We start from the raw sequence: 52,420 nt of genomic DNA, 5'->3' as shown, positions 1-52,420 counted from the left end.
ATGGGGGTGCATATCTGTAATATCAGTATTTGGGAGGTTGACACAGGAGGATTGTGGTTTGAGGGCAGCCTCAGCTACTTCGGCCCTTTGCAACTCAGTGAGACCCTGTTTCAAAATAAAGAATAAAAAATAGGACTGAATGTGTAGCTTGGAGGTAGAATGCCCCTGGGTTCCAATCCCAGTACCACACACACACACACACACACACACACACACACACACACACACACACACTTCCTATTTTTAGTCCAGGGGATTGAATCCAGGGCCTTGTGTGTGCCAAGAAAACATTCTACAGCAGAGTTGTACCCACCCTTTTATTTTATTTGAGAGTCTCATTAGGTTGCCCAGATCTCCTCAAACTTTGATCCTCCAGCCTCAGCCTCCTGTGTACCTGGGATTAGAGTTGTGCACCCAAAACCCCGCTAAATTTGGTTCTCTTATGCTTTTTTTTTTTTTTTTTTGGTGGTGGTACTGGGGTTCCTGGAAGCCCTTCTACCTCCGGGCTACACTCCCAGACCTATTTTTATACTTTTTTATATTAGAGAAACAGGGTCTTCTAAGCCAGCGCGGCTGGCTTCAAACCTTTGTGATCCTCCTGTCTCCGCCTCCCAAGCGCAGAGATTACAAGCGTGCGCCACCATGCCCGGCTGCTTTTTTTTTTTTTTTTTTTTTTTTGCAGGTCTGGGGATGGAACCCAGGGACATTTGGCCTCCAAGCTACACTCCTGGCCCTATTTGCTATTCTTTATTTTGAAACAGGATCTTAGTAAGTTGCAGAGAGCCTCGCTAAATAGTTGAGGCTGTCCGTGAACCGTGATCCTCCTGTCTCAGCCTCCCGAGTGCTGGGATTACAAACGTGCGCCCCACGCCCGGCTCACTCTTTTACGTTTATCTCCTACACTCTCTATCATTCCTACTGCTAGTCTCCAGGTAGTTTGTGTGGGGGGTAGGGTGGGGGTACTGGAGATTGAACTCAGGGGCATTGTACCTCTGAGCTGCACCCCCAGCCCTTTTTAATTTTTGTTTTGAAACAGGGTCTCACTAGGTTGCTGAGAGTCTCACTAAGTTGTTGAGGCTGACCTCAAAGCTGTGACCCTTCTGTCTCAGCCTCCCAAGTACTGGGATTACAGACATGCACCACCATGCCTGGCTTTTCCCAGAAATTCATCCATCCATCCATCTTTCTTTCTTTCTTTCTCTCTTTCTTTCTTTCTTTCTTTCTTTTTCTTTCCTTCTTTCTTTCTTTCTTTCTTTCTTTCTTTTTTGTGGTACTGGGGGTTGAACCCAGGGTCATTTTACCTCTGAGATACACCTCCAGCCCTACTTTTTATTCTTTATTTTGATACTGAGTCTCATTAAGTAGCAGAGGGCCTCCCTAACCAGCTGAGTCTGGCAGTGAACCTGTGATCCTTCTGTCTCAGCCTCCCAAGTACTAGAATTACAAGTGTATGCCACCATGCCTGGCCTATTTTATTCTTATTTTGAAACGGTCTCACTGAGTTGCAAAGGGCCTCACTAAGTAGCTCAGGCTGTCCTCAAACCGAGATCCTCCTGTCTCAGCCTCCCAAATGTTGGGATTACAAGTGTGCGCCACATACCCAGCTCTCCCAGCTCTTTTTATTTTGAAATGGGGCCTTGTTATGATGCTAAGGCTGGCCTCAAATCTGCGATCTTCCTGTTGCAGCCTCCCAAGTATTGGGATTTACAGGCCTATGCTGCCATACTCAGCTTCCTGGAGTGTCTTTATTACAGCCCTGACCACTCTGGGACATCCCTGTCTGCTGATGAGTCTGGGGTTTGTCTTCCCACTGTACTAAGATTCTTGAGGGCAGGAGGGTTCAGGACTGTCTGGACACTAGTGTGTCCCCAGCATCACTTAAAGGAAGAACACACACTGGGCAATCTCTAAGCGTCCTCAAATGGAGTAGGGCTCCCAGTAGGTCTCATTCCCTTATGGAGAGGGTACTCAGCATGCCCCTTTTGTAGTCTGAGTCTTATCTTCAAGGGGACACAGCAGATGGACTTTCATGATTGGGTCTTACATTAATCAGATTTTTGTTACTACGATGAGATGCCGGGGGCCGGTTACTTTATGAAGGAAAGAGGCTTGTTTCGACTCCTAGTTCTGGAGGTACAAGGTTCAAACAGTGTAACTCAGGCTCTAGCCAGGGCTTCCCATTGCGGGTCACTTCTGCCTTCTTGCTGGCAGGCTCTTGAGGCACCACATGGGAGGAGACAGTCTTTCTCTTTGTAAAGCCACAGGATTCAATTATGGAGGTTCCATCCTAATGACCCTAATCACTTCCCAAACAGGCCACCTTTAAACACAATAGATCAAGTTTCTACCCACTTAATACCATTTATATAAGACTTGGGAAATTGAATTCCTGCATATACTCTTGGGAACAAAGCAGTTCTGATTCCTTTAAAAGTTCCTACATAAGGGTGGGGCGTGGTGGCACACACTTGTAATCCCCTCGCTTGGGAGGTTGACAGGAGGATCGCGCAGGTTCGAAGCCAGCCTCAGCTACTTAGTGAGGCTCTTAACAACTTAGTGAGACCCTGTTTCTAATAAAATATATATTTTTAAAAAATAGGTCTGGGCCAGGCGTGGTGGCACACGCTTGTAATCCCTGCACTTGGGAGGCTGACAGGAGGATCGTGCAGGTTCAAAGCCAGCCTCAGCTGGTTTAAGAGAACTTGTTTCCAAATTAAAAAAAAAAAAAAATATATATATATATGGTCTGGGAGTGTAGCCCGGAGGTAGAAGGCCCCTGGGTTCCACCCCCAGTACCACTAAAAAAACAAAACAAAACAAAACAAAAACAAATATGCCGGGCGTGGTAGCACACGCTTGTAATCCCAGCATTAGGGAGACTGGAGGATCGCAGTTCGCGAACAACCTCAGCTACCTAGTGAGGCCCTCTGCAACTCAGTGAGACCTGGTTTCAAAATAAAGAATAAAAAATAGGGCAGGGAGTGTAGCTTGGAGGTAGAATACCCCTGGGTTCCACCCCAGACCCGCAAAAAAAAAAAAAAAAAAAAAAAAAGGTCTGGGAGTGCTGGGAGTGTAGCCCAGAGGTAGAAAGACCCTGGGTTCCATCTCCAGAACCAAAAAAAAAAAAAAAAAAAAAAAGTTCCTACATAAAAGCCAGGCGAAGTGGTGCACACTTGTAATCAATCCCAGCATTTGGAAGACTGAGACAGAAGGATCGCGGTTCGAGTACAGCCTCAGCTACTACTTAGTGAGGCCCTTTGCAACTCAGTGGGACCCTGTTTCCAAATAAAGAATAAAAAATTGGGCCGGGAGTGTAGCTCAGAGGTAGAATGCCCCTGGGGTTCCATTCCCAGTACTGGGGGAAAAAAAAAAAAGTCCCTACACAGGCCTCGTGGAACTGGTGTAATTCCTTTGCATGTCCCGTGACAAGGTGGGCACACTGCTGGCTCCCTAAGGATTTGGGTCTCCTGGTCATAGTTGTGTCTTGGGAAGTGGGTGACTCCTTACCCCAAAACTAATCATGGAGGTGGGAGATGCGTGAAGGATGCGGAGGGAGGAAAGGTAGAGTGGGGAGGCAGCTCTAAGCCCCTAAGAAGGGCGAGGTCTGGAGCTGGCCGGTAGGGGGCGGGGCTTAGAAACCTAAGCGTTCCGGAGAGGAGGTGGCCGGGTCCTCTGGGAGGAGAGGACCAAGCCGCTGGTAATTTTCTAGGGACCAGGTGGACGAGGACCCAAGCTCCTGGATTGTATGAGAGGGAAGAGATGAGGGTCTCCGTAGTGAGGGGCGACAAACTCCTGTGTGGGGGTGCACGCTTAGGCTCCCTACCGGAGCTCGTCAGTGTCAGTGCGAAGGATGCCGACACGCATGCGAGACGCGGTTGAGAGCAAATTTTTATTGGATCTCGGCCCCCCGACTGTCGGGGCAGGCTAGATCTGGCACACGGCCCCCGAAGCGGTACGTGTACTTGCGTCCACTGCTCTTGCGCACGATGTCGCGGCGGTAGTAGTAGCGCAGGCCTCGGCTCAGCTTTTCATAGTTCATGCCGGGCTTCCTCTTGCGCTCCCCCCACAGCCGCGCCACCTAGGGCAGAGGCGGGGCTCAGTCGGAGGGAGGCCCTGGGGCGGGGTCCCGGGTCCCGCAGGCCGCGGAGATGGGGTCGGCGAGTCAGGGGCACCGGCGGGGTCTAGAGAGCGCGAAGCTGGGGACCCCGACAAGCCTAGGCAGAGCGAATCGTGGGGTAGGGTGGACCAGGGCAGACGGGGCGGCCTGGCGGGCTGGGGAGCTGCCCACCTCTTTGGGGTTGCACAGCTGGAACTCGCGACTGTTGCCGGTCCAGCGGATACAGCTGCTCCGCGCCCGGTCCTGGAGGAGCTCCAGGAGGAACTGCCACAGCTGAATGGGGCCTGCGGGGTGGAGGCCGGTGAACACCCGCTCCCCGGCTCCGGGGCTCCGCTCGGGTGAGCGACCTCAGAATCACTTCCAAGGCGCAAAGGCCTAGGTCCTCCCATCTTGGGACTCAGGAGTAGGGATCCTGAGTACGAATCCTGAGTAGGATCCGCGCCTTATCATTTCGCATCCCTCCACAATCAGGGACCTAGGGGTCCAGAGCTGCCATCTAAGAGATTTCGATCCCGCGTGGGATCGAAACCCTCATTTCTTTCCTCCCCTAGGTCCCTAGAAAACCACCAACATGTTAGTCCCCTGGCCTTCGCTCCCGCCCGCGCGGGCCGCGGTACCCCAAGCCGGCCCTCCCTGCGGGCTTCTGGGGTCCCTAGGTGCCGGGGCCCGGCCGCAGCACTGGGCTTCGCTGCCTCCCGGTCTTCCAGGACCTCTCACCTCGGTGGCTGGTCTGGGGGTATCGAGGGGCGGCGGCACGGCTGGACTTCTGGCTGTGCTCCGAGGGGGTGCTGCGGGCCGAACTCCGGCACCCCTGGGAAGAGCTGCTGCCGTCGGTGCGCGGCGCGGGGTCCCACCAGGCGGCGCCCGCAGGCTCGGCCCAGGAGCCCGCGCAGTCCGCGCGCGGTTCCCCGCCGACCTCGCTGACCCGGCAGGAGGAGCCGTGGGGGGCGGCCGCGCAGTCCCAGCCCGCGGTGCTCCAGGCCGCCGGGAGTGGCGGCCACGAGGTGTCACAGTCCGGGCCCGCGGCTCCCTCGGCTCCAGCCAGGGGGGCTGAGGCCAGGGCCTGCGAGGCGCAGCTCCAGGGCTCCCAGGCGGCGCGCTCCGGGGGCGTCCAGTCTCCCGACCACTCTCCCGAGGACCACGCCAGCGCCTGAGGGGCTGGCTCTGTGAAGGGGAGCGGGAGCCGGGTGAGGACAGCCCAGGTGCCCTGGCCACAGGCCCCTCGGGAGTTCTTGAGGTCTACGCTTGCAGTCCTGGAGCTCTGGTCCAGGGCTCCCAGATCTAGGCCACGCCACCTGGGGGGCGCAGGTGTCGCCAATCCTAGCTAGCCCCGTTCCTCTGCCAAGATCGGGGAGTCTAAACCTCCAGACCTGGCGCTCCAGGAACCCAGTCCCTCCCCGCGCCGCCCCTCTGCACGCACTCACCTGCCCCCCAAGGAGCTTCTAGCTGTGGTAGGGAGGTGCTCCAGTCCAGCTTTGAGAACTCTGCCCAGGATGAGAAAGAGCGGGAGCAATGAGTTAGAGGCCTCCTCAAAAACCCATCCCTTCGCCCTCTGCGTCCGGAATTCAAGTTTTCACTCAGGACTGCGGGCCCCTCCTTCGACCTCAGAATGCCAAGCACCTGGCGCCTCTCCTCTCAGCCCCAGAAGTCCAGGCATGCCCCTTCCACGTCAGACCTAGGAACCCAGCCTCCCCACTTTCCCCCGCAGCCAGGGGTCTCAGTCTTTAGCCACCTTTCCAGCCGGCCTCCGCTGTTGGTGTGTCCCCTTGGAGCACCAATTCAGGGAAATAGAAACCAAATTCAGCTCCTTCTGCAGAGAGAAGGCTGTTAGAGCTGGGTGAGGGGCCAGCAGAGCCCTCACCGGGCACCCCCACACACCACCCCCTGAGCCCCAGCAGCCTACCCAGCCCTGACAGCATGTTCCCTGGAGGCACTTCCTGCGGCAGAGCGTCACCCCAGTTCCACGAGTCCATGGATGCTGGTCCTGAGTGTTCTGGGCAGGGAAAAGCCAAATGAGCAATGGATGAGCTGGGGACCCTTGAGGTCTCCGGAATCGGGAACCACCTTGCTCCCCTGAGAGCCAGGAGTCCGGGCTTCTCCCTTCTTCCCCAGGAACCTGGAATCTTGGCCTCAGCCCCCTTCTCTCTCAGACAAGGAGGGAGGAAGCTCAGCTCCTTTCTTTGCTCAGGCTCAGGAGTCCAAGCCCCTAGCTTCTTGGTCTAGACCCCCAGGCCCTTCCTAACCCAGATACCAGACATCCATCCAGTCTTCATGGCTCACCTCTGGTGGGTTCCTTTGACCCCGGCTGGGGGTCTCAGCCCCATTTCATACCATGCACCCCCTCCCCTGGGGGCCTGGGCAGGGGGGGATTTTCCGAGACGTCAGAGCTGGGGGTCGCAGCCGGGGTCAAGTTGCAGGGCCGGGGGCGGGGCCGAGCCGCGCCCCCCTCCTCAGGGCTGCGCAGTCGCTCTGATGTTGTTGGGTGCCTGGGAGGGCTTGAGCTTGGGATAGCAGGCTGAACAAAGCAGGAGCTGGGGCCGAGGGGGGTTACAGCGTGATGGGGGTGTCGCGGGGGACTTGGTGGACAGGTCCTCCGACTTGGGGGTTTGATCCAGCGACATGGGAGGTGGTGGGGGAGGAAGGTCTGGGGTCAGCTGTGCTGCGCCTGGCTTATCTGCAACAGGAAGAGGGATTTCCGGCCAGATATCCCACCCCCTCCCCAGCATCGGCTGACGTCACAATCGGCAGGGTGACCACGGGGTAGGTGGGGTGGAGGGAGGCTGACCTGGAGCCCCTCTACCTGGTCCAGTGTGGGAGGGTGTCCTGGAGTTTCTCTGGAGGAGTTTCAGTCATTAGTAAAATGACATGAATCTTATGGACGTTAACACTATTAATAACAGCTAAACGAGAGCTTTTTGGGTGATGAGCCCCATGCACTGGGCCTTCGTGTAACCCTTTTAGGAGCATAGGGGAAACTGAGGCAGGCATTCTCCCACTTCTCTTTCCAGAACCCATGTACTTCCATGTTGCAAACAATTGGAGAGATTTGAGTACCATCTGAATATGACCTATTGCACAGAATTACTAATTTTCTTAGATGTGCTAATGATATTCTATGAAAGATGTCACTATTACAAAGTGAACAGAGATATTTAGGGTGGAAATATTCTGTAACGTTTCAATTAAAAAAAACAAGGCAAATATTCACACATGTAGATATTTGAGACAAATAAAAATTATTTGTGTTGGGTGTGGTGGTGCATGCTTGAATTAACAGTACTTGGGAGGCTGAGAAAGGATTGCGTGTTCTTAGCCTCAACTACTTAGTGAGGCCTATGGAAACTTAGTGATACCCTGTCTCAAAATAAAGAATAAAATATAGCGCTGGGGGTATAGCTCAGAGGTATACATATATATTGAATACACACACACACACACACACACACACATATATATATATATATATATATATATATAGAGAGAGAGAGAGAGAGAGAGAGAAAGAGATCTACTATATATGCACAAAAATATACACACATATTGGTACTGGAGGCTGAACCCAGTAGTATTTTACCTCTGACTTATACCCTCAGCCCTATTTTTTTTTTTTAATTTATTTTTTGTGGTACTAGGGATGGAACCCAGGGGCATTCTACCTCCAAGCTATACCCACAGACCTATTTTTTTGGGGGGTCTGGGAATGGAACCCAGGGGCATTAGACCTCTAAGCTATACACCCTGCTCTATTTTTTATACTTTATTTTGAAACAGGGTCTCACTGAATTGCAGAGGGCCTTACTAAGTAGCTGAGGCTGTCTGCGAACTGTGATCCTCCGGTCTCAGCCTCCCAAATGCTGGGATTACAAGCATGCCCCACCACGCCCAGCTTTATTCTTTATTTTGAAACAGGGTCTCACTGAGTTGCAAAGGGCATCACTAAATAGCTGAGGCTGCCGGCAAACAGAGAGCCTCCTGTCTCAGCCTTTCAAATGTTGGTATCACAAGCGTGCGCCACTACACCCAGCTACCTTTAGCCCTATTTTATTTTTTATTTGGAAACAGGGTCTTGCTAAATTGGTGAGACTGACTTAAAGCCTGCGATCCTCCTGTCTCAGCCTCCCAAGTACTAGGATTATAGGCCTACACCACCAGGCCTGCAATGTGTTCTCTTTTTATTTGCTAAATCTGGCGATCCTTAGCCCAGCTCTTCTGGCTTCAGACACTGTATTGGTGCCTCTCTTCCTATGCAAATAAGTAAATATTTACCATTAAAATACGAGTGTGTGTGTGTGTGTGTGTGTGTGTGTGTGTTACTGGGGATTAAACTCAGGGGTATTCTACCTCTAAGGTATTCCTCCAGCCCTATTTTTAAATTTTTTTTCTGAGCTGGGCGTGGTGGAGCACACTTGTAATCCCAGCATTCAGGAGGCTGAGACCGGAGGATCACGGTTCGTGGACAGCCTCAGCTACTTAGTGAGGCCCTTTGCAACTCAGTGAAACCCTGTTTCAAAATAAAGAATAAAAAATAGGGCAGGGGGTGTAGCTCGGAGGTCAAATGCCCTTGGGTTCCATCCCCAGACCTGCAAAAAAAAAAAAAAAAAAAAAAAAAAAAAAAATTTATTCTGAAGCAGTCTCACTAGGTGAATGAGTCTCACTGCTTGCTGAGGCTGTCCTCAAACCTGTCTCAGCCTCCCAAGTACTGGGATTACGTGCAGCTTCATTAACTATTTGCTATTCTGAGCCGGGTGTGGTGGCGCAGCCTTTTAATCCCAGCATTTGGGAGGCTTAGACAAGAGGATCTGGGTTCTCGGGTAGCCTCAGCTAATTAGTGAGGCCCTTTGCAACTCAATGAGACCCTGTTTCAAAATAAAGAATAAAAAGTAGGGCTGAGGATGTAGCTTGAAGGTAGAATTCCTCTGGGTTCCATCCCCAGTACAGAAAAATAAATAAATAACAATTTACTATTCTGAAGGCAGGGATGGGGTGGGGGGATCAATGCTCTTATGTCCATTTCTTCTTCTTTTTTTTTTTTGGTGGTACTGTGAATGGAACCCTTCTCCGGGCTACACTCCCAGACCTATTTTATATTTTTATTTGAAAACAGGGTCTCTTGCCGGGCGTGGTGGCGCACGCTTGTAATCCCCGCTCTTGGGAGGCGGAGACAGGAGGATCGGGCTGGTTCGGAGCCAGTTGTGCTGGCTTAAGAGACCCTGTTTCCAAATAAAAAAATATAAAATAGGTCTTGGAGTGTAGCCCAGAGGTAAAAGGGCTTCCAGGAACCCCATTACCACCAAAAAAACAACCCCCCCCACAAAAAACAGGGTCTCTTAAACCAGCGAGGCTGCCTTTAAACATGCGCGATCCTCCTGTCTCCGCCTCCCAAGCACAGGGATTATAAGCGTGCGCCACAACGCCGGGCTCTTCTCTCCATTTTACAGAAGGGAAACTGGACCTCAAGAAGGAGAGGCAAGCCGGGCACAATGGCGCACCTGTAACCCCAGTTCTTAGGAGGCTGAGACAGGAGGATCACAGGTTCAAGGACAGTCTCAATAACGCAGAGACTCTCAGCAACCTAGTAATACCCTGCTTTAAATAAAAAATAAAGAAGGGCTGGGAATGTAACTCAGAGGTAGAATGCTCCTGGGTTCCATTCCTAGTACCTCCCCTCCAAAACAGGGCGAGTCACTTGGGTTTGGAACCCAGTGTTGATGCCTCTGAACGCTGGGGGGGGGGTTGCTGGTCTCTCAGTCCACCTTCTCCAGGGCCCGAGGGAGTCCTGGTTTGCCCTGTCCCATCAAGCCCCAGGCCTCTTCCCCCTGAAGCTGGCCTCTCCTATCTGTACTTCTGTCTCCATAGCTGCCTCTCTGGTTGTTGGTGTCCCTGGCTCTGGTCCCTGTGGCACCAGGCCTGGCTCCTTTAAGGTCTTGTCACCCAGTCTCTCCTGACATGCCTGTCTTCTCTCAATGTTCTCACGCTGACCCTTCCCTTCTTCGCCACCTCTCTTCTCCCTCCACTATGATGGACAGTTCTCATCACTGTCTGAGCCTCCCTCCATCTTTGAGTGTCCCTGTCTTCTGCCCCTTAGGAAGACTCCTGCGCATGTTTTTGTTTTTATTTTTTACTTTTTGCAGTACTGGGTTTGGAACCCAAGGGCACCACTTTTATAGCAGTGTCAACTAACGCAGCCAAGCCCGGAAATCCTCAGCAAATGCTGAGCCAATGATGGCATTTCTGGCAGGCACACACCTGGGCTGCTATACCTCCTCAACTCACTAGGTGTTTTTTTTTTTTTTTTTTTTAAGTACTGGAGATGGAAGCCAGGGATATTCTACCTCTGAGCCATATCCCTAACCCAATTTTATTCTTTATTTTGAAACCGTCTCAAACCGGGCGTGGTGGCACACGCTTGTAATCCCAGCATTTGGGAGGCTGAGACCTGGAGGATGGCGGTTCGCGGACAGCTTTAGCTACTTAGTGAGGCCCTGTGCAACTCAGTGAGACCCGGTTTCAAAATAAAGAATAAAAAATAGGGCAGGGGGTGTAGCTCGGAGGTCAAATGCTCTCCTGAGTTCCATCCCCAGACCCGCAAAAAAAAAAAAAAAAAAAAAAAAGAAACCGTCTCAATAAGTTGAGGAGGGCATAAGTAGCTGACATTGGCTGCAAATCTGCAGTTCTCCTGTCTCCCAGTAAGTACTGGGGTTACAAGCGTGTGCCACCATTCCTGGCTCTGAACAGTTGTTTTGTTTTTTTTTTTTGGTGGTACTGGGGGTAGAACCCAGGGGCCCTTCTACCTCTGGGCTATACTCCCAGACCTATTTTATACTTTATTTGGAAACAGGGTCTCACTAAGTTGCTGAGAGCCTCACTAAGTAGCTGAGGCTGGCTTCAAACCTGTGTGATCCTCCTGTCTCAGCCTCCCAAGCGCTGGGATTACAAGCATGCACCACTATGCCTGGCTTGCTCGTGCTTTTAACAACCCTTTTTTCTTTTTATGATTTAAAAAAAAAACTTTTATAAAATTTTTCATTGGTGCATTGTAGTTATACATTGTAATGGGGTAAGATGGTGGAGGCAAACACAACCTTTTTCTGAAATCATACTTTTTTCCCATATCCTCCTTTGCCTCAGTGGTTGCATTGAGCAGAGGGGAGTCAGGAGTAGGAAGAGCTAGTGAGGGGGAAGGGACTTGAGAGGCCTGGGTGGTCCAGCCCAGGTGGCAGGGGCTGATGGGCACTTCCTGCCAGGGAGGGAGGCCTTCACTCCTCTGACCAGACTGGAAAATGTGACGTCAAAGAGGAGGCCTTAAGGGGGGGTGGGGAGACAGGAACAGAAATTTGACACCTCTCCTGGGTAATCTCCTTTCTTCCTAGAAAGGCCTGGGTGATTTCCCCTACCCCCACCTGCCATGCCCACTGTCCTTCCCAATTGCCCATTAGTCCAGGGTTCTGATTGCTGTGTCCCGGGGAGACCTTCATCCCTGCCTCACGCTGTAACCCTGGAAGGCCCTAGCCCCCTTCCACTTTCAGTGCTCAGGGATCATTTTATTGTTTTTGGGTCTGGGGATGGAACCCAGAGGCATCGACCTCCGAGCTACACCCCCTTCCCCGTTTTTTATTCTTTATTGTGAAACAGGGTCTCACTGAGTTGCAGAGGGCCTAAGTAGCTGAGGCTGTCCACAAACCGCAATCCTCCAGTCTCAGCCTCCCGAATGCTGGGATTACAAGTGTGTGCCACCACGCCCGGTTTATTTTTGTAAATTTTGAAACAGGGTCTAAGTTGTAGAGGGCTTAAATTGCTTAGGCTAGCTGCCAAGCTGTGATCCTCCTGTCTCAGCCCTCCAAGTACTGAGATTACACGCATGTACGACGACGACTGGCTGGCTTGCCTATTCATTTTAGTTCAGAGCTTTTTCTAAAGTACAAATCTGTAGCTAAGTGTGGTTGTGTACACACTTGGGAGACTGAGACAGGAGGATCCCAGGTTCAAAGCCAGCCTTGGCACCTTTGCAAGATCCTGTTTCAAAACAAAAATTAAAAGGGCTGGATTGTAACTCAGAGATAAGATGCCCTTGGGTCCAATCCCCACACCATACATACACACGCAAAAGTACAAATCTGTGATGCCAGTCCCCAGCTTGCTGCCTCAACTTCGCCCCGTCTTCTCTGGGTTCTCTGCTATCTTCAGGGTAAAGCCTAAGCTCTTACCTGATGTTCAAGGTCCTGCATGGATACCTCTGTAGCAGGTGGAGGCAAGCTTGGAGTGGGGAATGACCCACAGATGCGGGAGACATATTCAGAGATACATACAGAGACGAGAGGAGCACTCAGACACTCAAGAGATAAACACCGGAAAGACCCACAGAGGACATGTTGGTGGGTGTTTGGTGGAGAAACTGGAAACAGTCTGAGATCCAGAGGATGGGAAAGACGGGAAGAAAATGAGATGGTCTCAGAGCACAGTTCCTTCAGGAAGCCCTCCCTGGCACCCAGGTCAGCACACAGGGACCACTCTGGACTTTGCCTGGTACAGGGCCTATGCTCCGACGAGGAACCACAAGCCCTGAGGGAGAAGGACCCAGGATGATTTCAGTCACCCGTGAGTCCTCAGCATCATTCAGGCCCTCAGAGTATGAGGAATGGAGAAAGCCTATAAAGGCTGTAGTCTCCAGAAGGGCAGGGCCTAGGAAACCCCTACCGCGGTGCTGGGAACACAGGCTGGAGTCAGGACACAGATCTGTGCCTTAGCTTGTTGTTTGAGTGCCTGTGTATCTGTGTACTGGGGGTTGAGCCCAGGACACTCTACCTCTGAGCTATATCCCCAGCCTTTTGTTTACTTTGAAACAGGTCTCACCAAGTTACTGAGAGTTTTTGCTGTGCTGTTTCAGTTGTCCTGGAACCTGCTATCCTCCTGTCTCAGCCTCCCAGGTGATTGCAGGGATGTGCCACCACACCTGCCCTTGGCTTGGTTTTGACCTTGCCAAAAGCCCCCTTCCCCTTTGGAACGGGCAGCACTCAGCATACACTTAGTTTTTTTTTTTTTTAATGGTACTAGGGATTGAACCCAGGGATATTCTATCTCCAAGCCATGACCCCAACCCTATATTTTATTCTCTTTTTTCTTTTTGCCGTACTAGGGATGGAACCCAGGGGCATTCTACCTCCAAGATACACTACCAGCCCCATTTTTTATTTGTTATTTTGAAACAGTCTAACTAAGTTGTGGACAGCTTCACTAAAGAGCTGAGGTTGGTCACGAACCCAGATCCTCCTGTCTCAGCCTCCCATGTACTGAGATTACAAGTTTGCACCACCATGCCCAGCTATTTTATTATTTTAAAACAAGGTCTCACTAAATTGCAAAGGGAGGAGGTTTTAAGAAAAGATAGTGCCAGGTGTGGTGGTGCATACCTGTAATCCCAGCATTTGGGAGGCTGAGACGAGGATCACGGTTCGCAGACAGCCTCAGCTACTTAGTGAGGCCCTCTGTAACCCGGTTTCAAAATAAAGAATAAAAAATAGGGCAGGGAGTGTAGCCCAGAGGTCAAATGCCCCTGGGTTCCATCCCTACACACACACACACACACAAAAAAAAAAAAAAAAAAAAAAAAAAAAAAGATAGAAAGAAAAGAAAAGGTAGCAGGCACACACAGTAGAGGCTCAAAATGCCCACCTGGATGTTTGCCTGGTCAACTTTCAAAGCTACTCACATTCTCAGGTCAGGGATATCAAGGCCAGCCAGGGATGGAAATGAACGTAAATTTATTGAAACTGTTTTTGGGGTGGGTGGGCGGATAGTTGGGGTTTTCCAAAGACATGTGTGGGAAGGAGCCAGCGCCCGGCCAGGTGGGAGCGGGTGCCCAGCCACAGACCCTATCTGAGGCCCAGCTTCTTCTTTTCTTTCTGCTTCTTGCGGACTACGTCCAGATTCCGGTCCTTCCACATACTCTTGCGAAGCTTGATGGGGCGCGAGCCCACGTATTTCCCTGTGGGAAGGAGTTCAAGGTCAGACTTGGGGTCAGGCTTCAGCCGGATGCCTGCCATGCCCATGGTCCCTAGGGGAGGCCTCACCCACCATTCATCTCACGCATGGCGCGCACATAGTCGCTGGGGTCCTTGAAGCTGACGAAGCCATAGCCTTTGGTCTTGCCCGTGCGTTTGTCACGTATCACCTTGGCCTTAAGGAAGGACGGGAAGCGGCTAAAGGCCCTTGCCAAGATGTCGTCATTCACCTCATTGCCCAAATCCCCGCAGAAGATCCGGAAGTCATCTGGAGTTGAGGGAGAAGAGGTCAGAAGACAAAGGCACTGGTCTAGTGTCCACCTGATTTCATGGAAAGCATCCTGAAACCCTCCTCTCTCCATCCCTGCGGTCTCTCCCTGGGGACCCTTTGTTATAAGAGCCAGCACCTCTGTAGTAATGACCCTGTGCTAAGTATCCTGTAGAGCACCGAGGAAGGGGGGCTTACACAGCTAGTGCTCCCAAGAGTCCTTTCACACTCACGTATACAGGGGTCAAGTTGTTGCCCAAACCTAAACTACCAGTGAAAGAGCTGGAACACTAGCTTAGACATCCGGCTCCAGAGTCTTTGCTTTTACTTATTTTTTATTTTTTTGTGATATTGGGGAAAGAATCCAGGGCACTCTTACCACTGAGCTATATCCCCAACCCTTTGTGTTTTCTTCTAGGGCCTTGCTTGCTAAGTTACACAGGCTGGACTTGAACTCTTGATCCTTCTGTTTCAGTCTTAATCTAGATTAAGGCATCCAGGGATGCCTGAGTCACTAGGATTACCACTGCAGCCAGCCTGAGTTTTCATTTTTTTGTGTGTGTGGTATTGGGGGTGGAACTCAGGGGCCTTCTACCTCTGAGCTATACCTCCAGCACTATTTTTATGTTTTATTTGCTTATTTCTTTTTTGAGGTACTGGGGATCAAGTCTCAGGGCATTCTACCTCTGAGCTACACCCCAAGCCTATTTTATTTTTATTTCAAAACAGGGTCTCACTAGGCTGATGGGAGTCTCACTAGCTGAGGCTGCCCTCACATCTAAATCCTCGTCTCAACCTCCCAAGTACTAGGATTACAGGCATGCTTCACCACGCCTGGCCTTATTTATTTACTTTATTTTTTGCAGTACTGGGGATTGAACTCAGGGGCATTCTATCTCAAAGCTACAACCCTAGCCCTATCTTTTATTCTTTATTTGAAACAGGACCTCACTAATTTGCAGAGGGCCTCACTAAGGAGCTGAGGCTGGCTGCAAACCTGTGATCCTCTTGTCTCAGCCTCCCAAGTACTGGGATTACAAGTGAGTCCCACCATGCCTGGCTTTTATGTTTTATTTTGAAACAGGGTCTTGCTAAGTTGCTGAGAGTCTCACTAAATGGCTGCGGCTGACTTTGAATCTGAAGTCTTCCTGTCTCAGCTTCCCAAGTGCTGAAATTCCAGGCATGTGTCACCATGTCCAGCTCCTGAGTTCCACTTTCAAGCTTCATTGGCTTTGCCCTTCCTCATCCTAGGGCGGTCTCCCACTCCCACAAAGCCCTGATCCTGGCCTCACCTGGACACGCCCCACGACCTCCATGGGCACCTTGTTATTGCACCTCGTGCTCTCTCTCGGCTCCGCTTCCTACGCAGGGCCCGCTCGTTCCCACCCTGCAGGCCCTTTTCCAAGGCCGACCCTAGCTGCCACTCTGGGTAGACCCACAGTGTCACTCAAGCGCCTCTACTGACCATGCTCAATCCCAGTGAATCACTATGCCCAGGAGGTGGATACTGTTATTCCCTTTCTGGAGAAAGGAAAACAAAGCTTGAAAGGCAAAACTTGTCCAGGGTCACAAAAGTAGGGTCCAAGCCCATGCCAGTCCCTTTTGGGATGAGGCTACTTGGCCTGGGCCTGGGCAGGTAGGTGGTCCCAGGAGAGGAGGCAGAAGTTAAGGACTGGGATGGGAGGCGGGTTAGTTTCTTTTCTCAGCCATTGCTGTGGTTGCCTTGTGGTTTCTGTGGTGATTAAGGAGAGTCTTTAAGAATAAGTTAGGCCACTCCAGGGAGAATGATCTGACAAACTCAGAGGGTAGGTAACTGGCCTGAACACTTAAAAAAAATATTAAACACAAGGCCAGGTGTGGTGGCACATGCTTGTAATCCCAGCATTTGGGAGGCTGAGACAGGAGGATTGGACAGGCTGAGGACAGCCTCAGCTACTTAGTGAGGCCCTTTGCAACTCAGTGAGACACTGTTTCAAAATAAATAAAAAATTGGGCTGGGGGTATAGCTCAAAGGTAGAATGACCCTGGGTTAAATCCCCAGTAAAACACACACACACACACACACACACACACACACACACACACACACACACACACACAGGCATGGTGGCACATGCCTAGAATCCCAATACTCGGGAGACTGGGATAGGAAGATCACAGTTTCGCAGCCAGCCTCAGCCACTTAGGTGAGGCCTTGTTTCCAAATAAAAATAAAATAGGGCTGGGGTGTACCATCCCCAGTACCACAAAAACAAAACAGAAACCCCACAAATCACAAAATAAGGAGGTGGGAGGAAGCCCATTCTCATTAAAAGACAAAGCATGGCTGCAGAGGTGCTCCTGAGGGTAAGCAGCGGGCAGGCCGGCTCCTGCTCCAGCAAGAGCACCCTCGTGGTCCTCAGCCTCCTTAGAAGAACCTCTGTTGGGGAGCTGCCCCTTTGCACACGGCGCTGCTGCACTCTAGGTTTGCAAGGCTGTCCCCTAGAACGCCCCCTGTCCACCTGGCTCTGTGGCCACCAACCTGGGTCAGCTGACAAGGTGCTAGTCAAAATCTAGATGTACCATTGACCCTCGGGCCCATGCCTCCTAATCTTGGTTTTGCACGAATGAGGACTTATTTCTTCTGGGTCTGGGAACTAACTATGCTTCCTTAGTCCAGCTTGTTTATTATTTGTTCCTATTCTGTGATTTCTGGGATCAAACCCAAGGCCTTGCACACAGTAGGCAACTGCTCTATCACCCCTTAGCCGCCTTAGCCCAGTTTAAACAAAACAAAGAAAAAAAAACATAGAATGTAGAAATAAAATAAAATGTAGAGATATAATATACATACTGCTGGTTTGGGGGAAAAATAGTCATAATAAGAGTTTTGGGATAACTAATGAAATACAAATATAAGCTAAATATAAAAGCTGGGCATGGTGGACATGCCTGTATTCCAAGTACTTGGGAGGCTGAGACAGGAGGATCTCAGCTTCGAGGCCAGCCCCAGAAATTTAGCAAGGAAGCTGGGCGTGGTGGCACACACTTGTAATCCCAGCATTTGGGAGGTCGAGACCGGAGGATTGCGGTTCGCGGACAGCCTCAGCTACTTAGTGAGGCCCTCTGCAACTCAGTGAGACCCTTTTTTATTTTTGTTGTGGGTCTGGGGATGGAACCCAGAGGCATTCGACATCCGAGCTACACCCCCTGCCCAATTTTTTATTCTTTATTTTGAAACAGGGTCTCACTGAGTTGCAGAGGGCCTCACTAAATAGCTGAGGCTGTCCGCGAACCACGATCTTCCTGTCTCAGCCTCCCAAATGCTGGGATTACAAGTGTGTGTCACCATGCCCGGCATAATTTTTATTTATTTTTATTTTTTGAGACCCCCTTTTATTGGTGGTCCTGGGGTTCCTGGAAACCCTTCTACCTCCAGGCTACACTCCCAGACCTATTTTTATACTTTTTTTATTTGGAAATGGGGTCTCTTAAGCCAGTGGTGCTGGCTTCGAACCTGCGCGGTCCTCCTGTCTCCGCCTCCCAAGCGCGGGGATTACAAGGGTGCGCCACCACGTCCGGCTGAGACCCTCTTTTTAAAACAAAAAAATAACAGTGCTGGGGGTGTAGCTCAGAGGCAGAATGCTCCTGGGTTCAATTCCTAGTAGCCCTCCCCAAAAATATACCTGGAAACTGAATATAAGATGCCACAGAATTACTGTTTTCTTTTTTGCAGTACGAAGGATGGAACCAAGGGACAGTCTACCTGTGAGCTATACTCCCAGCCCTATTTTTATTCTTCATTTTGAAACAGGGTCTTACTAAGTTGTAGAGGGCTTCACTAAGTAGCTGGGGCTAGCTGCAAACCTGTAATCCTCCTGTCTCTGCTTCCCAAGTACTGGGTACAAGAGTGTGTCACCATGCTTGGCTAGAATTACTGTTTTATTAGATGTGATAATGGTATTGCTTATTTTGTGGTACTCGGGATTGAACCCAGGAACATTCTACCTCTAAAGCTATACCCCCAGCCCTATTTTGTTTTTATTTTGAAACAGGGTCTTACTAGGTTGATGAGAGTATAAGTACTTGCTGAGGCTGTCCTTGAACCTGTGATCTTCCCGTCTCAGCCTCCTAAGTACTGGGATTACAGGTGTGTGCCACTATGCCCAGCTCCTCCCATTTTATTTCTTTTTTTTCCCCCCAGGACCGGGGATTGAACCCAGTGGCAATCTTTCTTTTAGCTATACTCCCAGTCCTATTTTATTCTTTATTTTGAAACAAGGTCTCACTAAGTTGCAGAGGACCTAAGTAGCTGAGGTTGGCAGCAAACTTGTGATCCTCCTGCCTCAGCTGCCCAAGTACAGAGATTACAAACATGCATTACCACTTATTTTTCAATTTTGAAACAGGGTCTCAGTAAATTGTGAAGGGACTAAGTTGCTGAGGCTGTCCTAGAACCTGCGATTCTCCTGCCTCAGCTTTTCAAGCACTGAAATTACATGTATGTGTCACCACTCCTGGCTGTGATAATGGTATTATGATATGAAAGAAGGTGCCTTTCTTAGATGAATACTACAATATTTAGAAATGAAATAACTTATAATTAGCTCAAATAAGTGAGCAAGCTCCCAGTACTTGGGAGGTTGAGATGGGAGAATCACAGGTTCGAGGATAGTCTTGGCAAGGTAGTTAGACTCTCAAAAAACTAGCCAGACCCTGTTTTAAGATTAATAAATAAATACAAAGGGCTAGAGGGGTAAACTGGAGGTTGAATGCCCCTGAGTTCAATCTCCAGTAACAATAAAAGAGTAAGCAAGCTGGGCGTGGTGGGGCATGCTTGTAATCCCAGCATTTGGGAGGCTGAGACAGGAAGATCATGGTTCGAGGCCAGCATCAGCTACTTAGTGAGGCCCTTTGCAACTCAAAATAAAAAATAAAAAACAGAAGCCAGGCGTGCTGGCGCAAGCTTGTAATCCCAGCATTTGGGAGGCTGAGACAGGAGGATCCAGGTTCGTGAGCAGCCTCAGCTACTACTTAATGAGGGCCTTTGCAACTCAGTGAGACCCTGCTTCAAAATAAAGACTAAAAATAGGGCTGGGGTATAAAGGAAGAGTAATTAAATAAGGTTTGGCAATAGAAATAGAGGAAGATGGAGGCAAAGCCAAAGAAATGAAGCCAGAGCCAGGGGTGGTGGCACATCCTTGCAATCCCAGTACTTGGGAGGCTGACACAGGAGGATCACAGGTTTGAGGATGGCCTTTGGTAAGCAGGTGGCAGAATGCTTCTGGGTTCCATCCCCAATACCAAAAAAACAAACAAACAAACAAAAAAACCCAAAATAAAAATAAAAAATAGAGCTGGGCGTGGTGGCGCACGCTTGTAATCCCAGCATTTGGGAGGCTGAGACCAGAGGATTGTGGTTCGTGGACAGCCTCAGCTACTTAGTGAAGCCCTTTGCAACTCAGTGAGACCCTGTTTCAAAATAAAGAATAAAAAATTGGGCAGGGGATATAGCTTGAAGGTCAAATGCCTCTGGGTTCCATCCCCAGATCCACACACACACAAAAAAGGGCTGGGGGTGCAATATGCCCCTGGGTTCCACCTCTAGTTCTGAAAGTAAGTAAGTAAATAAATAAATAAATAAATAAATGGAAAAAAGAAAAAAAAAGTGAGCAAAAATAATGGGTAAGGCTATAGCTTAGTAGTAAAGCACTTGCCCAGTAACGTGTGAGGCCCTGGGTTCCATCTCCAGCACCACAAAACCAAGAAAACACCCCAAATCACTACCAACAACAAAATATATACATGCACATAGAGGAATAAAGTGGTAGGCTGTTTACTGTGTCATTCTGTGTTGAAATTATTTTCATAAAAGCTGGAAACACTTACCTGCATCCCACTCCAGTAGACTGGGGTCCTCCCAGCTGCTCCCAGCTGCTGTGCGAATGCAGCGTTTCAATTTCTCTGGCTTTCCTTTCTTCTTGTCTTCACCCAGGGGCTCTGGGACCTGCAGAGGAAAGAAGATGGGGTGCCAAGGGCTTGGGGTTGGAGTGTTACATTCTCTCTGCCCACTGGCCTTCCTGCCTCCAGTTAAAGCATTGGATGTGTTTTTAGGTGTGGAGACATTGTATATGCCTCCCTGTCCCCAGTCCTCCCGCCCTCTGGACAGAGGACTAAGCATGTGTGTGGAGGCCCATTAGCTCCTGCCTGTCTTCCACCCACTCTGTCCCCTCATTGCTATGTTCCCTGCTTACCTCGAGGGCCATGAGGCCAGGGGGTGGCTCAGGCCGAGGGGGCCGGGGCCGTGGACGCAGGGACAGGAGCTCAGGAATGCGCAGAGGGGGCAGTAGGCCACGAACTACCTCCAGTGGGAGGGGCAGGGGCTCAGGTTCAGGCAATGGCATGGCCAGGGCCAGTGGTAGGCTAGGCCCAATAACTGCAGGGCCAGCTGGAGTGCCTCCTGCCCCTACAGCCACTGCTGCACCAGCCTCCTCCAGCCCAGCTGCCGCCGCCACCACTGCCTCCTCTTTCTCTTTCAGGCCCAACCCCAGGCCTAGGCCCAGTTCTCGGGGTGCTGCTGGCTCCTCCTGTGGGCAAGAAGAGGGCATGAGGGAAGACACATCACAGGCATCAATCTTATTTCCATCCTTCTCTCACAACAAATCAAGGGCATGGGAGCCAGAGAACAAGGCAAGAAAGGAAGTCTCTAGTCAGAGAAACAGAAAAATACACAGACAGGGAAAGACATACAAGAAAAGAAATCAAGACAGAAAAACAGAGGGATGATCAAAGGAAAAAGAGACAGAAATACTCTCTCAAAATGTTTCTCTCTATACTCTCTTCAAAAAAGGAAGAGTAAATAATAAGGTTTGTCAAGAGAAACAGAGGAAGATAGAGGCAAAGTCAAAGAAATGAAGCCAGAGCCAGGAGTGGTGACACATCCTTGAAATCTCTGTACTTGGGAGGCTGACACAGAAGGATCACAGGTTTGAGGATGGCCTTGGTAAGCAGTGCGATTCTCATCAACCTAGTGAGACCACTTCAAAATAAATATAAAATAGGGTCGGGAACATAGCTCAGGGATAGAATGCCCCTGGGTGCAAGTCCCAGTTTAAAAAAAAAAAAGAAAGAAAGAAAAAGAAAAAGAAAGAAAGAAAGAAAGAAGGAAAGAAAGAAAGAAAGAAGGAAAGAAACTAGGGGAAAGGCAAACTTAAGACACAGCCCATGAGGCCAGAATTGAGGATCTTCCCGCCTACCAATCTGACGTTAGCTCTCTGTCCAAACTCACCAATGGAGGCCTCAGAGCAGCCATGGAGCCCAGAGGAGGTCCAGGGGCCCGAGCCATTGGTGGAAGCATCATGGGTGGTCCAGGGGGTCCTGGCAGTGGTGGTCCCACGAGGGCCTGATGAGGGGGCCGCAGGGCCATAGGGCGGGGAGCACCTGCTGCAGAAGAGAGAGCAGAATCTGTCAGGGTGTTAGTGGTGGAGTCCGAGGGCTTGGGGGAAGTTGCGTGTCAGGGATGATGACCCTGGCCCCCTCACCTGCTCTCTGTAGCACGTGGGGGACGAAGGCCGGACGCAGGATAGGGGCCCTCTGAGGGGCCACAGCTGTGGGAGAGAGAGATGGGGGCGTGTGTCATGGGGGACAGGGGCAGTTGGGGCAAGGTGTGCCTGAGAGTACTCTCAGCATCCAAGAAATCCTGGAGAAGAGTCTGGGGACTCTTCTGGGAGATATGGAGTTTTTCTTTTTTTTCTTGGTGGTACTAGTGGTGGAACCCAGAGGCTTTCTACCTCCGGGCTATACTCCCAGACCTTTTTTATATTTTATTTGGAAACAGGGTCTCGCTAAGTTGCTGAAAGCCTCACTAAGTAGCTGAGGCTGGCTTTGAACACGTACGATCCTCCTGTCTCAGCCTCCCAAGCGCGGGGATTACAAACGTGAGCCACCACGCCCGGCGATACGGAGTTTTTCCATTGGCTCTTTTAGCAAAAATTTACCATGAGAATCTCCTGTGGGCCCCAGCCTTGTGGTAGGCAATACTAGGGGACCAACCAATAGACCAGGGGTTTTCAGGGAGCTCCTGGTCTAAGGTAGGGGAAACAGACGCATTACCAGCCCAGAATGATTAGGGCTGGAGTACGGGAGTGCTCAGGTAGAGGGATCAGGCTATGAGGGGGGAAGGCCAGGGAGCTGTTAAAGACCACAGGTGCCCTGACCCACCAGCAGGAACAGAGAAGGTTTCCTTAGAGAAAGGAACCTGTGAGGTGAGACCCAAAGGATAATGAAGAGTTAGGCAAAGGGTGAGGGGAAAGTTACTGGCAATAATTTTTTATTTTTGGAGATGGAAACCGGGGGCATTCTACCTCTAAGTGACAATTCCAGCCCTATTTTTTATTCTTTATTTTGAAACAGGGTCTCACTGAGTTACAAATGGCCTCACTAAGTAGTAGTTGAGGCTGTCTCACACCGTGATCTTCCCGTCTCAGCCTCCCAAATGCTGGGATTGCAAGTGTGTGCCACCACACCCAGCTTGGCAATAGTATTTATAAGTAAAACCTTTCTCTCTTTTCAGCTCACTGTGAGGAAATGGGGGGGGGGGTTGGAAAGCATCATGACATGGGTTGAGAGGCTAGCAGGCACCTCAGCACAGCCTTCTTGGCTGAGCCATGTGTGTCCTTCTGAGGACACTGGGGAGCCATGGTAGGGCTGGAAACTGGTCAGGGTGACTAGGTGGGATATGCATTTTTTAAATCAAAATAATAAAAAGATGTTTACATTTCTCAGAGATCATAAAAAAGTATAACAGGAGCTAGATAAAATAACTAACTCATTTGATTAGAGACCGTATTAGAATTGTATATCTAAATGAGAACCTGTGTCCTTTTCTTCTTTCTTTCTTTCTTTCTTTCTTTCTTTCTTTCTTTCTTTCTTTCTTTCTTTCTTTCTTTCTTCTTTTTTGTGGCAATGGGGATCGAATCCAGGAGCATTCGACCTCCGAGCTACACCCCCTGCCCTATTTTTAATTCTTTATTTTGAAACAGGGTCTCACTAAGTTGCAGAGGGCCTCACTAAGTAACAGAGGCTGTCTGTGAACCGCGATCCTCCGCTCTCAGCCTCCCAAATGCTGGGATTACAAGCGTGTGCCACCACACCTGGTTGGTCTTTTATTTTTGAGACAGGATCTCACTGAGTTGTGAAGGGCCTTGCTAAGTAGCTGAGGCTGTCTGAGAACTGTAAACCTCTGGTCTCTGCTTCCTGAATGCTGGGATTACAAGTGTGTGCCACCACCTGGCTTTCTTTTGCCTCTCCCTTCCTTCCTTTTTTTTTTTTTTGTATACTAGGGATGGAACTCGGGGGTTTTCTACCTCTGGGCTACATTCCTAGACCTATTTTATGTTTTATTTGGAAACAGGGTCTTATTAAGTTCCTGAGAGCCTTCACTAAGTAGCTAAGGCTGGCTTCGAACCTGCACGATCCTCCTGTCTCAGCCTCTCAAGTGCTGGGATTACAAGTGTTCGCCACCACACTTGGCAACCTATGTTCTTTTCATATACATACAGATGTCGCAAAAGTTGACACTGTGTGTAGGGGTTACCGGGAACAACAAGGTGGAAAATGTGGAGAATGGCCCATGGAGAGGATAGGCTGGAAGATTATAGCTGAATCATAAGAAACAGAAGAGAGAAGAGACCTGAACAAAAATAATTGCTGGCACATCTCAGCAATGTTTAGGGCTCCTGGGGAGGCTGTGGGTATCTTTCACAGCCTGTAAACCAGGTCACTTAAGGTTTTGAACATTATCTTTCTTATTTTTGGTACCAGGGATTGAAACCAGGGAGGTCTTATCCCTCTGAGCTACACCTCCACTCCTTTTTTGTTTACTTACTTATTGTATGGTAGTGGGGATTGAATACAGGGGAATTCCACCTCTGATCTACACTCCCAGTCATATTTTTATTTTTGTTTTTGAACAGGGCCTAAGTTGCTGAGGCTGGCCATGAACCTGTGATCCTTCTGTTTCAGCCTCCCAATTACTGGGATTATAGGCATGTGCCACCAAACCAGCTCATATAGAGTTTTGACTACTGGTGAGGAGCTAAGTGCTTGTTTTATTTATTTATTTATTTTTGGTGTGTTACTAGGGGTGGAACCCAGGGGCTTTTCTACCTCTGGGCTATACTACCAGACCTATTTTATACTTTATTTGGAAAGAGGGTCTCACTAAGTTGCTGAGAGCCTCACTCAGTAGCTGAGGCTGGCTTCAAACCTGTGTGATCCTCCTGTCTCAGCCTCCCAAGAGCGGGGATTATAAGTCTGTGCCACCACGCCTGGCTTACTGCTTGTTTTAATGGCTTGTTCATCCCCTTATAAGACAGTATGTAATGCTTATTCTGTGATGGGTACCAAACTTCTGATCCTCAGAGAGTTTATGTTTTAGAGGAAGCAAAAGACGATAACCAAACTGGGAATGGTGGTGCATGCCTGTAATCTCAGTACTTGGGAGGCTGAGACAGAAGAACCACAGGTTCAAGACCAGTCTCAGCAATTGAGCAAGGCTCTCAGAAACTCAGTGAGACCTTTTTCAAATAAAAAATAGGACTGGGGGTATAGCTTGGAGGAAAAATGACCCTGGGTTCAATCCCTAGCACCAAAAAAAAAAAAAAAAAAAAGACAATAACCATAATAAGTAAATGGCATGGCTTGTTAAAAGGCATTAATACTAGAGAGAAACACAGGGGGCTGGTCTGCAACGACCAGATTAAGACCAAATGAACTTGAAACAATCAGCAAGTACATGATCAGGTTTGTGCTTCAGAAAGACAATAATATCAGGATGAGGATGAATGGACAAAATTTAAAGCAGCAATGTAAGCACGAGGCTGAAGTCGCCTAGACAAATAAACAAGCCTGTTTAAATGCAGGGTCCTTGTCCCCAACCTACCAGCTCGCCGTAGGAACATGGCTTCTCGAGCCTCTGGACTGTCCAAGTGACTCCGATCACCAGGGCCAAAGCCAACTGTTGGAGGGAATAGACAAGGATGGTGGGAGGATTCCTGGGCATCCCTTTTACCACTCTACCTGATCCCCAACCCCCTCAACTTGTCATTCCTTACTTACCTGGGCCCACAAAAGGAGGGCCACCCACCATGGAAGGAACTACTGTGGCTGCAGCAGCTGCCCGGGCCTCTAGAGTCTGCTGGACCTGTTGGAGAAGAGGTTGGGATGAAGGACCTGACTCAATGTTCCCAATCTGCCCTGGCTGGCTCACTTTGTTCCTTTGCGCTGTGTGGGGCTAGCTATCTGTCAGGTCTCAGCTAAAATGTCACTGCTGAAAGAGGTTTTGGGAACCACACTAGCTAAAGTTGTCCTTAGCTTCTCACAGTAGCAACTTCTCTTGCCATTCTCTTTGAGCTTCCCCACAGCACTTAGTACTTATCTGAAATTACTTCCAACCTGTTTCCCATTTCCCATACCACCCTGATTCAAGCAACCAGTATCTCTTGCCTAGATCAGAGCAGCCTCTTCCTCAGTCTTCTGGACTATGCCCTTGCCCACTATGGTCTATTCTCCAGACAGCCAGAGCCACCTTGTTTACCTCCAAGTTGGACCATATTACCCTTCCCCAAAGCCTCTAACAGTTCCCAAATCTCAGAGGAAAGTCAAATCCTATGGTGAACCGGGCATGGTGGTGCACACTTGTAATCCCCACGCTTGGGAGGCTGAGACAGAGGATCTTGCAGGTTCGAAGCCAGCCTCAGCTACTTAGTGAAGCTCTCAGTAACTTAGTGAGACCCTGTTTCCAAATAAAATATAAAATATAAAAATGGGTCTGGGAGTATAGCCTGGAGGTAGAAAGCCTCTGGATTCCACCCCCAGTACCAAAAAAAAAAAAAAAAAAAAAAAAAAATCCTATGGTGACCCACATGGCCTTATAAGATCTGGCTTCTATCACCTTCCCCACTTCCCTCTGACCTTTCCAGCCAGGCACTGATATTCCTGTTCTTTATTTCTTTTCTTTTTTTCTTTTGTGGTACTGAGGATGGAACCCAGGAGCATTCTAACTCCGAGCTACACTCCCAGCCCTCTATTTTTATTCTTTATTTTTGAAACAGGGTCTCAATGAATTGCAAAGGGTCTCACTAAACAGCTGAGGCTGTTCGCAAACTGCGATTCTCCGACCTCAGCCTTCCAAATGCTGGGATTACAAGCGTGCACCACCACACTCGGCTGTCCACGCCTGGTTTAAATCTAAACTTTATACAGCTATAGACGTGCCGGGCGTGGTAGTGCACGCTTATAATCCCGGGATTTGGGAGGCTGAGACAGAAGGATCCCGCTTTTCGGACCGCCTCAGCTATTTAGCGAGGCCCTCTGTAACTCAGTGAGACCCTGTTTCATAATAAGGAATAAAAAAACGGGTTGGGGGTGTTGCTCAGAGGTAGAATGTACTTGGGTTCCATCCCCAGTACCACAAAAAAGAAAAAAAAAAAAAGATATAGAACACAACCATCACAACAGAAAGTTCTATTAGATAGCTTGTTTTAGAATGTTTTTTTTTAAAAAAGAATATTAGCTCTCAATCAGATATGGTGGCACACACTTGTAATCCCAGTACTTGGGAGGCTGAGACTGGAGGATCCGGGTTCTTGACCAGCCTCAGCTACTTAGTGGGCCACCTGCAATTAATGAAACCCTGTTTCAAAGATAAAGAATAAAAAGTAGGGCTGGGGTTGTAGCTCGGAGGTAAAATGCCCCTGGGTTCCATCCCCAATACCGGGGGGAAAAATACACACACACACCTCTCCCAAGGGGAAGAAATACTGTCTGAATCACGTGTCTAGCACATGAAATATATGTTATATTAAGTAATTACAAGCCAACACATCACCAGTTCTCTGTATACAGCTGTGTTCAAAAGCATTATGTTCCCTAACTTATATACCTTAGCTCATCCTTACCTGCTGGTATGTGTTGGTCGCGATAATTGGGCGGATCACAGGAGCTGCTGGGACTTGCATCGCTTCTACGGTGGGGACCGTGGGCACCGCAGTTGGGATCCCAGTTATTGGAGCCCCCAGAACTTCCTGCTCAAACCTGAGGAAGCAGGACAGACACCACAGGTCAAGTTTTCACACCAATTCCTGAACGCTTGGTACATCGCCAGCGCCGTCACCCCCAACGTCTCCATCTCCCTACGCCCCATCCCGAAGACTCCACTTCCCCATGACAGAGCCATATCTCGGGCCTATCAGGCCTGAAGGCTCCGGGGTTCCGTAGTTCTGGGGTGGCTTCCCTCACTAACTCTCCAGGGCCTTACAGGGCCATCTCCGCCTCCATTTCCTTCAAGCGCTCCTCGCCGCTCTTGCCCGGGATGCCGGTACCAGGGCCCGGGACCACCGGCCCTCCTGCACCCGGGAGTCCCGGGGCCGGCCCCGCCCCGGCCATTGCTGCTGATTTCGCTGTCGCCGCTACTACTGTCTCCGCTTGGCCTCCGCCGGGGGTTCTGCCGTACACTCTGGCTTCGTCAGGATCGGCGCCCGTGATGACGTATAAAGAGAGCGACGAGCGCCAGTACGTGACGTCATACGTCCGAAAGTAAGGGCCAATGATGCACGGTCGCACCCCCAAGCGTGAGGTAAGCCAATCAGAGCGACGAACTAGGGAAAGAATCTGGACCTATCAGACCGCAGCGGGGAGAGACGACCACGCCTTCCTGTAGGAATCTGGGCTAATGAGAGCGAAGTAAAGTGTGCCGGTCCCGTCCCTAAGGGCGGGCACCGGTGTGTTCCGAGGGGAGGTATTTTCGAGTCCGGTGCCAAAAGTTTGTAAACATTCTGAAATCTGTCAACCCCAGGACTTGGCGAGGCTGGAGACTTATCGGAGGCCCGGACCTCCTACACTGGGGTAGACACACTACCAGCGACGCCCAGAAAAACCAGAGACATCTATGGGGAAGTTCAGAGGAAGGGGGAAGGCTGGCCCAGGCTTCCGGGAGGAAGTGGCATCTGAAGAAAGTCGCTAGAAAAACGGGGAGACGTCTTATTTGTTTTTTGCGATACTGGTGATGGAACCCAGGGACATTCTACCCCCGAGCTACACCTCTGTTCCTATTTTTTGTCTTTATTATATTATTTATTTGTGTTACTAGGGGTGGAACCCAGGGGGTTTTCTACCTCTGAGCTATACTCCCAGACCTATTTTATACCTTATTTGATGCCCGGCTTTTCTTCTGTGACTATATATATATATCTGGGTGTGGAACCCAGGGGCTTTTCTACCTCCAGGTTATACTCCCAGACCTGTTTTACACTTTATTTGGAAACAGGGTCTCTAAGTTGCTGAGAGCTTCACTAAGTAGCTGAGGCTGGCTTTGAACGTGTGCATTTCTCCTGTCTCAGCCTCCCATTTTCTTCTTTATTTTAAAACGGGGTTTCAGCCGGGCGTGGTGGCGCACGCTTGTAATCCCCGCGCTTGGGAGGCAGAGACAGGAGGATCGCGCAGGTTCGAAGCCAGCCGCGCGCGCTGGCTTAGGAGACCCTGTTTCCAAATATAAAAATGTAAAAATAGGTCTGGGAGTGTAGCCCGGAGGTAGAAGGGCTTCCAGGAACCCCAGTACCACCAAAAAAAACCCAAAACAAAACAAAAAAAACAAACAACAAAACAAAACAAAACAAAAAAACGGGGTTTCATTGAATTGCAAAGGGCCTAAATAGCTGAGGATGGTCTTGAACCTGCCATCCTCCTTCCTCAGCCTCTCAAGTGCTGGGATTATAAACATGTGCCACCATGCCCGGCTTAGGGAGATGTTGTAGATCGATAGAAGTATCTCTTTTTCATCTTCTTCCGTAATCCTTAAAGTTTTTATTATGCATATTTTCAAACACAACATTAGAAAACCGTGCGGTGGCGCAAGCCTATAATCCCGATATCTGGGAGGCTGAGACGGGGGATTGCAAGTTCGAGGCCAGCCTCAATAGTTTAACAAGACCCTTAACAATTTAATGAGATCCTTTTTCAAAATAAAAATAAATTTAAAAAAGGGCTGAGGGTGTGGCTTAGATATAGAATGCCCCTGGATTCAATTTCCAGAACAACAAAAATTTAGTTTCTTTTTGCCAGTCCAATAGGCAGGTAATGTATCAAAGTGTGGCTTTTTTTTTTTTTTTCCGGTACTGGGGATGGAACCGAGGGGGCATTCTCCTTCCAAGCGACACCCCCGGCCCTATTTTTTTATTATTTTGAAACAGGGTCTCACTGAGTTGCAAAGGGCCTTACTAAATAGCTGAGGGCTGGTTTTGAACCTGTGCAATCCTTCTGTCTCAGCCTCCCAAATGCTGGGATTACAAGTGTGCGCCACCATGCCTGGCTCAAAGTGTGGTTTGTATTTGCTTTTTTGTTAGTTTGAGCATCTTTTAAAAGAATCGTCTATTTGTATATTTTGCCCATTTTTCTATGGACTTGAGTTTGCCCCCCTGATATATTGGGGATTGAACCCAGGGGCACCCTACCATTGAGCAATATCCCTAACTCCTTTTATCTTTTATTTTAGAAGTATTGGGGATTCAACCAGAGGTATTTACCTCCGAGATCCACCCTCAGTGCTATTTCATTATTTATTTATTTATTTATTTATTTATATTTATTATTGTTGTTATTATTTTTTGGTGGTACTGGGGGTGGAACCCAGGTGCTTTCTACCTCCAGGCTATACTCCCATACTATTTTATACTTTATTTGGAAACAGGGTCTCACTAAGTTGTTGAGAGCCTCACTAAGCTAAGGCTGGTTTTGAACCTCTGCAATCCTCCTGTCTCGGCTTCCCAAGCGCTGGGATTATAAGCATGTGCCACCACGCCCGGGTTATTATTTATTTTGAAACAGGTTCTCACTGAGTTGCAAAGGTCCTCACTAAGTAGCTAAGGCTAGCCGAGAACCACATCCTCCTGTTTCAGCCTCCTGAATGCTGGGATTAGAAGCATGCGCCACCATGCCTAGGGGCATAATTTGGAGCTAGAATGCCTTTGGGTTCAATTCCCAGTACCCCAGCACCAAAAAAAAAAAAAAAAAAAAGGGTGTTCTACCATGTCTGGCCCCTTTCTTTATTTGGAGATGTCTTGCTAAATTGCCTAGTCTGGCCTGGAACTCGGATCCTCCAGCCTCGGAAAGATCCTCCTAAGTAGCTGGAATTACAGAAATGCACCACCACACCTGGTCACACACACCTCTTTTATTTATTTATTTATTTTTGGTGGTACTAGGGTTCCTGGAAACCCTTCTACCTCTGGGATACACTCCCAGACCTATTGTTTTATATATATTTTTTGGAAACAGGGTCTCTTAAGCCAGCCTGGCTGGCTTCAAACCAGTGTGATCCTCCTGTCTCCGCCTCCCAAGCGCAGGGATTACAAGTGTGCGCCACCACACCGGGCACATCACACACACCTCTTTATGGTGTAATTTGAAAATATTTTTGTCTAAATTGTCCTTTATTTTGCTCATTTTTTTCTTTGACATGCAAAATTTTATGTATGTATTGGTACTAGGGATTGAACCCAAGGGCATTCTACTTCTGAACTACACTCCCAGCCCACCAGACCATAAATATACATATATATATATATACATACATATACACATATATATACATACATGTATATATATACACATACATATACACACACACATATATATACATACATATATATGTATATTGGGTTTTTATATATATAAATCTTTGGTGGTATTGAGAACTGAGCTCAGGGGGGTTCTACCTTCAAGCTACGTCCCCATCCCTAGGGTCTTGCTAGGTTGACAGTTTTGCTAAATTGCTAAGGCTGTTCTTGAACCAGTGATCCTCCCCAGTACTGGAATTACAGGCATGCATCACACCAGACTTTTTTATTTTGCTATTGGGGATTGAATCCAGGGGCATTCTACCTCTGTTACACAAGCCTTGTTTATTTATTATTTATTTTATTCTGTGACACTGGGGATAGAACCCAGGGGCTTTCTACCTCTAGGCTACAGTCCCAGGCCTATTTATATTTTATTTGGAAAAAGTCCCACTAAGTTGCCGAGAGCCTCACTAAGTAGCTGAGGCTGGCTTTGAACCTGCACCACCTTCCTGTCTCAGCCTCACAACTACTGGGGTTACAAGTGTGCACCACCACACCTCACTCATTTATTTATTTACTTACTTATTTTGCAGCACTAGAGATTGAACTCAGGGGCATTCAACCTTTGAGTTACACCCCCAGCCCTATTTCCCTCCCTCCCTTCCTTTCTTCCTTTTCTTCTTTCTTTTGTGGTGGCATTGGGTTGGAACCTAGGGGCTTTTCTACCTCTGGCTTATACTCCCAGACCTATTTTATATTTTATTTGAAAACAGGGTCTCAGTTGCTGAGAGCCTAAGTAGCTGAGGCTGGCTTCGAACCTGTGCGATCCTCCTGTCTCAGCCTCCCAGGTGTGCGCCACCACGCCTGGCTCTTATCTATTTTTGAAACAGGTTCTCACTAAATTGTGGAGGGCCTCACTAAGTAGCTGAGGTTGGCTGCGAACCTGTGATCCTCCTGTCTCTGCCTTCCAAGAACTGGGATTACAAGCGTGCGCCACTACACCTGGCTTTTGTTTTGAAATAAGGTTTTGCTGAATTGCTTAGGCTGTATTTGAAATGGCAATCTTGTCTCAGCTTCCCAGGTATGAAATTACAGAGTTATACCATCATGCCTGGTTTTATTTTGAAACAGGGTCTTGCTAAATTGCTGAGGGTCTCCTAAATTGCTGAGGCTGGCCTTTAATCTGTGATCCTCCTGTCTTAGCCTCCCAAGTACTGGGATTACAGGTATGTTCCACCTCACCTGGCCACAAAAGTTTATTTTTACACAGTCAAACTGCCAACGATAAGCCAGGCATGGTGGCACATGCCTGTTATTCCAGTACTTGAGAGGTTCCATACAGTGTACATTTTTACTTGAGGAAGACAAAAGATAAAGTAAAACATTGTATGTTAGATGTGCTATGAAAAAAAATTAAGCAGGACCTGGTTATAATGGTGTAGACTTATATCCCAGTACTTGGGAGGCTGAGATAGGAGGATCCTAGGTTCAAGGCCAGCACCAGCAATTTAGTGAGGCTGTGTTTCAACATAAAAAGGGTAGCCACGCATGGTGGTACAGGCCTGTATTCCCGGTACTTGGGAGGCTGAGACTCTCAGCAACCTAGCTGAGGTTTGTTTTATTTTCTTTCTTTCTTTCTTTCTTTCTTTCTTTCTTTCTTTCTTTCTTTCTTTCTTCTTTTTTTTTTTTTTGTGGTGCTGGGGATTGAACCCAGGGGCATTCTACCCCCGAGTTACATTCTATCTCCGAGCTACACCCCCAGCCTGATTTTTAATTCTTTATTTTGGAACAGAGTCTCACTAAGTTGTGGAGGGCCTCAATAAATAGCTGAGGCTGGCCACAAACCTGGATCTGCTGGTCTCAAGTCTCTCAAGTACTGTGATTACAAGGTTTCTTTTTTTTCTTCCCAAAACAAAAACTCAAAAAAGGGCTGGGGATGTAGCTCAGCGCTAGAATTCCCTTGGGTTCAGTCACCAGTAACACACGTGTACACATCACACCTCCTATGCTATTTTATTTTTCTTTGTAGCAGATTATCTTCCAACACACTATTTTGCTTACTTATGTATTGCCAACTGTCTCTCTTCCCACCTAGGATATCAGTTTCCTAAAGGCAGAGACTTTGGTCCCTTCTGTTCAGTGCTGTATCCCCAGCATCTTGAGGAGGTTCTCAGTTACACTGAAAGTGATGCTCAGGGTGTGGTCCACAGTACTCCATCTCTTGGCTTTGGTGGGATGAGAGGCGACAAGGGAATCAAGAGAAGCAGCAGAACAGCCGAGGGAGATTGTGGGTGTGGGTAAAGACAATGGGCCGACGAATCCCGGCGATGCTGTCTTTCTAGTGTTTTATTGGAGGAGGTGAGGAGGTGAACAAATGTGAAATTCTTGACTCTGGTTGACTCTGCTCCTCATCTGCACAGTTGCTGAAAGGCCCCCTGGGCCTGGACCCAGCGCAGCTGCCACTGGGACAGAGACAGGCCCTGGCAGAGCTCCTCAGAGATTGTGGCTTGGCCTGGCTGCTCCCACCTGGGAAAGGCACGGTGTCAGAGGGAAGACCTGGCCCTCCAGACCCTCAGTGATCTTCCCACATTAACATGGCCCTAGTTTGACTTCCCCCACCCTCTCTCATGTCCTTCTCACCAGTCCCCCACGACTTGCTGCAGCTCCGGGATCCTCCCCAATGCCTGTTTCAGCAAGTTCTCCAGCTTCTTCAGGGCCTGCCCCAGGTTTTCCTTCTGTTCTTTTTCCTGGTATGCCTGGATCTGCAGCAGCTCTGGGGGTTAGAAACCCAGGAGGCAGCTTTCAGTCCTGTGGCTTGCTGGAGCCTTACAGCCAATGGGTCACCAAGCTCCAGTCACCTAGCCTTGCCCTTGGCATCTCACCAAACGTGTCCCTTCTTCTGGGTCCTCACCTCAAGGGTACCCCACTACCAGGCCTCATCTTGGGTGCATCATTCCCTCTCCCTGAAAGCCTGTCAATCTCCACAGTCCATTCACTCAGTTTCCTGAGTTTCTTTTTTTTTTCCTTTGAGTACTGCGGAGTGAACACAGGACCTTACACATGCTAGGGCAGCACTCTGCTACTGAGCTACACGCCTAGTCCTTACTTTCTAAGTTTCTTTCTTTCCCCTCCCCTACTCTCCCCCTCAGCTTCCCTCTGGACTCCAGGCCTCAGTCTCCCAATCTGGTTACCCTTTACCTAGCAGCCAGTGTGATCTTCCTGAAGCCTAAACCTGATCCTTTCCTTTCTCTGCTTAGAGCCCTCCAAGGATCCCCAATATCCCAAAGGCAGAGTCTGAGCTTCTTAGCCTGGTATCTGGGAATTTGCATTATGTGGCTCCTACTCACCACTCCTAGGAAACACCTGATTGAATCCCAGGCCCTATGTGAGAATGGGAAGCCCTTCATCTCAGGGCTTTCTCCTGTACCTGCTCTAGCCCCTCATTCTTGTGGGGTTTCTCTACCAGGACTGTGACTGAGCCCAGCCTCTCTCCATGTGCCCAGACAGGGCCCAACTCAGTGTAAGTACAGATCATCCTAGAGCAGTTAGGCCTCTTGGGCCCGAATCCGGATTCCTTCCCATCCTTGTCCTGAGACCTCAATCATGACACTTCCTTAAGCCACAGGCTAGTGGGACAGGGGCAGAACTCTAGAGATTGGATCCACCACAGGGACTGCTGACAGGTTTAAGCGGGGAAAGGGAGGGGCTTGGGATGGTTTAAGGATGACTAAAGGGTTTCTGGCATAGCACCTGGATGCAAAGGGTGGAATAAGAAAACCAGGAATAGATGAACAAAACCATTCTTTGGAGTAAAAGGAACCAAGAGGTCTGTTACAGATATGTTAAAGTCCAAGAAGTGGCAACATGCTGTGCATTATCTTGGACTGGTCTTACTTTCCCCCTCCTCATGATGAGATGGAAGGCAGGGAGCCCCCCAAACTCAAAAACCTGAAAATGGCCTCTTTCTACCTGGCTGCTGGTACCCCCCAATTCATTTCCTATCAATTCACCTCTTCTATTTATCCTTTGATTCCTAGTTCTTTGCATCTACCAAAGGGAACCTCTTAGGCTGGACAGCTCTCTCTTCTCTCCCCATCAAACATCTGAGCTGGCACCTGGACTCTCAGAGTTTCAGTTTCCTCATCTGCAAACGGAGAGTCTTTATTCTTTCCCTCATAGTAAGGACTGTGTGTGTGTAGACAATTATCACCACACCAGGGACCCAAGTGCTTACTACAGACTAGGAACTGACTCTGTTTGGGTTACTGGATTGAATCCTCCCAGAAACTCTGACACTGTTGCTAAACTTACTCCACTGCGGAGGAAACTGGGGACCAGGGGGGTCATACAGGAAAGAGAAAGGGCTCAGAAGAGAGTCCAGGTAGTTTAACTCCACAGCTCAGCCTTTAACCATGCAAGCACACTATCCGAGGGTGATGAATGAATACTTGGCAAATGGATGGGCAGTGCAGGGAGCCATGGCAGACTACCTGGGTCCAAACCCAGCTCTGCCAATGGGTAAGCTCTAAGTCCTCTATATCTCAGTTCCCTTCTCTGTAGAGTGGAAGGAACAGCAGCACTTACTACATGGCTTGTTGTGCAGATTAAACAACTGAACATGCTCTAAGCGCACAGTAAGCATTAGTAGGTAGTGGATGTCGCTTGTTACTACTTCCAGGGGCCCGTGGTCAAGGTAAGGATGTGGGACATGGGGAGCAGGGCAGGCCTACCCTTGGTGGATGGTCCCAGTGGCAGACTGGTCTTCACATGGAGCAGATCCCTACAACGAAGAGTCTGCTGGTCCTGGAAGAATAGAAGGTCCTGACGAAGAGAGGCAGCTGTTGGGAGGAGCAGCTCTGGTGCCTGGAAGGAGGAGGGACAGTCACATTGTGCCGGGGTGAGGATGAGGAAGACAGACAGATTAGAGGAGATAGGCCCTTACCTTCCCTGTGGGCAGCCCCAGCATGTGGCTCAGAGCTATGAGGCTGGAGCCCCTTGGGGATGCAGGGTGCAGCTGGTGGATGGATGGCAGGATCGTGGGCAGGGGCTTCAACCTGGTGGGGGTGGGGGGCCAGAGCACAGATTGGATGGGGCACTAAGAGGAGGGCTTGGGTTCTAGAAGCTCTAGGGGCTCAGGAACTTGGAGGTGAGCCTGGTGACTAGGATACTAGTCTGGGGCTGGTGACCCAAGGTGAGGTCTAGTAGCTGGGAAACAGGCTACTTTTTTGGAGGGATTTCAGGGAGTGAAATTACTCAAGGCAGGTGAGGTGGGTGCCTGCCCCCGTCTCACCCTTCTGGGCTGTGCCGCAGCAAGGTGCCCAGCAGAATGTGGGGCAAGTGTTGGGCTTCTTCCTCCAGACAGCGGAGCAGCTCCTGGCTCTGTGGTGCCACTGCCTCAGAGGTGGGGACCACCTTTCTCTGAACCAAAGCCAGCACCTATGAGGAAGAAGGTGGGTAGACAGCCTCATCCCTAGCAGATCCAGCACCCCTCTCCAGACCTTACCCCAACTCCATCTCACCTCCCCAGGGCTCCGGCACAAGCGGCTTTTACTGGCTGAATTTCCCTTGATAAGTAGGCGGATCTGTTCTTGGGTCTCCTCCTGGGGAACCAAAAGGCCACTGAGATTAGCTACATGTCCTTCCCACCTCCCAGTCTGTGCAAAGGGTCCTGCTTCCTCCATGAGTTTCACCCTGGGCCTCCTCCCCATGTGAAGACCAGAAGACCTTATTATTATTATTATTATTATTATTATTATTATTATTATTATTTGTTACTAGGGATTGAACTTGAGCATTTTACACCTGAGCAAAACTCTAGACCCTTTTGCTACAGTTCTCACTAAGTTGCTGAGGCTGGCTTCAAACTTGCAATCCTCCTGTTTCAGCCCCCTCTAGTACTAGATTACAGGTATGTGCCATCACACCCAGCTGAAGGCCCAGTTCTTGATCACAAGGCTCTAAGCCTCCACTGGGGCCCTCCATGAGGCCTGAGGCCCTGCCTCTCACCACCAGCTGGCGCCAGTGCAGGATCCGCTGCTGTTTGGCCTGTAGCTCCCTCAGCAGAAGCTGCCGATGCCCAGCTACATCCTCCAGCTCCTGGCTCTGGGCTCGAAGGGCCTTGAGTTCTGCCCACAGGCCACTGCCCCGAAGCCCCAGCATTAGCACCTTCCTAGGGGATAAGCAGAAGAAAGCAAATAAAAGGAAAAAGACAGAGCCACACGGGGAGGGAAAAGAGATCTGCAAGGATGTATGAGGAGCCACAAACACAGGGCAAACTGCAAGAGAAGGGAGACAGGGGGAGCCTATGAAACAAAAAAGATGCCTGTCAAGGGAGCCCCTCACCTCTCACTGGGTCCCAGGGCTCGTCTTTCTACCTCCTCCACCAAGCCACGGAGGCAGCTTGTCAGGACTTGATGTTCCTTCAGAAGAGCACCCCGTTGGGTGACCAGTGCACCCACAGCCTGCCAGCCCTCCTGCAGGATGGTACAAAGTCTGTGGGCATGGCCCATGGTGGTGAGGGGACAGAGTGGGTCTTGGGAAGGTGGCTGGGGGTTACCTGGATGAGATGCACCACGGACGGCAGGGCTTCACCACCAGAGTCTGATTGGTCCGGTGTCTGGGGTCTGGGGTGGAGGCAGAGCTGCTAAGGGAGCAACCCTGTGTCCTTGCACTCAGGGGCAGCCAGTATCACCTGCCCACCGCCTCAGGAAGCACTGGGATTCAGCCCCATTGGCAGGGTGCAGTGCCTGGTCCTGCCCCTGCCCCTGCTCACCCACCCACCCTCCTGCCCTGACTGTAGGGACGTTCTATCCCACACCTGGACAGCTGCTTATCTCTGAGTCCGTCCCCGCTGCACAGGGACCGAATCTCTGCCTCCCTCTCTGCAGCCAGGTACTCCAAGGCAGCTAGGACGTGGCCTGGGGGGTGGTTTGTCAGCAGTGTCTGGTAGAAGGGTAAGGTGAAGTCAGCTCAGGATAGAAGGGCTGCAAGCTGGGACCCCACGGGAATGAGGAGAGGATGAAGAGTTAGGAGCAGATATGGGAAGGAAGGTTTTGGTCCTGGGGCTGGAGGGTGTGGCCCTTCCTGGCCCCACCCACTTACCTCCACAGAGCTAAGCCACTGCTGGTATGAAGTCCCAAAGTGGTCTTCACGAGGACTTCTTTGGGGTTGGGTAAGGAAATAGAGAATGTTTTATGCCACATCAGTTATGCCTCTAATTATCACCACTACCGGATAAGGTAGGGGTGTCACTGTCTCCACTTGACAGATTAAGAAACTGAGTCCATCTATGCCTGCTAGATTTGAGTTCCCCAATTTTTACAGCTTGCTAGATGTGAGGCCTTCACATATGACCCTCTACCTTAGTTAAGCCTCCTCAGGGTGCAGTGCCTGGTCCTGCCCCTGCCCCTGCTCACCCACCCACCTGCCTGCCCTGACTGTAGGGACGTTCTATCCCACACCTGGATAGCTCCTTATCTCTGAGTGCATCCCTGTGCAGTGCCTACCCTCCCTGCTTTCTTAGCTGGGTAAGGGCCTCCTCCAGCTGCCCAGGGCCTTTCAGGCTTCCCTATCCGCAACAGCCCTGACCCCTAGCCTTCACTATCTCCTCTTCTTCCCAGCTTGGGATTCCTTTTAGGGTAGGGTCTGGAATCCATATAGCACAGGAGATTTTTTTTGGGGGGGGGGTACTGGGAGTGGAATCCAGGGGTTTTCCACCTCCTGGCTATACTCCCAGACCTATTTTATTTTAATTAATTATTATTATTATTTTTTTGTAGTACTGGGGTTTCTGGAAGCCGTTCTTCCTCCGGGCTATACTCCCAGACCTACTTTTTATATTTTTATTTGGAAACAGGGTTTCTTAAGCTAGCACGGCTGGCTTTGAAACTGCACGATCCTCCTGTCTGCCTCCCAAGTGCAGAGATTACAAGCGTGCGCCACCATGCCCGGCCTATTTTATTTTTTTAATTTTTTTGGTGGTACTGGGGGTGGAACCCAGAGGCTTTCTACCTCCAGGCTATACTCTCAGAATTATTTTTTGTATTTTATTTGGAAACAGGGTCTCACTAAGTTGCTGAGAGCCTCACTAAGTATCTGAGGCTGGCTTCAAACCTGCACGATCCTCCTGCCTCAGCCTCCCAAGCGCGGGGATTACAAGTGTGTGCCACCACACCTGGTTAGGAGATTGTTTTCTGAGGAATTAATAAGCAAATAACCCCCACCCCCAAAACCCAAGTTCTCTGCAGAGTCCTTGGGGCCTGAAACACTCACGGGATGCTACCTCCTCTGGTCTGGGGAATCAGGAGGTTCTGCAGAAACTGGGCCCGGAGGGTAGAAGCTGTTCGGACATCACGCTAGAGAAGAAAGGATGGGGCATGAAGGGACCCAGGTGTCTGCCTCACCCTGGTCTCCTCAACCTCGCCTCCATGGCCCAGGACTCTCACCAGGACCACGGGCTCCACTGCCAGAGCTGCTGATGCCAGGGGTCCAAAGGTCACATCCACTTTGGCTTTCCTGGAGGAAGAGAGTTGGTGGGATCCCTGGGAGAAAAGATGTCTGTGTCCCATCCCTTCCTATTGTTAGCATGGGTCAGTCATAGGGATTGCTGAGAATGAGTAGCAGGGCCACTTCCAGGACTACTTACTGCATTAGTTTCCTTCACACGTCCTACTCTACCCCCCCTGCAGGGAAGCCAGGTGTGGTGGCACATGCCTGTAATTCCAGTACTCTAGACAGAAAGATTGTAGGTTCGCAGCTAACCTTAGCAACCTAGCAAGATCCTGTTTCAAAATAAAAAACAGAGGCCAGGCGTGGTGGTGCACGCGTGTAATCCCAGTACTTGGGAGGCTGAGACAGGAAGATTGCACAGGTTTGAAGCCAGCCTCAGCTACTTAGTGAGACCCTGTTTCCAAATAAAATATAAAAATAAGTTTGGGAGTATAGCCCAAAGGTACAAGCCAGGCGTGGTGGCGCACGCTTGTAATCCCCGCACTTGGGAGGCTGAGACAGGAGGATTGCACAGGTTCGAAGCCAGCCTCAGCTACTTAGTGAGGCTTTCAGCAACTTAATGAGACCCTGTTTCCAAATAAAATATATATAAAAAAAATAGATCTGGGAGTGTAGCCCGGAGGTAGAAAGCCTCTGGGTTCTACCCCCAGTACCACCAAAAAAAAAAAAAAAAAAAAAAAAAAGAAAGCCTCTGGGTTCCATCCCCAGCACCACATACATACATACACACACACACACACACACACACACAAAATAAAAAAAAAAATAGGCCAGGCATGGTGGCACACCCTGTAATACGAGTACTTGGGAGGCTAAGATAAGAGGATCACAGGTTCAAGGACAACTTCAGCAAGTAGTGAGACTCTCATCAAACTAACAAGCCCCTGTTTCAAAATATCAATAAAAAAAATTGGGCTGGGATGTAGGTTGGAGTTAGAATGCCCCTGGGTTCAATTCCTAGTGTCTCTATCTCTGTCACACACACACACACACACACACACACACACACACACACACACCCCTGTGGTAGTGCATGCCTGTAATCTTAGTACTTGGGAGGCTGAGATAGGAGGATCACAAGCTCATAGCCAGCCCCAGCAACTTTGTGAGACCCTATTTCAAAATAAAAATTAAAATAGGGCTCGGAGTGTAGCTCAGAGGTAGAATGTCTCTGAGTTCAATCCCCAGTACCACACATACATACACAAAACCCTCCATGACAACTTAGTGAGATCCTGTTTCAAAAATAAAGAATAAAAAATAGGGCTGGGGGTGTAGCGCAGAGGCAGAACACCACTGGGTTCAATCCCAGTACCACAAGGGAAACAAACAAACAAACAAACAAACAAAAAATAAACTTCCATGACATGATGGGCATCACATTCAGAATAACAACAATGGGCTGGATATAGTGGCACATGCTTGTAATCCCAGTACTTGGAGGCTAAGACCAGGACCACAGGTTCAAGCCCAGCCCCAGCAACTTAGTAAGACTCCTGTTTCAAAAAGGAAAAAAAGACTGAGAGTATATCTTGGGTGTAGAATGCTCCTGGGTTCAATCACCAGGACCCAAAAAAAAAAAAAAAAAAAAAAAGATTTATACCGGAATAACAATGGTTAGTTAACAGGCACTCTTTTGAGCACTTTATAGGAGTTAGCTCACCTAATTACTAGCACCATTCCACATTCCATAGATCTTAGAAACTGAGGTACAAAGAAGTTAAATATCTTATCTAAGCTCACAGGGTTAAGTGGCCAAGGGAGGGCATGAACTTTTTCTTCCCTTTGTTTTTTTTTTTTTTGATGGTACTGGGGATTGAACCCAGAGGCATTCTATCTCCAAGCTATACCTCTAGCCCTATTTCATTCCTTATTTTGAAACAGGGTCTCACTAAGTTGTGGAGGTCCTCACAAGTGAGGCTGGCTGCAAACCTGCGATCTTCCTGTCTCAGTCTCCCAATTACTGGAATTATAAATGTGTGCTACCACAACCACCTATGAACTTTTTTTTTTTAATGTGTTTATGTAGTATTAGATGGAACCCAGGAGCATTCTACCTCTGAACTACACCCCCAGCCCTATTTTATTCTTTTATTTCAAAATAGGGTCTAAGATACAGAGGGCCTCAGTACCTGAGGCTGGCCATGAACCTGCAATCCTTGTCTCAGCCTCCCAAGTATTAGGATTACAAGTATGTGTTACTATGCTTGGTTGGGTGCAAACTCTTAACTGAGTAAAACTTAATGCCTCCTTGGCATTCTACTTCTCTAACCATACTTCTTCACCTGGTCCCTCTTGCCTGCAAAAATTGAGCTGCATTTGATTCCTGGCTATCTTTCCTGCTATTTCTTCACCATGAAAATTCCTCAAATTCCAACTCAAATATTACTTCTTTGGAGAGGTCTGCTCTAAGCACCCTAGCTAAAGTAGCACCCCCCACCCTTAGCCTTTGTCATACCACCTTTTCTTCACAGAACTTATCTCCATATTTAAATGACAGGATCTATCTCCTAGTTTGCAACCTGTCTTCTCTTTATTAGAGCAAATACTCTGGGAGAGCAGAGACTTGTTGTGTGGATACTGTTGTTTCCCCAGAGCTGGTTGTTCTAGATAAACTGTTGGTTATCATTCTTGGCACTGAAGATACAGGTGTATAAGATGACAAAACAAAACTCTCTGGACTTATGGATCTTTTTTTTTTTTTTTTTTTAGTGGTACTGGAAGCCCTTCTACCTCCGGGCTACACTCCCAGACCTATTTTATATTTTCTTATTTGGAAACAGGGTCTCTTAAGCCAGCAAGGCTGGCTCCGAACCAGCGCGATCCTCCTGTCTCCGCCTCCCAAGCGTGGGGATTACAAGCATGCGCCACCACGCCCAGCCTGGACTTATGGATCTTAAATCCTGTGGGTGGAAGTTCAGAATTCTGGAACCCAGAAGGGATCAGGGCAGAATACTGAGGTCTAAGGAGAATATCTGGCTGCCTTGGTGAGGGCTGTTCCCTTGGGCATCTAGGCCCACCTCTCCATGTCCTGTAGACGCCCGAGCTGATTCTGTAGCCGTTGCATGGAATTTCGGAGCCCATGCTGCTGTCTTCGCACAGCCCCAGCTTGAGCCTGGAGGAGGAGAGCTCGATGTTGGGTATCTCGCATGCTCTGCAGTGCCTGCTCCATGGCTATGTCTGTGGGAGAAACAGGGGTGGCTGTCAGCACCTTTCCCACCCAGCATTCTACTGCCCATCTGCTTGGCCCCATGGGTTACCGTGAGTCTCAGTCTCTCGCTCCATCAGCTCCAGGCTTTGGTCTAGCTCTTGGATCTCTGCCCGCAGGCGGGCTACAGTGGCTTCCAGCTCCAACTTTCGGCGGATCTGGTGGGATCATGTACAGAGTCAGATGCTTGGTTTGATTAGGGCTTAACCTGGTTTGACTATCTTTTGAGGGGTAACAGGCTCCTCATGTGGGAGCTGGGGGGATGGCAGAGGACTTTTCCTAAGCAACTTCTGTGCCTGACACAGAAGCACTAAAATACTATATGGTTCCCTCCTCCCCCCCTGGGATTGCCTCACTCACTCTTCCAACCTGTTTTCTGTCTGCTGGTGATACCCATATCTCTGTCTCAGGCTGATCTCTTCATTGAGCCCCATATCTAGGCTTCCTAGAGGCCTCCCTAGATGTCATCAGGGCTCTTACACCTACGGCATCTCTCCCAAATCTGTCCCATCCCCATCTCCCTTCCTCAGCTTTGATGGCATGTATACATGCAGTCTCCCCCTACCCCTGGCTCATGGCTGGCTCCCTCTGTTCTGTAAACCCTGGGAATGCAGAGGTCAGGGCTGTTTTGTGACCCAGTGTCCCCAGCATACCCAGTACCAAGCAGGACCTACAAATTCTTCTTTTTTTTTTGGATGAAAGAGAATCTTATAGCACAGGTTTCTCACCTCTGGACTGTCCTGGTGGCCATACCTGAAGAAATGAGGCCAGAGTTACCGGATGATTTCCAGGAGAAAGGCAGGAAGTATGAGGCTGTGGGTAGGGACAAAGCTAGGAGGGACTAGGAAAACAGAGATAGTTTTGAGAAGCAGTTACCAGAGTAGGTTTCCACGGATCTTCTTGACACTCCTACAGTGGAGAGGTGGAATGGAAGTTACTGTGGGACTTGTCTTTACCCTCTTCCCTGCCCCTTACCCTTCCCAACTTGGCTCACCTCTGACTGTACACATGCTGCAAGATGTAGGCCCAGATGTCAGCCCCCTGGCCCAGACACAGCCTGAGGAGACAGTGTGTACTGGTGGTAGGGAAAGTACTGGCTAGGGAGTTCTCCCTTTTGGGGGAGGGGAAGGGAACATTTTGAGGGCAAGATATTCCCTCCTTAGTCACTGAGACGGTGGGTGTTTCAATAAGTGTGGGAATATCCTCATTCCATCGTGGGGTGTTTCCTTTCTCCTGGGATAGGGTTGCTCCAGAAACTACGAGAGGTGGGGCGAGAAGTATATCACCCAGGAGGTGTTCTCTCATGACCCGTCATGAGTCTTCATTCCTAATACATTCAGTCTCCCAGGGGATAGTCACTACTAATTCGAGTCTCCTCACTGGCCAGGGTGGGGCTGGCCTCGAGGTGGTGTAGGGACAGCCTTACTCTGGAGATCCCATTCCCATTCCCATTCGGTTTCCACACGGGGAAACCGAACTCATGGACCACCCTTACTAGTGCTAGGGACACTGCCCTTGGGGCCTTCCAGTGCTTCTCATTCAAATCCAGTTTCTCTTCCTGAACGTACTACCCCCAGGGTGGGAGCGTACAGAGGTTCCCAGACTGATTTGGCCTACCGCCCCCTTTTCAGGGGGGAAAAAAAATTACTCGGAGGCCCTCCTTCCCCCCCGGGAAATGGATCTTCTTCATACGAATGAATGGAAAGAGGCCGTGACAAATGTGCATCCTTCTATGTATCGGCATTTCGCTCCAGCACCCCCAAAGCGGCCAGCAGCGCCCATTGGGAACCTATGTCTTGGCAACCCCCCCGAGGCTGGCGGCCGTCTGGGGTGCGGGCTGGTGCTGGAGGCTCCATCTCAGGGTGCCGAGTCCTCACCGCCCGGCGGCCTCACCTGCGCAGCGTGGACTCCGGGGCTCGGGCCGCCGCCGGCACCCCCAGCTCCTCAGCCGCCCAGCGAGCCAGTTCCCGCGCTTGCTGCGCGAGCTCCATGACCGCGGCCGCCGGCTCGCAGCCTCCCGCCCGCTCCTCCGGGGCGGGGCGCCGCGACGTCACGAGCGCGCCGCAGTGACGTCACGAGCGCGCCGCGGCGGCCCCAGGCCGGACTCCGAGCTGTGGCCTCTGAGAACCTTTCCGCAGGGTCTCGCAGCTTTTCCTCCTCGCGGATGGGTCGGGCCGAGTGAAGATGAGAAGGCCGGAGAGAGTTGGCTGCGCCCGCTCGCTACTTAATATTCTTAATGTCGACCTTTGTTTCCTTGGCAAATGGACTCGCCTCCTAGGAGAACGAGTTCTGAGCTCAGAGGTGCAGCACTTCCTGCTCTCAACATTTCAGAAAAAGGGTGTCTCCTGTCTGAGGACGTGTGGAAGGCAGATAGACGCATCACTAGGTAGGGATGGCAGAAAATATGCGTGAGGGGTGGGTCATTTTGGGGACAGAAAGAGCAGCGCGAGTTCTGGGGAGCCCAGGAGGCCAGGACAAAGATCTGGATGTTCTGTGGGAGTAGGCACGAGCCCCAGAGAGAGGAAGACTCAGTCTCAAACAGAACCCCGAGAAATGGCAGCATTTAGGGACTTTTCCGTTCAATATGCTTTCTTAGGTCACCGTACTGTCCAAGATAGAACCTACGCCTCTAAGGTTCTTAAAAATATTTATTAGCCGGGCGTGATGGCGCACGCTTGTAATCCTCGCGCTTGGGAGGCTGAGACAGGAGAACCTCACAGGTTCAAAGCCAGCCTCAGCTACTTAGGCCCCCAGCAACTTAGACCCTGTTTCCAAACAAAATATAAAATAGGTATGGGAGTATAGCCCGGAGGTAGGAAGCCTCTGGGTTCCACCCCCAGTACCACACACACACACACACACACACACACACACACACACAAAAGTAAAAAAAAAAAAAAAAAAAACAAACAAAACACAACTATTTATTTATGCCATACTGGAGATGGTTGTACTTTCGAGTTGTACCACCAGCCCTATTTTTTTATTCTTTATTTTGAAACAAGGTCTCACTAAGTTGCAGAGGGCTTCACTAAAGTAGCTGAGGATGTCTGGGAACCCGTGATCCCCCTGTCTCAACCTCCCAAGTGCTGGGATTACAAGCGGGTGCCACCACACCTGGCTTTCTAGTTTTTTTATTAAGTAGGGGGAAAGGTACAAGTATGGGACTAAAGCTGAGTAAGCAACGAAGAGCTAGGGTAGGATGAGGGGTGGAGGAGAGAATGACCGCAGTAGACCAGGATGGAACTAAAGCAGGGCAAAGGAGACCGACTTGAGGATGGAAGAGTCCAGGGAGAGGTTCAGGGTTCAGTTTCAGGGTTTGGATGGGCAGACCTTGAAATTGGCACCTGGGAGGGGTAGCAGCTTTAAGGTAGAAACTGAGGCAATATGGGGCTCTATAGGTTTAAGGGTTACATCTAAGGGGAGGCTCTGGCCTCTGACCCAAGGACAAGGGACTGTGATCACCATTGAGATACCAGGTTTGGAGGTTTGGGAGAAAATCTCAGGATACCTTCAAATAGTTCTCAAGGACTAAGAAACATAAGAGAGCACCAAAGGCTTGTTTGTTTGTTTATTTGTGGTACTGAGGGTGGAACCCAGGGGCTTTTCTACTTCTGGGCTATACTCCTAGCAGCCCTATTTTATACTTTATTTGGAAACAGGGTCTCACTAAGTTGCTGAGAGCTTCACTAAGTAGCCGAGGCTGGCTTTGAACCTGTGTGATCCTCCTGTCTCAGCCTCCCAAGCGAGGGGATTACCACGCCCAGCCAAAGGTTTGTTTGTTTGTTTGTTTGTTTATTTATTTTTGTGGGTCTGGGGGTGGAACCCAGGGGCATTTGACCTCCGAGCTACACACTCTGCCCTATTTTTTACTCTTTTATTTTGATTTTTTTTTTTTTTTCAGGTCTGGGGATGGAACTCAGGGGCATTCGACCTCTGAGCTACACACCCTGCCCTATTTTTTATTCTTTATTTTGAAACCGGGTCTCACTGAGTTGTAGAAGGCCTCACTAAGTAGCTGAGGCTGTCCTTGAACCTCTCACTGAGTTGTAGAAGGCCTCACTAAGTAGCTGAGGCTGTCCTTGAACCGTGATCCTCCAGTCTCAGCCTCCCTTATGCTGGGATTACAAGCATGCGCCACCACACCCGGCCTTACTCTTTTATTTTGAAACCGGGACTTATTGAGTTGCAGAGGGCCTCACTAAGTAGCTGAGTCTGTCCATGAACTTGGATCCTCCGGTGGTCTCAGCCTCTCAAATGCTGGGATTACAAGTGTGCACCACCACGCCCGGCTTCAAAGGTTGATTTAATGTGGTTGACTTCCAAGAGGAAAGATTGGCAGCAGTGACGCCTTGATACTTGTTTCCCAACAGCGGCTGTTTTCTTCAAACATCTCTACCCTTCTACCTTTGGAGTGCTTTTCTACCTAAAAGAAAATCAACTAGACACCATATCTGCCACGGGTTTTGAATTTCTGGAGTTTTTTTTAAACATGCTTGAGACTTTTAGAATGTATTGACAACAGTTAAGAGAATGAAAAGACAAGTCATTGAGCTGGGCATGGTGGTTCACACTTGTAATCCCAGTACTTGGGAAGTTGAGACAGGAGAATCTGGGTTTGTAATCCCAGCATTTGGGAGGCTGAGACCAATCTCAGCTACTTAGGCCCTCTGCAACTTAGTGAGACCCTGTTTCAAAATTAAGAATAAGAAATAGGGCAAGGGGTGTAGCTCAGAGGTAGAATGCCCCTGGGTTCAATCCCCAGCATCCCCCCAAGAAAAGTCATAGACAAGAAGAAAATATGTGTAAACATATACCTTATAAAGAACTTGTATCTGAAATATATAAGCTGGAAGCTGGGTGTGGTGGCGCAGGCTTGTAATCCCAGCATTTGGGAGGCTGAGACAGGAGGATTGCGGTTCACAGCCTCAGCCACTTAGGCCCTCTGCAACTCAGTGAGACCCTGTTTCAAAATAAAGAACAAAAAATAGGACTAGGGTGGTATAGCTCAGATAGAAAAGATCTGATTAGCCGGGCGTGGTGGTGCACACTTGCAATCTCAGTACTTGGGAGGCTGAGACAGGAGGATCACATGGGTTCGAAACCAGCCTCAGCTACTTAGTGAGGCTCTCAGCAACTTAGTGAGGCTCTCAGCAACTGAGACCCTGTTTCCAAATAAAATATAAAATGGGTCTGGGAGTATAGCCTGGAGGTAGAAAAGCCTCTGGGTTCCACCCCCAGTACTACCAAAAACAAAAAACCAAACCAAAACAAAAACAGAAACAAAACACTGTTTTGTGTTAAAAAACTTCAGTGTCTTATTTTCATGGCACTCCACTGCATCCCTCTCATGCAGTGCTTTATTATTCTGTCCCTTCTTCCTACATTTATAATAATAAAATTGCTTAAGCTTGCAGCAAAACTAGCTAAGAACACACGTGGACATCACAAACCTTTATATAATGTATCCTACTAAACTGGCCTGATCCTTAGGCCGTGGTAAAGTCTGGAAGACTTTTGAGCTTGATTGCCTAGGTTCATATCCCATCTCCATCCATTTAACTAGCTTATGATCTTGGGTAAATTGTTTTACCTGCTTCAAAATTTCTTGATCTGTTATGACGGCCATAATAGTGATATCTAGCACATAGGGTTCTCAGGTATATGTAACAGCACTTAGGACCTGTTCAGTATAAGCATTCTATTATCACTGTCTCAACTTGTACAATAGATTGTTGTGTGTGTGTGTGTGGTACTGGGGATGGAACCCTTCTACCTCTGGGCTACACTCCCAGACCTATATTTATATTTTTTATTTGGAAACAGGGATTCCCTCTCCCTCTCCTCTCTCTCTCTTTTTGGTGGTACTGGGGTTTCTGGAAGCCCTTCTACCTCCGGGCTATACTCCCAGACCTATTTTATACTTTTTTTATTTTTTGAAACAGGGTCTCTTAAGCAAGTGTGGCTGGCTTTGAACCTGCGCAATCCTCCTGTCTCTGCCTCTCAAGCACGGGGATTACAGGTGTGTGCCACCACACCTGACTTGTAGAATAGATTTTTTGGGAGGGGTACTGAGGATTGAACCCAGGGGCATTCTACCTCTGAGACACACCCCCAGCCCCCCCCCCTTTTTTTTTTTTTTTTGTGAGTTTGGGAATGGAACCCAGGGGCATTTGACCTCCGAGCTACACCCCCTGCCCTATTTTTATTCTTTATTTTGAAACAGGGTCTCACTAAGTTGCAGAGGGCCTCACTAAGTAGCTGAGGCTGTCTGCGAACTGCGATCCTCCGGTCTCAGCCTCCCAATATTGGGATTACAAGCGTGTGCCACCATACCCGGCTCAGCCCTATCTTTTTTTTTTTTTTTTTTTGCCGGCCTGGGGATGGAACCCAGAGGCATTTGACCTCCAAGCTACATCTCCTGCTCTATTTTTTAAATTCTTAATTTTGAAACAGGGTCTCACTGAGTTGCGGAGGGCCTCACTAAGTACGTGAGGCTGTCTGCAAACCGTGATCCTTTGGTTTCAGCCTCCCAGATGCTGGGATTACAAGCGTGCGTCACCATGCCCGGCTTTCAGCCCTATTTTTTTTCTTTCTTTTTTTTTTTTTTCTTTGATACTAGGGCTGGAACCCAGGGGCTTTCTACCTCTGGGCTATACTCCCAGATCTATTTTATACTTTATTTGGAAACAGGGTCTCACTAAGTTGCTGAGAGCCTCAGTAAGTAGCTGAGGCTGGCTTCGAACCTGTGCAGTCCTCCTGTCTCAGCCTCCCAAATGCTGGGATTACAAGCGTGCGCCACCACGCCCAGCTTTCAGCCCTATTTTTTTATTCTTTATTTTGGTACTGGGGATGGAACCCAAGGGCTTTCTACCTCTGGACTATACTCCCAGACCTATTTTATACTTTATTTGGAAGCAAGGTCTCACTAAGTTGCAGAGGGCCTCACTAAGTAGCTGAGGTTGGCCCTGAACCTTCAATCATCCTGTCTCAGCCTCCCAAGTACTGGGATTACAAGCTTGTACCACCTCGTCTGCCACAATATATCTTTTTATGCTACACCCCCAGTCCTATTTTTTATTCTTTATTTTGAAACAGGATCTAAGTTGCAGAGGGCCTCAATAAATAGCTGGGGCTGGCCGTGAACCTGTGATCCTCCTGTCTCAGCCTCCTAAATATTGGGATTACCAGCCGGACGTCTGGCCACAATAGATCTTAATTAGCAATTGTTTATGTACAAGAATATGGAGGCTATTTAATCGAAGCATTATCCTAATCACTGTGAAATTTGATGTTTGCTGCAATTATTATTATTAGTAGTAGTATTAGTATTGAGGATTGAATTTAGGAGCATTCTACCTCTTCGCTACACCTCCAACTTTTTAATTTTTTTTTGTGGCAATTATTTATTTTTTTTGTAATCATACATCACTTTGGAATACAAGACTTGAGAGGATATACAAGCACACATCATCCAATAAGCCCTCACCAATCCCCATCCCATTCCCTCCCCCTCCCTTGATCCCATGCTTAATTGGTGATTATCTTTGATATAATTGTTTAAGCACCTCATGAGTTTTAAAGAGATTCCATCCTTCCCCATCCCCTCCCCTTCGATTGGTCACCTTAATTGCTTCTCAATAGGGCCCTTTCTTCTACTCGACTTCCTCCTGTTACCCCTTTCCTCCTAGTTTTTGCTAATTAGGGGAAGCATCTGGATTTTATTTTCTGTGCTATTTCTCTGTGCATGCCGCATTGCAAGTTCTGATCCCACACTTGACAGCCCCAGTAGTGGCCTGGCCACCCGGAGGACTGTGATCCCGACCTTGCTGGCTCCAGTACTGGCCTTGCCTCATGGGAGGCTCTGATCCTGGCCTCGCTGGCCCCCACACTGAACTAACCCCTCGGCTGGCTCCTCTCCCAGCCTCAGAGTCCCCAGGACCGGCCTAGGCTCACAACAGGCTCCGATCCCGGCCTCGTTGACCCTGGCACTGGCCTAACACTTCGGCAGGCTCCTATCCTGGTCTCGCAAGTCCTGGCCCTGTCCTTGCCTCACAGCAGTTTCTGATCCCGGCCTTGCTGCCCAGGCACCGGCCTTACCCCTCAGCAGAGTCCGATCCCGGCCTCGTAGGTCCCAGCACTAGTCTTGCCTCACGGCAGGCTCCAATCCTGACCTTGCTGGCCCCAGCCCCAGCCTAACCTCTTGGCTGGTGCCCAACTCTGCCTCGGAGGCCTCAGTAGCGGCCTTGCCTCACGGCAGGCTCTGATCCCTGCCTCGTTGGCCCCGGCACTGACCTCACCCCTTGGCAGGCTCCTATCCAGGCCTTGGAGGCCCCAGCACCGGCCTTGCCTCACAGCAGGCTCCAATCCCGGCCTTGATGGCCTGGGCACTGGCCTAACCCCTCCGCAGGCTCCAATCCCGTCCTCAGAGGCCCCAGCACCGGCCTTGTCTCATGGCAGGCTCCGATCCCGGACTCTCTGGCCCCAGCACCAGCCCCAAACCCTTGGCAGGCTCCGGTCTGGGCCTCAGAGGCCTCAGTCGTGGCCTTGCCTCATGGCAGGCTCCGATCCCGTCCTCGCTGACCCCGGGACCGGCCTAACCCCTTGGCAGGTTCCGATCCTGGCCTCGGAGGCATCAGTAGCAGCCTTGCCTCACAGCAGGCTCTGATCCCGGCCTCACTGGCCCTAGCACCGGCCTCACCCCTTGGCAGGCTCCGATCCAAGCACCCTCTTCACCCAGCAGGTTGTCCCACGTTCCCAAGGATGTGTGGTAGTAGTATTCTGCCTCTGAGATAATTTCTTCAAAAGTTCCAGGTGTATTACATCAGATCTCAGCCTCCCCTGAGTACTTGCTGCTGCCAATGCGGCTGCCTCCACCATTTCAAATATTTCCCAAGCTCTTTTCCCATACCGCATAACGTCCAGTGTTCCTAAGCATGCGCGACAGTAGCATTTGACCTTTGCGGTAATTTCTTCAGAGGATCAGGGTGGGTTGGATCAGATGTCTGCCTCTCTCAAATCCAAGTCTCTACCGCCATCTCAGCCACTGCTGCCGCCACCGCCTTCCTCCTAGGTCTCCGCTAGACTCTCTCCTTACAGGTGATGTCCAGGATTCTTAACAACGATATAGAGAAGCAGCAGTCTCCTTCGCGGGGGATTTTTCCAAAAGTTCTAGTTCAGATGGATATGTTTTGTCTGCATCGCCAATATTCTAGTTGCCACCGGGGCCATCTTAACCCCTCTCGAATATTTTTCTTTTTCGTTTCTCCTTTTTTTTTTTTTTTTGCGGGTCTGGTGATGGAACCCAGAGGCATTTGACCTCCGAGCTACACCCCCTGCCCTGTTTTTTTTTATTTTGAAACCGGGTCTCACTGAGTTGCAGAAGGCCTCAGTAAGTAGCTGAGGCTGTCTGCGAACCACGATCCTCCAGGTCTCAGCCTCCCAAATGCTGGGATTACAAGCATGTGCCACCATGCCCGGCTTTTTTTTTTTTTTTTTTTTTTTTTTTTTTTTAAATAAGAGAAGAGAGTATGTGTGGTTTGGGGAGGATGTGGGATCAGGCGATGAAAAATTTTTTTTTTTTTTTTTTTTGATGGTACTGGGGGGTTCCTGGAAGCCCGTCTATCTCCGGGCTACACTCCCAGACCTATTTTATTTTTGGAAACAGGGTCTCCTAGCCAGCGGCTGGCTTCGAACCTGCGTGATCCTCCTGTCTCTGCCTCCCAA

The 52,420-nt window shown here is 49.4% G+C and overlaps 3 protein-coding genes across 4 annotated transcripts; all 3 read right to left on the bottom strand.

The window, feature by feature from the left end:
• Positions 1–3,889: 3,889 nt before the first annotated feature.
• On the bottom strand, positions 3,890–6,090 carry ETV2 (ETS variant transcription factor 2; the record flags this gene model as incomplete). The annotated part of the gene is made up of 6 exons (XM_080703563.1): positions 3,890–4,078; positions 4,289–4,401; positions 4,835–5,281; positions 5,542–5,601; positions 5,850–5,927; positions 6,021–6,090. 6 exons carry the CDS (start codon positions 6,088–6,090, stop codon positions 3,890–3,892), a joined length of 957 nt encoding a protein of 318 aa, XP_080559689.1.
• Positions 6,091–13,986: 7,896 nt separating this feature from the next.
• On the bottom strand, positions 13,987–27,808 carry RBM42 (RNA binding motif protein 42; the record flags this gene model as incomplete). Of its 2 annotated transcripts, XM_080703058.1 has the most annotated exons (10): positions 13,987–14,099; positions 14,189–14,383; positions 20,252–20,369; positions 20,617–20,949; positions 21,651–21,826; positions 21,904–21,969; positions 25,305–25,379; positions 25,481–25,565; positions 27,322–27,457; positions 27,681–27,808. In XM_080703058.1, 10 exons carry the CDS (start codon positions 27,806–27,808, stop codon positions 13,987–13,989), a joined length of 1,425 nt encoding a protein of 474 aa, XP_080559184.1. The 2 variants fall into 2 exon arrangements, with proteins under 2 accessions (XP_080559184.1, XP_080559185.1); XM_080703059.1 differs by lacking the exon at positions 21,904–21,969 and having other exon boundaries at positions 21,651–21,805.
• A 5,578-nt stretch (positions 27,809–33,386) lies between these two features.
• HAUS5 (HAUS augmin like complex subunit 5) lies at positions 33,387–44,685 on the bottom strand (the record flags this gene model as incomplete). Its single annotated transcript, XM_080703057.1, has 19 exons — positions 33,387–33,504; positions 33,619–33,751; positions 35,709–35,841; positions 35,921–36,032; positions 36,269–36,414; positions 36,498–36,578; positions 36,985–37,147; positions 37,321–37,451; positions 37,535–37,601; positions 37,796–37,920; positions 38,080–38,137; positions 39,250–39,332; positions 39,423–39,492; positions 42,507–42,666; positions 42,747–42,852; positions 43,423–43,447; positions 43,571–43,603; positions 43,689–43,751; positions 44,588–44,685. 19 exons carry the CDS (start codon positions 44,683–44,685, stop codon positions 33,387–33,389), a joined length of 1,905 nt encoding a protein of 634 aa, XP_080559183.1.
• Between the last annotated feature and the right edge of the window lie 7,735 nt (positions 44,686–52,420).

Source organism: Muscardinus avellanarius (assembly GCF_963383645.1).
Source record: "Muscardinus avellanarius genome assembly, chromosome: 10".
In the NCBI taxonomy this organism is placed as follows: Eukaryota; Metazoa; Chordata; class Mammalia; order Rodentia; family Gliridae; genus Muscardinus; species Muscardinus avellanarius.
The sequence above is the reverse complement of the archived record's forward strand: the minus strand, read 5'-3'. Positions and strand labels throughout refer to the sequence as shown.